The sequence below is a fragment of the Chrysoperla carnea genome, chromosome 2 (assembly GCF_905475395.1).
Source record: "Chrysoperla carnea chromosome 2, inChrCarn1.1, whole genome shotgun sequence".
NCBI lineage: Eukaryota > Metazoa > Arthropoda > Insecta > Neuroptera > Chrysopidae > Chrysoperla > Chrysoperla carnea.
In genome coordinates, this window is record NC_058338.1 from 67,723,144 (window position 1) to 67,795,232 (window position 72,089).

The 72,089-nt window shown below is 30.3% G+C and overlaps 1 protein-coding gene across 1 annotated transcript; it reads left to right on the plus strand.

Moving 5' to 3' along the window:
• Positions 1 to 11,287: 11,287 nt before the first annotated feature.
• On the plus strand, positions 11,288 to 55,662 carry LOC123291837 (maternal embryonic leucine zipper kinase-like). Its single transcript, XM_044872264.1, has 10 exons — positions 11,288 to 11,567; positions 12,482 to 12,664; positions 13,143 to 13,403; positions 13,725 to 13,898; positions 15,631 to 15,825; positions 16,552 to 16,786; positions 27,723 to 27,768; positions 39,626 to 39,809; positions 45,943 to 46,046; positions 54,472 to 55,662. Exons 1-10 carry the CDS (start codon positions 11,346 to 11,348, stop codon positions 54,872 to 54,874), a joined length of 2,007 nt encoding a protein of 668 aa, XP_044728199.1. The 5' UTR covers positions 11,288 to 11,345; the 3' UTR covers positions 54,875 to 55,662.
• The last annotated feature ends 16,427 nt before the right edge of the window (positions 55,663 to 72,089 follow it).

Here is a 72,089-nt window from a genome sequence, read left to right on the forward strand (position 1 = left end):
TTTTGACTGGACGGTCGCGGAGGAACTACCTTAAAGTCAGCCTAATACAAATTGACAAATAGGACAGATTCTTAATATTTTGCCTTGCGTCAGAGATGGTTGAGCGTGAGATGACTCGCTCAAGATAAGATGCGCAAGCATATGGCCGATGTATACCAGATGAGAGGACTGGGGACCATATTCTAAAGGGTCCAAGATTCAGAAGAGATTCTAGATCTCTCACTTAAAATTCACCCACAGTTGAATTTCTGAGGAAAAATCTAACGAAACGGGATTTAAAATGATAACAAATGAAACGACATTATGAAAGCTTATAATTTATTTACCATATTATTATCACTACGAAACACATATTTGAATGTTGTATTATTAAAATTTGGTTTATACTGTTCAATATTGTTAATTAGTCGTTCATAATTCTCATTGTTTTCATCTGATAGTAAATGAGATACACCTGATGACGATGTTGAGGTAGTTTGTCGTGATGGATCTAATTTGAAGTTAATTTCCTTGTCATCATCATTGCTAAAAACTGTTCCAGGAATAATTGATGTACATGTTTGGTTCTGATGACTCGCCAACTGAATATTTGCATGAGCACGACTATCATCACTGGTTGCAGATTGTTCCAAAAATGTTTTAATAATCCGAAAAGATGAAACTAATCTATTCGAAATATTATTGTCTCTGTTATTCGATTTTGAATTCAATTTTCTTGATTTAGACGCTGCATTCGTAAAATTAATCGTGCGGCGTTTCGTTGAAACTTTATTAATAGAATAATTCGAATCAAAACTTGTTTTTGGTGAACTGCTTGTGTTAAGAAACGTTGTTTCCGGTGCTAAAATTGGATTATTATTATTGTAGATAATTATCTCATTTGATGGAAAATTATTTGTATTGCTGTAGTAATTTAAATTATTGTTTTGAAATGGGGTATTTTTGGTATTTGTTGATGATGAAGTTTCTAACTCTAATTGAGAATTATGTGGAGAATACATAATATTCACATGTTTTGGAGTTCTATAAATATTAGATGTGTCTTCGGGATTTGTTGTCGTATAACTAGTATCAATCGCATTATGATTACGAATTACTCCTTGATTTAGCGATGAGGCCGCTTCTATATTTTGCAGTTGAGAGTTTGATGGTGAAATTTCATATAATTGTTGAGGGAATACATTTTTATTTGAAAGTAATTGAAAATCAGAATTTTCATCATATATGACGTTTGATGGTGCGTTCATATTCGCATGTGGAGTTTTATAAATGTCAGTTTGTTCTCCGAAATCTGCTGTTGAATCACTAGTATTAATCCCAAGATAATTAACAATTGATTCTTGATTAAGTGATGGAGAACTTTCTGTGTTTCGTTGTTGAGAATTCGATGGAGAAATTTCATATAATTGCTGATGGAAATTATTTGAAGGTAATTGGAAATAAGAATTTTCATTATATTCATTATTTGATGAAGCGTCGTTATTCACGTATGGAGTTTTATAAATATTAGATTTCTCTCCGAAATCTGTTGTCGAATCAGTGGTATTAACCTCAAGATGATTGCCAATTAATTCTTGATTAAATGATGAGGAAGTTTCTACATTTCGTATTTGAGAATTTACTGGAGAAATTTCATATAATTGCTGGGAGAATATATTTTTATTTGAAGATATTTGGAAATTCGAATTGTCGTTATATTTGGTTTTTGATGAAGCGACGATATTCGTCTGTGGCGTTTTATAAATATTAGATTTCTCCTTGAAATTTGCTGTCAGATAATGATTTGATTTGCTGGTTTCACTTTGATTACCTTGTGAATTAGAGCTAGAATCTGGGGTAGAATAGTTAGCACATACTAGCTCCAAGCAATTTAGTTTACTATTACTTTTCGAAGTAGTAGATGATTGATTTATATTTAAACAATCTAAAGCTATACTCGCATCTTGGCTAATCTCTTCATCATCGCTATCCAAAAATTGACGCATGGTAGCTTCGAAAATTTCTTCAGTTATTTTATTTTGCGAAGATTGTTGGGAAGAATTTCTTGGCTGTAATTCTTCCTCATGTTTTTGATTAATTTTTACTAAATCCATATTATCAGTAGTATTATTCATTTTTGCAATATTTGCTAAAATATGAATGTTGTCCCGAATTTTAGAAATATCTGACTCACTTTCGTTTTGAATTTTTTGTAAATTTTTATTATAATCATTTAGAATGTTTGCGTAAAGAGAAGTGGTTAATCTATCAGTTGATTCTAAGAATTCTAATTTTGCTAATAAATTATATTTTAATCGATCAAGCATACTTGATTTGTCAACATTTTGAATCGGCTGAAATAAAATTATACATATCATTCATTATACAGGATGGTCCAAGTATCATAAAACAAGAGTGGAAGGTGATAAAATATTTATGAAACATCCTGGTATGCCCAAAAAACAGTTAAAAACTAAAAACTCGACCACACAGAGATTGAAAACATACATAGAATACTACAGTTAAAGGCTAAAACAGTGATTCATTAATAAAGGTCATGAGTTAAAATTAGTTATAATCGAAGTCTTTAGTGGACCTTTTTAGAGTTTTGTGGTAGAATCACAGTGTTGACCTTCCTGTACAATTTTCGTGTTTCCAGCTTTTCCGTAGTCAGTTTACGATTATTACCTTTACGCTGGGTATTAATTGATCTACAATTTCTGAAGCACGAGTAACAACAGATTTTGGTATGGCCGAAGCACGTGCTGCAGCTAACCCATATTTTTCTAAATTAGTAACTCCATGTGCCAAACGATAGGTGTACGTTAAACGAACAGTGTTTCCAACCATTCTTTCTGAGGATTCCATGTGCCAGCTACATACATTAATGTTTGTTTTGAATTTAAAAATATTTGAAAATTGTAATTGATTTTAGACATTTGATTTTCGACTTACTTTAAAACATTTAAATACATATCTTCAAGTTTGGTCAGTGTTAAAAAATGTGTAGTTAAAAAAACAAAAGCAGTTTTATCCAGAAATTGTTCACATAAGGTCCAAGCAATAGCTGTGCCCTCATCATGAACTGTTCCACGACATAATTCATCAATTATGACTAAGCTTGTTGGTGTTAACGAATTTATCATTACTTTCATTTCTCTGACCTAGATATTTTAAAATTTTCAATATAATTCGTGTTCAACTGTATGAGTGTAATTTCGATTACTTACATCAAGTTGAAAAGTAGATGCATCACATTCAATAGAGTCGTCAAAATTGATTCTAGTAAAAATTCTATCTGTGATACGAAAACTTGCTTTTTTAGCTGGTACAAAACTACCAATCTGGGCCATTATTTGTATTAGAACTATTTGTTTGATATAAATACTTTTTCCACTCATATTTGGTCCAGTAATTATGTGGAAATTATGATATTTGGTCATAAACTAATAAAAACAAGTGAATTATCTTTAGCATTCTCTTACTGATCTTTTAATGCATTGATTTTAATCAGCTTCGTATTGAATAATTAGATAACTATTTTTTAAACAAAGGTTTATGCCACACTCTTTGAAACTGATAAGAGGGAAGCATTCGTGAATCTAACTAAGACAAAGGAGGTTAACATAATTAAGATACTACCCAGGTGGAAAAAATAATTGTAGAAAAAAGTTTTAATAACCCTTAGAAATTCTGAAAAAGTCTTAGGCACTGGTCTTAAGTAGTCTGGATAACTCTGAATTAGACAGTCCAAAAATGTTGCAAAATTTAGAATTATTCAGAGTTCCTAAGATTTTTCCAAAGTTTCTAAGACTTATTCTTTCTTCAAATGTTTTTTCCACCAGGGATAAGACAATGTAGTATAATAAAAACTATTACTCTATATATAAATATTAGAAAAGTTAATAAAGGAGATCTCTAGGATATTTCGAAATAATTACGATTTTTGTCCCAATTTCCTACATCAATTTTTTTTATTATATAAATAAGCTTTTCGACCACCAAGGTAGTCAAAATACGAATTTATATAATACAAAAATTGATCTAAGAAATTGAAACTGTCTGTATTGTGACGGGGTGTCTGTTTAATAACTAAAATAGACCTAACACCCTTTCATTCGTACAGAAGAGTGGTAGGTTCTACAGAGGATTTGAACGGCGAGAATGGTACGGCTACGGCTAGCATACAGATTCGGGACAAGATTTTATTAGACATTGGTTAAAAATATTTAAAAAGAGCTACTAGCAAGGCTTCGTCTTCTCCTCAGCTTTCATTTTAGTGAAGTAATTTTGCTTACTTAATACATTCTTGCATTTTAGACAAAGGATATCGCTAATATTAGGTATAAAATAAGTTAAATATCACCATACTATATCATTTGGTATAGGTTCATTCTCCATTAAAAATTCCAACATTGGATGACGTGACGCTTGAATATCTAAATAATCATTGGAAAACGTTGGCTTAACATAATTGGGAATTTTCGCTGTTTCTGCCAATGACTGTATTAAGTCTAATTCAGCAATATTTTCACAAAGGATGTACAAACTTGATATATCTTCACGAATATCGTTCAAAACATTGTGTATTTCCCTGTTTGATGATAATGGTGTAAGTAAAATTAGAATTTTTTAAATTTTATTCTCTGATTTTCATTTATTGTGTTTCCTGCAGGAAAGTGTGTAGATGTATGGGCATGAACGCACACCAACCATACTTTTCTGCAAGGTAGTTTGAAAAGGGAATATATATAAAAAAAATGAAAACTACCGAGTGCTTAATAATTCAATTTCTTGTTGAGTATTTCTTAATCGTTTGCTGAGTTGAATCAATTTTGCTGTTGTCATTGAAAAAGTAGTTGAGTGTCTGGTTACCTACATAATGTTTAAAAATTAATCGTTTATTTTAAAAAAAAAATTATTTTATATATTTTACGTTTATAAATTCTGGTGGAAAATCAGTTGATTTCATTTTTCTTTGATGTGGTGCTAATTTCATAACAATATGAAAGCCTTTATTTGTATTACAGTTCAATTCTAAGGGTAAACGTAATTTATCGGAAAATTCGGTAACCAATTCTAAAAAGAAATAGGGTTATCACTATACCCATGAGGCGTGTTGAATATAATTACCTCTTGCAGTATCGATTAACTGGGAATAGCTCTTGCGTGTCAAATCTAACAGTTCGTTGATTCCAGGACGTACGGAAAAACAACGTTGCATATCACCAGAATGTCCTTTACATGGGAAAGCATCTTTTTGTATTACTTTGAGCACCAAATCGTTCATTTTATCATAATTTGCAGATGAAATATTCTTTTTAATAAATAAAACAAAGTAATAAAAGGGCAAATTTAATTTTTAATGTGAGGTCTATGGTGTAGTTCTTACTTTTTGTTGATAATTCTTACTTTTTTCTATTCAAAATAAAATATTCTGTATCAAAATTTGTAGCACTCATGCGATATACATTGCTTACTGATTAAAAAATGTTATAGGAACCAAATATTAAATGGACAATGTTGAATTGCTTAAAACACCTTTCCAATTAAAATTAATTAAAAAAACTACACCAGAAAAACCGCTATATTTTGCATTATTTGAATAAAAGACGATCTCATACTTACTTCTTTTATTTTTATTAACGCTGGAGTTTGAATACCTTTAAGGACTTCACGTAAAGGTGCTATTGCACCTAACACTGATTTCAAGGTAAGAATATAATTTATTTGTGATTCAGCGTTGTGGCCATTTTCTAAATCTGGCGTTTTCATACATAAAGTTAATATTGTATCAACATTAATAAACTTTGGAAGAATATGCTAAAAAGAATTAGTAAGTAATCTAAAGCACTGTTGAACTTTGATATACCAAACAAGTTTTAAACATTGCTACCACAGCTTGTTACATCAAAAGCCACCACAGGTGTTTGCCGCTGGTTGCCTGAGCAATAGAGCACAGCTCCATTTTAACGCCAAGGGACGTAAAACCCTGGCTTCTAATTGGTTAACCCAACCAAAGCTAATGTTTACGTTGCAATCTAAGCGCGTAGAGTCTTAATGGTCTGAGAAACGATATAAGGTCGATCTCACCCATCTGATAACTAGATGAGACATAGTTTTTATGAAATTTTATCAATTTAAAAACACGCCTGCCATATTTTTGTATTGAAAAGTGTTCATTGATATTATTATTTAAATTAATTTTTTCTATGAACGGTTTTTGCAGGCAACTATACCCTTATTTTCTTAAATATATTATCTTTCTTCTGATACCAATTTCGATCGGTTAACAGACTGTGTAGATACCTATATTGATTTAACTGTTAATATGGTATGAACAGATCTACACAGATCTATTAACAAATCAAAATTGGTATCAGAAGAAAGGTAATTTAATTACGAAAATAATGGTATAGGCTTGTCTGCAAAAACCTCCTCATGAAAAAACATTGATTAAAATTAATTTAAATAAAAATAGCCATGAACACTTTTCGATAGTAAAACTTTGATAGGTGTGTTTAAAAATCAATAAAATTTTATAAAAAATATGTCTCATCTGGTTACCAGATGGGTGAAATTTGACCTTATACCGTCTCTTGTACTATAAACTCTCCTATCGCGGAAAATAAAAAATTTCCAAAACATATAAAAAGTGTAATTTTATAAACCTGTAAAGAATTTAGAAGTTCTGGTGAATTTGTTATCTCTTCAACACTTTGTAATCGTTCTACAATCAATTCTTGTTTACATAATGGTTGCAAAATATTAGCACGTAAAAAACGTCTACCACCATTTGTTAAAGTATTATTCAAAATACCAAAAAGACTAGCATGCTTATTTGACCCTCTGGTGGAAGCAATCAATTCTAAACGATAAGCTGTGTCACAATCTATGCGAAAAATAAAAACATAAATAAATAAAAGGCATACATTTTTTAAAAGAGCTGTGTTATTTTAGAGTTTTAAAGTGATCTAAAAGGTCAAGAGCGGATCCACCGTTGAGAGTGCCATAAACATGCCCACAAAGACTTGTGGACATGTAAAAGACTTAAAGACTTGTGACGTCACACTTTCATAGATGATATGCAGACATGTTATGCCAGATTTTTAACAACATATCATCTGTTTCTTTTTTGCACATGAATACTTGTATTGGAAAAGAGATATGACTATTTGCTGGGTGCGCAAACATCTACTAAGTTGAAAGTAAGCGTGTGCTGTATGCACATATTCATTGCCGCCAAAACTTCCAATCGACTTCTTTTTTGGTGGCGTGGTGCTGACGTTAGCACATAATTAAAATTACGTAATGTTACTAGTGTTTAATTTAATTTGACATACTTTTAAGTTGTAAAAATTTCATCAACATTGGTTCTGTAATTTAGAGTCTAAGAGTGAGACCGATGTGCTAAAAAACACAAATTTACTTTTGAAATTTTCGTGAGCGAACAATAACATTTTACAGGTTTATCCATTAACTGACGTTGGCCTACGGCTTGGCCCACGTGGAATTATACAGTGTACAAAATCTTGGTCAGGGCGTTATATATTTTGTAAAAATCTTCTTTGTAGGAATGCATTATATCGATTAAAAGCGAGTTTATGACTAGAAATTTTTATGAGTGCTGGATCCGCGCTTGTAAAAGCTTATATAAACAGTGATTGGTTTAAGGGGCTATTCATAAAATACGCCACGCAAGTTAGAGATAGGGAGTATTGGTTAGCTTGACGAAGTGTGGCATGAACAGAGACTTCAAAGAAACGTGACGTTTGCGGCGTGTTGCCGATTTCGTTTTAATTTTTATCTTTATACTTGGTTATTTTTCGTAAATTTTGATTATTTATAGGGGGGAGGTATAGAAATTGTGGTTTTATGTGCAGGACGTTGCAGAAATGTAACGTAGCGTAATGAAGGGATCAAAAAGATGAAATTTGCGTTACGTATTTTATGAATAGTTCCTATACTTAGGCAAAACTCATTTACTGACGGTTAATGTGATTTTCAAACGTAAGTGGATCACTTTAAACTTAAAAACACGCTAATTTAGTTTAATTTTAAAAATCACTATTACCAATTGCAGTTGTATGTTCAGTACGTAAATAAATAATTTTTAACGATTTTGAAGCTATCGCTATATGTTTGTAAGTTTCTAAATGGTTGATTAAAGCTGAAGTTGCCGCTAAAGCGTAATACCTACAGATAATGTAAAAATATGACCGTTATTTTACGCATGTTAGAACTTTCTCTCTTGAATAAATGGCCATTTTGAAACTATACGTTTTACTTACTTGTGTTGTACATCCAATAGACTATTGGCATATATTTGAGCACAAAGATGATGCACTAATTGTAATCCCATGTTTGCATCGAACAAACGTCGTGGAATACTACTTATGGTCACCGTACTAAACCTTTGCCGTACAATGTGTACTAATCTTGAATTAGACAAAGTTAAAGGAACCAAAATCTAAAATATTTTTTCAATTTTTCGATGAATAATCATTCTATATTCTTTTTGAATACACTTTTTAATAATAATCGAGGAAATAAAACCGAAAAAACAGTATGACCCAGGGCTCGACTCGTCGCCTGTAGATTTTTATGAGAGCAGGTGGAAAATTATTGCTCTTTTTACTCTACTTCCAAACTCGGCATTCTCTTTATTCAGGTCTGTTATGCCAGCGACACAAAGTACGGAAATCGCATTAAAAAAATGCCAAAATTAGGTACGTTTTTGGTGTTAATTACGTACCTAAGTCAGATATTAGGTGCTCTGTAACTTACACCAAATCACATTTTTAAGCAAAACCACAAAATAATCTGTATTTCTATATCACATACACAAGGCGAGGATTCGATTCCTGGGTAAAATGCCTTACTTTATCTAAGGTGTTATAAGACTATCCTTTTCAACTTCACAACCGAGTTTAAAAGCTGTAAAAGTGAACAATTACAAACCTCAATCGGATTCAGTAAATTGATGGCAGCTAAAGTTTGTGTATACCCTTGAGTATCAGATACTTGATAGATACCCAAATCTGGGTGGCTTATATCTAGTGCTGCTAAGCCAACTTCTTCTCGAGCTTCACCTCTTCCTTCGCATAATGCTTTTAGATTACAAAAAAAAAAAAAAAATTAAAACTATACTTAAGAAATGTTACTATTTTCAAAAAACATTGTACTGTCGGAGATTTGGTGTTAACCCGAAATGCTAGAGATCCCGTAATCGGTTCCCACCAAGAGAACTACGACAGCAGGCTTAAACTCAATTTCAGTAGACATTGAATAAATAGATGTACATAAAGAAACTATAGTAACTTATAACAGTACTGTTCAAAAGTATGAATGAATTGTTTAGTAAAAAATAGCCTAATATTTTAGTGGCATAGCCATTTCATAGACCAATCATGTTATTTCAATATTTATGACTGAATTAATATTCGAAATCGTTGGAATAATGGAAAATATGAGATTATTTAATTATGCTTTCAAACATACCAATTGTCATACGAGAATTATCTGAATCTGTTGTATAAGAAGGTGTAGAAGTTGATGTAGTTCTTACTGATTCACCGGTATTCAAAAATCTATAAAAAATAAATAAATTCGAAAGTAATAGGTTGAAAAATATTGAAGGCGTAAATTTTGACTATAATAAAACAAAAATATATATCATTTTACGATTAAAAAAGAAATTTTTGTACCATGCATATGTGTAATATGCAAGGTATACTAAGTTTAGTCCCAAGTTTGTAACGTTTAAAAATATTGATGCTATAAAGAAAATTTTGGTATCTAGGTGTTTATAAAATCACCTAATTAGTCCATTTTCGGTTGTCAGTCCGTCTGTCTGTCAACATGATAACTCAAAAACGAAAAAAGTTGAAATTACAGCGTACTCAGGAAGTAAAAAGTGAAGTCGAGTTCGTAAATGAGCAAGATAGGTCATTGGGTCTTGGATCCGTAGGACCCATCTTGTAAACCGTTAGAGATAGAACAAAAGTTTAAATGTAAAAAATATTCCTTATAAAAAATTAACCAACTTTTATTTGAAACATCTTTTCTTAAACATCACTTTTTACCCGTGAGGGAGCAAATTACATGTAAATTGTATAGTATGTTTTATATGGGGATATCAGTTATGTATGTATGATGAATGTATGTATGTGTAACACTGTCTATACATGGTATTTCAACAATTAACTCAGTCAATTGTTTGTTTTCACTTGTTTTACATAAATTTTGCAAATTCGTTTCATTTCCACATCTTATTTCTAAGATGAGTTTATAGTTGTGGCACTCATTTTTTAACAGGCTAGTTATTTTCTTGAAAAAAATTGAAAATGTCAAATAAGTTGAAAGCAACTGTGTACGTAATTTGACAACAAGTATATTAAATATTTAGAATTAATAGCGAAGTGAAATGGTTTTGAAGGAATTTTATAATGCCATCGGTGTTCTAACTTGTAGATAGCTGGTAAACAATTTCAGAATTGATTTTTTTTATGGTGAATGGTTATAAAAATATTTCCATTCGGACAGAAAAATTTTATTCAATTGTTTGATTCCTATTTAAATTTTTTTTAATTAATGAAGGTACCACATACCTTGAACGAAAAAGTGCAGAAATTTTTGGAGTTCGATCCGCAGTTGATACTGAAATATTTGGTTTCTCTCGGCGCCACCCTTTTTTGGATAGCGAATTCCGTCCTATAAATGATATAGTATTGAAAACTAATACTTCCAACTTCAAACGTAGCATTGTCGAAACAAAATTTTTGTAATTTGTTCATTTGAATTAAATTTGTATAAAAATTTAGCAAAAAGATATTAATTCACCTGCCACAAATCTAACATTTCCAGATTTAATTTTATTCTTTCTTGTCATAAAATTTCGGGCATTATGCGGCCCTTGATTAACGTTCATTATTTACACACAAAGTTATTTTCAACAATTAATTCACAAGAATTTCTATTCAACAAGTTTTAACTAAACCAAAACTAAACTTAACACGTGAAAACTGAACAGTAACTTTCATTGATGTACGCAACTCTGCCTAAAAGCCATGACCAGCCATGACTGAAGAGTTCAAGCCAACATCAGTTCTAACCGTTTTTGAACAGATGGCAGAGTATTAAAAACCAAAAAAACAAAAAACGGTTACAGTTTGAATGAAATGAATTTGACAAATGTCAGTTGTTTTTAATTAAGCGTTTTTTACTAAAGTTTAAAAGTTAATAAAAAGTTTTTAAAACCAGTTTTATTATTTTTACGACTTATTATATGAATTCTCAATTATTTTAATATAAATGCTATTTAATTATATTTGTTTAATTAATAAGTAAATATTTGTGTAAACAAAATGGGACGATACGGTGTTTTAAAGGGTTTGTACGATGTTGAAAAGACAATAGGATGTGGAGGATTTGCAAAAGTAAAATTAGCAACACACTTAGCAACTGGAGAAAAAGTTGCTATTAAAATAATGGAAAAATCGAAATTGGGAAATGATTTACCAAGAGTTAAATTAGAAATTGAAGCACTTAAAAATTTATCTCATCCACATATTTGTAAATTATATCAGGTATGTATGATATACATGTGTATGTTTAACCAAAGTGGAATATTTTACATTTTAAACTTACAAAAATAAATGAAATATTATTAAATTTATGAAACAATATTCATAAAAGAATAATTCGGATCAAATCAATAAACATCGAACGATCGATCAGTGATTAATAGTCCAATTATGAAACTAAAAAAATGTATGCACTTCATACTATTGAGGGGAGACAAAAATCGTAAACATCAAATTTAGATACTCGATTTAACTAACGTGGTACTAACGTGCGTTTAGCGTGAGTCTCGCGTAAATATAATTTGGTGTAGATTATTAGCATGAACAGAATAATATCTAAGTTTTTTGAATCATAGGGTTTTTTGAACCAAAAAGCCAAAAAACCCCGTAGACCCATGATAACTTGACACCATTAAAGGTATAGTCAACCCGTGGGTCAGTTAATGAAAGCAATCACAAGGATAATTTATTAATTTTTCACCAACTCCAACAACGGATTTTTAATCTACGTAAAATACCTTAATATTTTTAACCTGACGTTCTAGGAGCTTTTTTAAGAAAAATCTCTAAAGATAGCGTTAGCGTTAGATAGTCGTTAGTAACACGGTAGTTCGAATATCCTTACCGAAAAAATTATGTTAATTATCTGTTTTGTAAACGAAAAAATCTTAATAATTTGTTAAATATTTTTCCCACCTTTCTTCATTTTCATAAAGTATCCAAAAACTCGATAATTTAATTCAGCAAGTACAACTTGGTCTTTTTAAGTTTTGATCGAAAATCGAAACACGATTGAGATAATTGCGAAACTAAGAAACAACGAGTCATTTAAATTATAAATAACGAAAATCGTATTTCATTTCTAAGATAGATAGCCAAGAATTTCATCTATTATATAAACTAAATTTGTTTTATAGGTAATAGAAACAGACACACATATTTATATGATAATCGAGTATTGTTCAGGCGGTGAATTGTTTGATCATATTGTGGAAAAAAATCGTTTAACAGAATCAGAAAGTCGAAAATTTTTTCGACAAATCGTATCAGCAGTTGCTTATTTACACAGCTTAGGTTATGCACATCGTGATTTAAAACCCGTAAGTAAATTTCAGAGAAAATTTCGCACAAATCTGTTCGTTTGACTTCAAAGAGATAATGCCTATACATAAATGATGTTAGATGAAACCCCTTGAAGAGATTTTGTCCCGATTTAATCTAAACTAATACCAAAATGGTCTTGTATAGATGAATTTAAATGTTTTCATAATAAAAGTATAAATAGTTGGAAATAAAGTAATCCATTCTAGAATTGCTACTATATCAACTGATGGCCCAGTAATTTAATGTAGAGAGATTTATTTATTTTGTTGAAAATAAAATAACACTTCAAATTTAACGAATTCTTTTTATTTGCTTTCCCATTTGTTACATTTGTAATATGTTGTGACATGTTTCGAATTTTGAAGCCATTTTTTAAATATTAACGGATACTAAAATCTTGATCTCTTGATTTATGGAGACTTAGAGAATCTATCTAGAAAATTGTTAAACATTGGTTTTTTGCTTACATTCTAGGAAAATGTATTATTAGATAAAAATGAAAATTTAAAATTAATTGATTTTGGTCTTTGCGCACGACCAAACGGTGGAATGGATTGCCCTCTGTACACATCTTGTGGATCACCAACATATGCTGCGCCAGAGTTAGTTTTGGGTAAAGAGTATTTAGGATCCGAAGTTGATGTATGGTCAATGGGTGTGTTATTGTATGCGCTTCTGGCGGGATATTTGCCATTTGATGATCAAAATATCGAAAATTTATACAAAAAAATTTTGGTGAGTATTGTAGTCTTTAAACCGGGGTACATTTTTTGGAATTAATAGCCTTTTGAATAATTCAGCAACATTGAGAAATCATGCAATTTTAGAGAATGGATATTTTTTAAATCATTTTAGACATTCCTACCAAATATAACACAAATTTTCAAGGGCTTCCTGTGTTTAATATAAAAAAAAACGCATATTACTGAGTTTGGTCGGAGTATCTAAGGCCTATGCCCCTGTACATTTTTTAAATAATTCCAAAATATGTACGCCTTATGATTGAGTGATGATTATAGGAATTATTCAATTTCAAATCCGAATATTGTTTTGCAGCGTGGTAAATATGAAGAACCTTCATGGATGTCACACCAAAGTAGAATGTTAATCAAATCAATGCTACAAATCAATCCGAAGCAGCGTATTAAAGTCACTGAATTATTATCACATCCATGGTTAACAATTGGTATATTGAATCCTGTTGAAATAATTACTGAACGTTCTGAAAAAGTATGTTATTTTCAAAAAACTATTAATTTTGCTTTGTTTTATATTATTCGCATACATAAATATTTATATTCATTGAAATCTTACAAATAAAATACTTCGTTACTAATTTTTTAAAATTAATTCGTCGTAATCATTTAAAACGGTTCTAAGATGATTTGATGATGCTTGATCGTGATACACTTTTGGCCATGGACTTGTGGTATTCGTTATAGAAAATTTTGTCTATTTATTTATGTTTCATTTTTTACTACTGGTAGTATTACACATCAAAGGTTCGAAATTTGGAGCAATTTTAATGGTAGGCTGGAAATAACCCCGAAACAATTTAGTTTTAGTTTTCGAGGGCATGCCACCATTCAAATTTACTCGAATTTCGAGACTTAACGAAACTTAGTATTCCGACAATATTACTAAATACAAAGCTTTAAAAAAATCGTTGACCAATCACACTTAGTACCGTCCAATCCACATTTTCTTTTTTGAACAGCTTAAATTCAGCAGATAATTCTGGATAATTTTCAATGTCTAAAGAGGGTGCCTTGGGTGGTGGCATGATCAAATTTTACAAATAAAGCTATTGCAGTAACTGTCTCGGTGAGGGGAGGAGGAAACGATAAATCATCATCTCGGCCACTGTCCAACTCTCTATGACAACCTCTCCGGCTTTAAGCCCGTTGATGTCAAAGCACTCCTGCTGTTCTGAACAACTCCAAATGATTCATGCCATCAGGAGTAGTGGCTATGGATGGGTCAATCTTTTTTCGGTATCATAACGGACCCTTTTGCAGCGTTGCCAACCCAAAATCTGTCTAGATGGTAGATATGACTTAAAAAGTTAGTACTATTCAGCAAATCCTGCTTAAAAGTTGGAAGATTTAATCTCTTTTTTTTTTCTGCTCAATTTACTATGGGGCCGTTTTGTTGGTTTCGGTCGCCTTGTTCCAAAACTAACTAAATGCTTCATTTCATATTTTGATTAAACAATTTAGAATTTTTGTTTTCAGTAAGTGTTTAATTAATGAAAAGGCGATAGAAAATTCTATAAAAAACAAAGAAACATAATATTATGAGGCATAAATATAAGCATTTTCACGGAATTTTATTAAAATTTTTAAATTTCTGTAAATTAAAAAAGTTGGTCGATTTTTTTTGCGAGGTAGTAGATTTGAAACAAATACTCAAAGTTGATAGATGTATCTAAAAGTTCGTAGAGTTGGAAACGCTACCCTTTGGCCCAAGTGTGTCCTTCCCCTTTACTGCCACTCTAACTTAACCTAATCTAACCTATGAAGCTTAATAATAAAGGAAGTTAACCAAAGAAAAACACCAATTTTTTTGATTTAACACTTTATTTTAAATTAAGGAAATTGTCAAATCATGATTATGAAATAAATTCATTAAAATATTTGAATGAAGCAACTCTCTTACAAACAAAATGAACTGATAAATTAAATTTTGGATTATGTAATGAAGTGTATTTAAGGCACGATTTTTCCAGTATTCGGTTATTTCCTCTATTCTTAACTTTTAAACAAATTCTGATTGAAAATTTTTAACGATTATGCTTACGAAAAGCTTTATAGTTTTCGAAAGATACAATGTCAAAAAGAAACACTCTTGAAGAAAAAAAAAATGAGCCCAATCTAAATTTAAATTTTCATAAACAATATAATTTCTTTACAAAAGCTGTTTGATAAATTTTTTATTGTTTTTTCTTTTTGTTTTTTAATAGGATGAAGATTGTGTGAATACAATGGCTGCTAAGAGCAAAACAACCTCAGATCAAATGTGGTCAAAATTAAATTCTTGGGCATACGATTATGATACGGCAACATACTTGCTACTGTTATCAAGAAAACGACGAGGTTTACCATTAAAACTTTCAAGTTCATCAAGTTTAAAGAATTGTGATACCGATTCAAAAATGGTAAATAATTAATTTTTTACATTTAGTGAAATAATCCTAAGTAAAAAAAACTCACAAAAAATTTTTTTTGGAAGATAATCCTACTAGTTCGCAAGACAGCACCCTTTATGTTAAATTGCCTCCTTTTCGCGAACCTACCAAACTTTTCTCTACGACTTTTTTCGAAAGTGTTGCATTTTCAAATGCGCATGATAACGTTATATTTATGGTATCGGTCTGATAAAACGCAGCAGGAAATTTGTCGGACAATATGACCACTTTATAACATTAATAATTATTAAACAATTCATCAAAAGTCAACTATTGTATTGAAAAACAAAAATACTTAAGTACGGCATGTTCGAGCTGTTAGAAAAGCTCATCGGTGTAGTATTTTTTGAATATGACGTTATCATGCTCATTTAAGATGTTCAAATCATTTAACAAAAAGAGTGCTGTTTCGTCGCAGTCGGGTGGACGACTATAGCAAAAAAATCCGATTGATTTACTAACTATTCAAATGAATGAGAAATGAATCAGATATTCAGTTTCCGAATCAAATATTCAAAAATATTTGTGAATAAGGTAAAAAAATTTTAATATTTTATTCATTTTAATTTCAACCTACTCAAAATTTTCATTCATTTCGATTCAAACTTATTTATTTGGCTTCAAATTTTTTATGAGTTTGAATAGAAAACTTCCTTCCCTTCATCGAAAATACTGAATAATATCTTTTGTTTATAGAAAAGAGATATGTACAGTGTCACACCACCGAGCCCACCACGAAAAGTCAGTATAAATATTCAAACATCGCCTGATACACCTCATACAAAAACGTATAAAGAAAATCAATCAACTAAAGTGACACCAACAGTATTAAGCCCAAATGAAAACTTTATTGAACCTAGAAAACCGTCCAGTATTCGTAAGCCATTAAAACGGATACGCACACCAAATTTGGATGGAGATCATTCACCAAGTAAGTTTCTTTTAAAAAAATTATGCTTTTTGTATTTGAATTTTCTCTTAATTTTTAAAAACGTTCATAATTACGTTCATAGTATCGCTATATTTTAACAGATGGAGTTCACAATGATTCACCAAACCTTTATAGTTTAGTACTTTCAAACTAGATGGTACACTGTGCAATACTATTGTTAATTTGTATGAAAAACTAGGATAAAAATAAATAATATATTTATTTTTTGTAGAATAGGATTCAAATATTCATGAAAAATAAATAAGGTATATACAGGTTGTCCCTAAAAGTTCTTTACAACGCCTATGATTTTTATATTTTTTAGATTTTTGTAAGTTTTTAGGTACAATCCGTTACCTAATCATAATAACTGTTCGAAGTGCCCACACGCATACAAAGATTTACACGAAGAATAAAATTATAATGAATTCTCTGCAAAACTTCTTCGGTACCTCTTAGAGTATTTGTAGCGTCTTCGTTTTTTATGATAAAATGATTTTATTCTTAATCACTCAATTTTTTTTTTTGAACTTGAATATTTTCTACGTTTTAGATCAGCTAGTTACAAAAGCGTGTTTTTTAGACTATTATTTATTTAAAATTATTAATTGTTGATTCAAAGGTCGAGATATTTTTTTCGATTAAGATTCAGCCAAGTTTATTTCTTATGAATGCGGAGCAGCGGAGCACCTTTCTCATCTAAAGAAGAAATAAATTTCATAAAAGACATATATGTTTTCTTACAAAAACAAATTTACAAGAGTTATAGAAATTTTTCGGATTGCACTGACCTCCACTAGAATGAATGTAGCCACTGCAGATAGAGCTAAAATTGAAGCTCTTTCACCCTAAGCTGTTCATTAGCCGCTTAGGGAGAATGGTATTAATTGTAGGGAAATTAATCTTTTAGAGTTGTAGTGCGAGATGCAATTTGCCTTATACACAGACCGGTTTTATTCCGAAAAGTATGTCTGGACTCTAATCCTGGCGCAACTCACATCAATTGTTATGATTCCTTTAAAATACATTTCTTGCCTACTTCGATAATTCTTATTCTTGTCTATGTCGAAAAATAACGATTGGTTTTGGGATTCGTAAATTAGGTCTGATCACCCTTTATACTAACGATAAAGAATACAAAATTGATAAATGGCTTAATGCAAATTGTTGGAGTAGGCTAGAAATCTACTTTGAAGGAATCGAAAACATTAATGTGCGTTGCGTTAGAAGTCCCGAATGATAAATGAGTTATACTCGAAGATTTGTATCACTAACCTTTCTGGAACTTTTTCCTTCTAAAACATGGTTGAGAATTGTCTTCAGAAAGCCCGTGTTTATTTATCCTTGTATATAAGAATATTGGTTTATGTAATAATATACACAGTGTGTCCAATTCATTTGGTACCATATGGAAAACTTTTTTATTATTTGTTTTATGAATAAAAGTTGTTGAAAATAAAGAGGTATGCATGACCTAAAACGAAAAAATTATATATCAATTTCTTGCATTCTTATACGAAGTTTATCGAAAAAAATTACTGTTAGATATTCAGTATTATCCATCTACCATGAAAAAACAGACTTTGTTATTTTTACTAATAACTCGTCTCTGCAGAGGCGCCCGTAGACAGTTTAAAAAATCGGCGTCTCCTGTAATAAAAACCTATCAATAAAGACCTTTTTATACTTCCTTAGTTTCAAGTTCTTTATTTCTCAGAACCTGTAAATTCTCGTTTAAACTTCCCCGAGCCGGAGAACTCCCGCTCGGGGGCTGTTTTCCGGCTCAAGCGTTGTTAAATAAAAACGTAGATGGATACATTCATTAAAAAACACTTTTCTAAATCAACAGAATACATCATTACTAAAATACTTGCTCCATTTTGGACTTCTTCAGTGTTCAGATTGGTCAAACTGCTTAAAAACGAAAATTTACTGTAAAAATTTCTGTAAAATTATCGCCTCTTCTGTAGTTCAATCACAATTCTGTCTATAATTACTAGATATATTGTCATTCTGAATGTTTCCCGACCAGATAATGAAGAAGTAATATCTGTGGCAGATTAATCTGCTGCGAGCTTTATCTTCCGTGTTTTCTTTGTGTCCTTTTCATATTCTTGGCTATTGAGCGTTCCAAGGCTTGCTGTGCATTTTTATTAAAATTTTTCTTTTCTGCAGAAATTATATAAAAATGTTAATCACAACGGACTGGAATTAATTTTATGTTTATAAACTTCAGCGCGCGCCCCTTTGTAACTTCGTACCTGTAGATGCTTGCATACTTTGCTTTATGGACAATCTGTCTCTGCTTCTATGTATTTAGCATTGATAATTTATATGTATTTTTTTTCAGCCCCAAACTAAAACACAGGGGTGTTATAAGTTTGACCGCTATATTTGTGTCTGTCTGTCTGCCTGTGGCATCGTAGCGCCTAAACGGATGAACCTCTTTGGATTTTTTTGTTTCATTTGAAAGGTAATTTAATGGAGAGGGTTCTTAGCTATCTTTTAACTGCAAGTTTAGGATTTTGTACCCGGAACAACTTAAAAATTGGGCAATGGTCCTCAAAATCGATTCAGTTTATAGAAGGCTCTAAGGAAAATGGTAATTTAATGGAGAGTGTTCTTACATATGTTTCAAGTGCGAGCTTAGGGTTCTGTACCCGTAAAATTTGTCGGGGGTTTGTTTAATTTTGTAAATTTCACTTGTTATGGTAGACGGATAATATTAGATATCTGACCGTAGTTTTTAATAAAAATCAACTCTTCCCAATAAATATTGCCGAACAACAAATAATATAAAAATTTTCCAGTGCCGACTTAATTGGACACACTGTATATGCTTGTACTTTTAGTTGGTTCATTTTAAATTACAAAAACAAAACTTTGAATGTGTTTAATAAGATTCTTAGTTTTACGAATAAGAAAATATAACTCTCTGTATTAGATAGTTGTGAAAATGGGATGAACTTTTTCTTGTAAGATAAGAGGTTTGTTAAAATATTGTACATTTGTTTGTATAAAAGTGGTCTCTTGTGTATAATTTTATTTATATACTAATATACTTTAAACATGTATACCTTCACTAAAAACTTGTGTGTGAAGTTTTACACTGTGACATAAATATGTATATGTTACGATTAAAGTATTTATATTAACCGGTAAATATTAATAATCAATTAGAAATTACCCAAAAATGTGCTCTATTTAAACAGATTTACTCTCTTAAGGTAGTACCAGCATGAAATCACTTTTCGACAGATTTGGCCGAATTTTTTTTCTCGGGTTTATAATAGCTTTATTTATGAATTCCTAAAATTTCATAATTTTTGACCGTTTAGATCGCGAGATATTTAAAGACAAAGTTCGCGATTTTGAGGGTCATGTCCCATTTAAAGCATGTAAAATGTCCGGTCTCTCCAACTATTTTTTATGATATTATTATATATTGAAGAAAAAGTAGAAAAAAATGTTTATACAATACAATTCTAAAAAAAAAATTTAGAAATTAATTTTCACTTTCGAGATATTAATTTTGACGTAAATTAATCGAAATTGGGACGTTGGCATAATTATTTCCCATTTTAAACGGTCAAAATTTCTGAAACTTTGGGAATTAATAGTAAGCATTATTAAATTCTTAAATTTAATTTTTCGTTAAATTCTGTCGAAAAAAAAATTGTACCATTGCTTTAACATAGAAACTGCAAATACCATGCTGGAACATCCTTAAGACAATTTGTAGAAAAAAATTTGAATTTTGGATAAGTTATTAATTGCTAAACCATACGTATAAAATAATTTAAATAAATTGGCAGTACTTAGTCGGTGTGGTATTGAAGTCGTGCGACCCCTGTAGTCCACACAACTAACTTCCCAGAGGGGAAAAAACATTAAAAAAAAGGTCCTGTTAGCCTTCATAGATTATTCTTCGAACATTTACTGCAGCTTATGATGGAACGATCATTCTCTCCATAGATAAATGATGTGTTTTATCCACTTTTCAGATTCTGTTTATTAAGTTTTTTCCAGTATTATTATTACCATTAAAAAACGACTCAACTAATTCTGCTGAAAACTCTTTCAGTTCTTAAATACGCGATTATGCGTAGAATAAGCCCAGTCACGTGTTAATGTCATAACTGGTTCACGAGATAATCTAGGCGAAAGATCCGAACGAACATAGGTACATACGCACACACACATGCATACACAGACATCACATTGAAAAGGTTTGAGTCGGATATTGCGGCCTTGAAACTGCAGAAATATGTAAAACTGTAGATTTTCAAAATCGGCCCCATTATATTAACTTCCTCCTCTGGAAAGTTAAAAATTTGACGAAGATTATATTTAGATAATCAATAAACAAAGAGCTTAAATAAACTTCACGAAGTAAAAATATGAACCATTTAAACTCTTTAACTTAAACCCTTAGAAGGTTATATTATGTAATATTTCCCTTGGGTTTTAACTTATCGAGATTCTACTGTGGGCTTTTTTGGGTAGGTACACTTACAGAGATAAAAAAAATCAGAATTTTCTATTGTCTTTGTTTTTGGAAAATAAGAAGCAGAAGAGTAGTTCTCGAAAAAATCTCTACAAAATGTATGCTTCCTACTAACGGAGTACTTTCGGTAGTGAAAAATATATTTGAAAAAATTAAAATTTATCTAGAAATTTACTTAATATTCTGATAATACTACATTAAAATTAAAAGTCGTAATTTTTAATCTGCATATCACGTGACCTAAAACACGAGCCGCCATAGTGTGAAGTCATATAGGCAAAAATAATATGCATTAATTACAAATTTGTTGATGGCTTTCATAGTAATTGTAGGTTATGTCACCATCAAATTTATTTACACTTATAATAATTACATACACAACTGTTGTTTTTATCAATATTACGTGAGCAAAATGGCTGACAGCGTTTTTGCGAGAATAAAAAAGGTTTAAAATTTAATTAAATTTTATGGCATAAAAGCGTGTTTATTTTGCCGAAATATATATTTTTTTTGATTTTAATTAAGAAAATCAACATTTTGAAGTACTTTTTGAAACATAGTAGAATATTCTATTTTGGTAAATACCTATATCGATAAAAAATTGAGAAAAACTTGTTGCTTTCAATTTCGATAAAACTCAATACATAGGGAAAATTTAGCCCAAAAATAAAAATAATCGAGTCCATTTGATGATTATATATATAGTTTCTTTCGAATTTAGGTATTTTCTATATTTTTGCTCAGGCTAATCCTGCAAGTAGGTTTTGTTTCTTGTCTTTTACATTTTAGCTTTACACTCTGGTGTTCTGTGTGGTCTTGAAGGTCACTGTTACCAAGATTCGATGGTAAATTTAACTTCCGTGAGAACATTTTTGGTTCTGGAAATAGAACATTCAAAGAAAAGCATTTTTTCCCCTAAATACATTGATATATTTATTGAAGGTAATATTTTCGATATGAATTCTACGTATTTTAGTTGCAAAATAAAAAAAAAAACAACCTTTTTAAAAATAAAATAACAAGTAACAGTGAGTGGTGCAGCAGACCGACTGACCACAGATAACAATAATGATGAACACAAAGATTTGAGACGTCAACTATTTTAAATGTATAATATAATTTAATAAAAGGAAAGATTGCAAGATTGAATGAAACGAATGAATAAATGAATGACTGTCAGCTTAAACACTTTCAAATGTCAGCAGTGTAACTGTTCCTGTGTGTTATAAAAAAATCCTTTTGTTATATCTGTTATGTCCAAGAAAAGAGATATCCGTAGGTTATATAATAATATTTGGTACATATAAATTTTTTTAAATAAAATGATATTGCAGGTCTGTATTTGAACAATTTTTTCGATCATCAAGTTTTTTTCACATAATGTAGCTCTTCTCGTCTAGAGGCGGATTTAGGCGTAGGCCTAGGGTGACAACATTTAAAGGGGCACCGAAATTTAAAGCAAATGTTAACGTTGATTTACGAAGACTAAAAAAACACTTACTGCGCCTAATATGGTTAATAGACCTTCATTGATACGCGGAATAAGTTGCAACTGGTATTATCAGAGTTTTCTAGTATTCACCAATCTCGGCAGTGACAAATTTGACACGTACGTAAATTCCACTTTCAGTCTTGTTTACATCTAGATGTGCTCCATTTATTGGAACATTTTACATCTGTTTCTGCAAGTGAATTTCGCTTTGGAATAACCACTCTTCGGCTCTCAAGTAATTCGTTCCGCGTCGGATACTTAGTTTTTTCGCGTTAAACCCTAGATCATACGCGTCGCCATGGAAGAGACGCGAGAGTTAACAATAATTACCTGCCTCTGATTATTTCATCCGCGATTACTTATCTTGATTTATAGATGATTGTTGACTGTCCCAGTATATTTGCTTATATTCGCTTAGGGAAGGTAATTGCAGGGATAGAGCAACTCCTTAAGGAGCAATTTCACTGTGGCAACACTGAACGACATGTGGCTTGATACTTGTTTCCTAATTTTGGCTATTGTAGGCGTCCGACAATGTGGCACAAAATTCAATTAAATATCGGCATTGTTGCTCCACATTGCATGTGCTTTGTCATACATGAGTGTAGCATGAGTCTAAAGCGATTCCAATCAGGCAATTTCAGCTTGATACATTTTGTCATTACAATCAGTCGCGATAGCGGCTTTTTTGATAAACTTTGATCAAGAAATTCAGTATAATTTGTACAAGTTGGTTGGTGACGATGATGCTTTGTTTTGAAATTTCACACGGATGAGTAAAGAAGATTTTCGGTACTTTTTACTTCAAAAAATCTGACTATGAAAAAAAATTATAATACCAACTTTCGGGAAGCAGTAACACCTCACGTGAGATTGTTAGTGACATTGTGATATTTGGCTATGGGTGATAGTTATTCACCGCTTATGTATCTGTTTCGAATATTCGAGCCAAGCATTTCTAGAAAATGAGCCACTCTTTTTTTGCCTGCGATGAAATGCTGTCCGCAAATACTTGATTTTTTGTTACCTCCATCACAGTAAAATTATTTTATTTAATCGGTAATTGTTTTCCACTTTATCGTTTTAAATTCTTATAGCTTTGTATTAAGCAATGTTTTTATTCCATAATACGGGGTAATTTTGGTAATTGACAATAAAAGGCAAAGTTTTTTCATTTATCCACTCCATGTTGCCCGCTACAAGCCGCACCGATCCGTTGACTGTTGGTTAGACGGAGGCACTGTTTGACTGCTTGAGTCACGCCGAGAGATGACGCAAACGACAGACAACAACAGTTAACTTGAAGCATGCGGCAAGGAGGTATATTTTATATCGCTATGTGTTGCTTCTATGGAAAGACTGTGTGCAGGATGCGTCAATGCCGCATTTTACATGTTGCCTAAAAGTTGCCCTAAAAGTGAAATTGCGCCCTTAGCCCGTTTATTTGATCAGCAAAAGTTTGTTTAAATGAGACTCTGCCAAGTTTTCTTACCAACAGTACATTATAAAATACTGTAGTTGAGATTGGTGGTGTTTGTTGAATATGTCGATGGACAGTTGACCTCACCTTTTTATTACGATCTTTTTTCTTTCTTTCTGTATTATATATTTTGTTACAGTTTATGTATGTTATAATTTTTATTATAATAAATCTATTGAAATATTAAAATATAATGATTACATACCATACATACCACCGTGGTCCGTATGGTTTATTATACAAAACATACAACTCTTTTCTTCAGTTTGTACAGCGTTTTATTTAAATGTCAATTATAAATCAATTCGTAACAACAATCATTTTATACTAGCCGATACCCGCACCGCTTCGGCAATACCAACTTTAAATTAATACTCTTACTCTCCCTTCAACAACCAGTCTTATCTCTATTCTTTGGTTAACAAGACGATCTTCGATCTTATATCTTGGATTGCTCGCAATTTATTGTAAATATTTAGTCTAGCAGTATAATAAGTATGGTTAAAGTAAATATTAACTGCGAGAAAATGTGGTTTAAGGTATTTCAATAACAAATAAATGAAAATGATACAAAACTTTCTTTATACGAAACATCCTTTTATACGTCTTTTGAAAAATTCATATTGCTTCTCTAAAGTTCTTAATTTTGGTATAATTTTAAACCTTAAAACTAGAGGAATATTGATAACAGTTTTTTATGTTAATGGTGACATTTTTAAAAGCATTTGTTTACTAAAAAACATTCATTACGGTTTCTTCATATACCACCATGTAAAAAGGGCTGATTTTAATAATTAATTTATCGTAAACCATACAGAGAATTGACTTAAAATTTATCCAGAAGGCGTATTAAATATTCATTAATTGACAAAAAATTTCACTTTTTTGGTTACACTTTTGTTTTAGTATCGAAACGCCTCAATCAATATATCCAGTTGACAATTAGCGGGACGAGATAATACATTCAGCTTTCAAGTCTATTCATAAGCTTTTAGACAAATTAAATTTCAGCAAAATTGGTTCAGTAGTTTTTGTGTGATTCTCAAAAATAAAAACGGACAAACAGACAGACAACAGTTTTATAATACTTAAAAAAGATAAAGAAAAGATATATTCTACATATAAATTCAATCTTTTTTATATCTTCAACTTATTGATACTTATCATATTGATATTCATTGACAATTTATCGGAAATTAAAAATTATGGAGTGAAACTCTCACAGACGATTTATGCACAGGTACAAGCAGTTAATATGGCAATTATAAGCAGGTTTTAATCTTAAAAAAAACCAGCAGTGCTTTATGAAATGACTACACCATTAAAACAGTGGGCTATTTTTAATTAGACACATATACATTTGAATAGTAAATTGCTATGGTTTTTGATCCTGAGTAAAATGAGTTGATAGAAGATTAGCTTAAAATAGATCATTTTTAGTTACTCAAGTTTTACAGCCTGGAAAAGTGAACAAATGGATTTTACACGAATTAAAAAATACTTCTTTAATAGAAAAAATTTTTATAACAAAATTTTAGGTATTTGTAAAACATATAGGTAATGCTATCTGCCGGATTCATTCACATTGGAGTACCACAAGTATTATTTTAGGACCTTTTTTTATTTATCTTAATTGTGAATAGTCTGTCCTCCAATTTGCTTGATGCTTTTATACCTTGTGTAATGTTAACAAAGACATTTTATCTCTCCAGGCTTGCGTCTTTCTATTGTTTATTATTATACAATTTCTCAAATTTTTGGGTTTAAAATCGATTCAGTTTTTTGAGAATAATTGATTGTTTTTACTGTATTAAAATTAGTTTTAAATGGTTTTTGATATTATATATCCTGGAGATTTGATACAATTTAGAAAACATAAATTACTCTCCGAAATACAATGATTTAAAAGTAAAAAGCAAACAATTTAGCTCTTTTTTCACAGTAGTTAGTCCTGAGTTGGAAATAATGTGTTTATTTTTTTCTTGAAGATTTGTAACTAAAATTTTGGTTTGGAACTTACAGTCTGCCTTTTTTTAAATCACACCACCATATAAACAATTTCTAGTTTCTATTTTATTTAGTAATGGATTTGGTTTCGAATATCACGCAATTGTACAAGTAGAAAGTAGAGTAGGATGCCAATTCCCGAACTTCGATTGGGCTGACTTTTATTGACCTATAATGGCTTGATTTTCGCCTGTGCTTTTATTGGCATTATGAGTATGTTTTTATTTTAATACCTTCGGACGAAGAAATAAAGCACCAAAAACGGGTCAACTGCCGATTTCGTGAGCAGTAAAACGGATCGTGATGTTATTTTTTGCATTCGATTTGTGAGAGCGTCTACAAATTTTGTGAAAAAAGGGATGAGAGAGAAACGAATAACTAGAAAAACCGGAAACTAGATATCGATGGAAATGAGTCTAATGTTATTGAGCACCAGGTAGCTCGGGGCCCATTTTCATAGTAATAATATTCGTGTTCAACGGCTCCGAAAACCTCCGAGTAACGAGTTTCGACGAAATATGTTACATATTCTCGCAAATTCCAAGAGACCAGGTGTTTATCGCCCGCCCTGGACATTAGGTGCCTCGGGGCCATTTTAGTTGTGATACTCGAGTTCAGCGGCTCCCAAAATCTCTCAGTTACAAAATTAGACTCATTTCTATCGATATTTAGTTTCCAGTTTTTCATTTCTCTCACATCACTCTTCGCTGAGTTTGTAGACGCCCTCACACGACTTGAAATTGAGTGACAATTTAGATCGCGATAGTATTTGTCTCTCCATTAATTGTAAATTTTCCACCAGAAAACCCATCTTCAATTTGAAATATATGTTACAAATTAGATTAGCTATTCGAAAGGGGCAATGTACACTTATTAAATAAATAAAGACGACATTGGAATTAACAAATTATAAAGTTTTCAGGTTAATAAATTTCTTTTAACAACATGTAATATGTGTCCTTAATATTTATTATATTGTTTTTGGTACCTTTTAAATGTAATTCTGAAGAAAACTTCTTGTATTACAAACACTAGTAGGTTGTAGTAAATGTTATTTTAAAATAAACCACAAACCTGAAAATTAACACTGGATTTTATATAATATAGGTTTTCGTGTGTTATATAATAATGTTTTGTGTGAATCCTTTTTACACCCTTCTTTTGTTTAAAAGATTTTCTTCTTAACTTTTATAATGAACATAAATTATTTTTGCAAACAACTATAAAGAACTCTTTTTTTTTCTGGTGAAACAAACCCAAAAAGTTTTTAGATAAATTATCAGTTAGAATTTTGTTTATTTTATTATATAGAGTGGTTCCTCAAAAGATGAGATAAAAGGAATATTTTTTAAAATGCCTATTGTGGTTTGAAAGATTAAAAGGACAAATTAAAAATGCGATTTTCCTTTGACTAGAAAAAAAACATTAATAAAATAATTTTCTTTTGCAGTTCCAACAAAAATTACTCCTGGCAAAACTGGCAAACCTACTGAAAAGTAAGTAAAATTAATCAATTTTTTCCTTCTCAAAATTTTTATCCATATCATAAATGAGTAGTAGCGTATCTAGAAATTTTTTTAGGGGGTGATACTGTGTTTTTGTTTTATAAAACATTATTATGGTCTAGAAAAATCGAGAAAAATGCTTTTGATAGATTGGCATTCATCCATGTTTTTTAATTTTTACTGTATACCTAGATTTCGATGTTTTGGAAAATGTTGCAAAATACCATTTTATCCTGGCATCACTTAATCATTTAATCAGTGTCTGATTGTTTTCTAATTATAGTATACGTATTGTTTCTATTTTCCTTATCTTACATTTAGTCTCCACCATAATTCACCCCTTTGGTTCTTAAGTAGTCCATCGGCTTTGGAGCTCACTTCTATGTATAATGTAATATGTCTTAAAGCTCAATCCCACCATCTAGTTTATGAAAATTCGAAAATTCGAAAAAATATAAAATTTGATAATTAATTTAATCAAACCATATCATTATTTATAAAATGATATCAAATTTATTTGGATTAATTGCGTGATATTTGAAAAAAAAAACAAACAATTCTTATTGAAATAGTATATATGATTATGTAATAAATGGTTGTTTTATATTATTTAAGACGGCTCAGGCTCCTATAGAGGGAAGGGTGCAAATTTTTTCTATGCAATCCTTCCTAAATACGTCACTGTACATCCTGTATGTTCCGCTAGATATCTAGAATTTTTTTTTTAAAAGATATGATTATTTTACCAAGGAGGGTTATATGACACTGTGACTGTTGGTTTGTCAATAGCTAACAGAAAACTGCCTAAACATATTGGAAATAAATTAATTTTTACAAATTTAAGGAATTTTTTGCATTTTTATAGTATTGTTTACATATGTGCGAACTCAGCTTTTGGTTCCATGAGGGGGAGGGGGCAAAACAAGAATTTTAAATCTAGGTGGAGGTTAATCAGAAATATTGTTTGAACATATACTACTATACTTCAAGGAAAGAATAAGGAGGCATGGGACATACCTCTTTATTTTTCAATACAAAAAATTCCCGCAGAATAATTTTAAAACTTAAATATGACGGCTTTTTGATGTCATAGACCACCCATACCATTATAAATAAATTTGCAGTAATTAGTACTTGGTATGAGTTTTGTTTGTATAGAATATAATGTGTAATATAGATTAAATCTAAATTTCGCATATCTCCCTTAAAATGTGTAGCCGAACTAGTGGTTACGGTGTTTACGATCATACAATACTCGTATACTTGTTCACTTTACGGCACTAATTTAAATTCGTGTTCTGTTGCAATCTCATACCTCGTAACATATATATGTATGCATGTAGTACAATATTCATATACAAGTTGCGTCATTATAATAGATACATCATTTGATACATATCTTCGGGGTCGTTGAATAAGTGACCGATAAGTGATAAAACACTCATGAGCTAATTTAATCAAAAATTTACCTTACGGTTTTCAATTTTATCGTCATAGTTACCTCTATAACTGAGACAGTGAGTGAATTTTATATGCATTAACCTCTTTAACTGGGAACTGAGATAACATCGTTTTGTTTGTTTTTACTTATACTTATTATTATTCTACCCGCAAATTCTGCACTTAACTAATTTGAGCCTCAATGACCTTCAATTTTAGTTTTGCTTTACTATGATACGGATGTTTATAGGAAATTGCCGAAACAAAGACTCAAATCGTTATCAGTACGTGAAAAACTGAAGTTAATATCTGTTTATGTGATGAAGTGGGAAGACACGTGATGAAGTTTGTGTCGAATATAATGTGCCAAAATCTACTCTTAATAAAATTATTCAGAATAAAGATAAAATTCAATCACAATATTCTGAAGTACATGGAAAACCATAACGTTTACGTTTATCAGAATATCCTAAACTTGAACAGTATTTGCTAACATGGGTCAAGCAACTTCGTAACAAAAACGTTTCGGTAAGTGGGCCAATATTAAAGAAAAGGCACAATATTTTGCGCGAAGACTCAAATATAATATACATATTATTATAATATTGATTGGAAATACGTTATTTTATTTAATAATCGCACTTCTGTAACTGAAATGACCAGGTTTCACTGTAATATATGGCATTCCAAAAATAATATTTGTTGATAATCATAGAACGCAATAATAGTATTATTTTTAAATTTACAATAACTCTTTCTGCCTATAATCATAGATGGCTTTACAGTGATCGTTTTTTCATCTAAATGACTTGTGAGAATCTAAAACTTCTGGAATTACGAAATTAAAAACCGGCCAAAGAGTTTAGGGTTTTCATATTTTAAATCGCATTTATTTCGAAAGTATTCGATATTTGAAAAATGGTTCAAATAAAAAATGATTATTTTTTTATGAGAATTTAAAATGTTCTATTATCTTTTATCAGTTTGGTATAGAAGTTGACCATTAAACGACCACGAAAACGTAGGTCAAAATTGAGATCAGAGTAAGATGCCTCTTTTCATTAGCCTTAACCAGGTTTTTTTGAATGTACCGATTAAAATGAAGCACCTTGTATACTCAGAACATAACATATACAGAGATATTTATACTAAAACCATAGATAATAAATATTTATATTATACTATAGATAGGCATCTCTATCATCACCAAGGAAACTTGAGATTTAGTTCTCACTCTGTTCACCAGACAGCGCTTCAATCAATTGACCGCCTTTTTTAAAATACTCAATGCCAAATTTAAATACAATTTAAATTTTTACTTTTTTTTTGTTTTACTGTGTTAGAACATGTTTTGGTATCAAATTTTTATTTGAAATGCTATCAAATAGCTTTTTTCCAAATCATGTGCTTAAAACAGTAAAACAAAAAATAATTAAATATTTTAAAGAAAAAAAAAACGCTTTTAAATTATAAAATAAATTTATTAAACAACTAATCTTTTATTTTTGTTTATACTTTTATGTCTAATTTTATATTTCTTATATTTACGTAAAGCTAATTTTTTAATCCTATCAGTAGCAAATCTTAAATCTATTCCCCTCAAAATATTATTTACATTCCGAACCCACACCCTTGTATAAAATAAAAACATTCTATTTACAAATAAAAATTTTAAATCGTGTTTCTTACAACTAAAATTAAAACTAATAAATGTTTGCATCCGTGTTTGCATTTTCCAATCTATTAAGATATGTTTCATTTTTATCTTTCAACTTTCGAGCAAGTTTTAACTCTATGGTTTTGTTTTAACATAGCTTTCGCAATATGGTAATATTTTCTTGCTGTTTTCGATAGTTCTTTCACCCTTCTCACATTTCCTTCTTTTAGTAAATACATTTTTTTCTTCAAATCTATGAAAATAAAATATAGATTTTTGATAAAATAGAAAAAAAAGAAACAAGGTTGGCAACAAACCTATTTGAAACGCAGGTCGAATTTGTTCTTCTTCGATATTTATGGCCATAATCTTTCGACTCGTAGAAGCAATAGGCGATCCTAAAAATTGATCTCATTTAAATTTGCCGTTATTGATAAAAATTAATTAAAAATTTTTTCAACAACAATTAAAAAACTCATGTTCTATATATACATAATATTATGATTTTAGGTATCAAATAGTGAAAAAGTACAAAAGCTCCTAAATTTCAATAACAATTCCATTTTTTGTGATTTAATAAAGTATAATTGAATCCAAACAGATTGTAAATGAGCACAAAATATGCCTTCTCATGAAAAATCATACAGAATTGGATGGTGGCTCGCTATCAAAAGTTCTCCTTTAAAATAAACGCTAATAAAAGCTAAATTTTCCAAACGTTTAAGGAAATAAACTTGTGTTTCATGGCGATTTATTCAGTAGACATAACAAGTTAAAAAATTCATTATTGAATATTTAATATCTCTTTAGGTTTTATTTTTATTCTCATAACTATATTTTTATATTTACTTTTTAAATTATAATTGTTAGTATCTAACAATTAAATTCACTCACCAGGTCGTTTTGATGCAGTTTTGTTCAAATTTATGTTCGAGGTCTCTGCATGTAAAAATTGTGAACCTAAAATAAATAAAAATTACCTTATAATCAAATTGTGTCTACATTCGTGGGTTATCTGTAAGACTTACTTACAATAATAAATTAAACATATTTATTTAAGGATTTTAACTTACTACTTAAGTGGAGGCTAGGAAAAGCATTAGGCTTTAAGTTAGTTCGCAATTTTCCTGTTGAAGCCTGGAGTTTCATTTCGTCGGCGAAATGTAAATCGCAGACACGATAGTTTTCACGTTTCAAGTATTCGATGTCCGTTCGACCAATCGCTATTGTCCAATTTTTAAACTTCTGAAAAATTAAGTCTTTCAAGATTATTTCTATCCAAGTTAACAATTTTTGTACTTACCTCAAAATTCTTAGGAATCACATGTAAACTAATATCCTTCTGTGTTTTTACACAACCTTTCACACAACAATGAAAAACCATCTTAATATTTATTTAATTTTTAATTAATATTTTATTTGACACTATTTCAGATAAATTTTTGTATTAGTCTGTCAAATTTGACCAGGCAACTATGATCAAAATGATTCTAGAAATTTAGAAAGTTTATGTGATACATACAACGTTTTTGTAATATTCATTGCCTATACTGTATAAATTAAGAACTTGATCTACAGTAGTGAAATCTGTTGAACAGAGTGATAAGTTTTTGGAACTCACATGGTAAAAACAGTTCAAGTTTCTTATCTATATTATAATTACTTGTCTATGACTAAAACGTTGTTACCTCTTGGTTGTAGTAAATATAATACCTATGTATTTTAGGTAATGGTGATAATGTACAAGTAATGGGCATTGGTGCCAATATTTTGGTTATCTTTTCCTTAGGTTCAGTTCAGAGAAGACGGCTTTCAGTTTATAATTGTATATACGAAAAATTTTAATAACATCTTACAACTCTGTATTATAGAAGATCGTCATATAGTGAGTTCTATGCAAACCTTGTCTTAGAACCTCTTACTGGACCATGTTTAGTCCATACATTTGGGAATTATCTAATTTGAAATAGATAGCCTCAATAACTAGTACTGGAGGAATAATATTAAGAAGGACTTACTCATCAAACCTCTTATCTCTTGGCTTAAAAATTAACAATCTCGGTCGATTGTCTTTTAACTTTTACATCTACTTCCTCTTGAGCAAAAACATGCAACGTATCGAATCCTCTTCTACTTTTCGTAAATTTTCCTGTCTAAAAGTCTTCAACTTTTGGGCATTGAATTTATCAAATTTGTATCAAACACTCATTACTTATTAATCGACTTGATGTAGGTATCTACTATCACAAATGCTAAAACATGTATGCATAATGTTGTGTTGTTGAGACTAGAGAGTACTACAGTACAGTACAGTACAGTACGTAGAATATTTACCACCCAATCGACCTGCAGAGACCAAACAGCCAACTCTACAACACCATCTATTTATTCGTATACATATATAAAGTTAAACTATACTACTTAATAAAGGTCCTAGCATGTATTATGTGATGCGCTATCATCTGCTGGTCCCTAAGCACTAACCAATTATATATGCAATGCATATTACATAAATGTATACAGGATGGCATATTATATAGATACGTGCATACTAATCCTTGAGATCTTTGATGCTCAATTTTACTCACTTGCTACATCTGTGGTATCTTTTTCAGACCTCTTTCTTAAGAATATGTGTCGTAAAAACTAACAAAGTTTTAGAGATTCGAAATTCCAAGACTCCGTTGGCTAAGTCAAATAGGTAATATCTTAACAAAGATCAATCTTAGATGGAGGCAGGAACGTACTTGTGGTACTACAAGACAGATATGGTCTGAGTACAATCGTAGGCGTTCCAAAGATCTTACATCGCTTGCAAGAGCCTTCCAGGCACACTAAACGCCTGGTCTTTTCAGTGTATCATGATCATTGCAGGAGCTGCCACAGTGGGGAGGAGGAGGAGAAGATAGTGTCTCATCTTCTCTGTCACTATCCAGCTCTTGCCATGAGAAGATGGAATAACTTGAGCCAGCCTTTTTTTTGCGATTTCTCCCACCTAAAGTCTGTTGACGTCAAAGTACTCTTGTTATTCCTAAACAGCTCCAAACGGTTTATGGTGTAGTGGCTGGAGGTGGACTAACTCCTTCTTTGACATTACAACGGACCTTATGGTCTAAGTGTGTCCCACCTGGGGACAGCCATTCTAACTTAACCTAACCTCGGTCAAATAACACCACATCAAGTTCTAAAACCGATTTACCCATTCAGAATAGAAGGTAAGGAGTGCTTAGATAGACTGTGTATCCGCTGGAATTGTAAAATTTAAACAAATATAATAAAATGGCAATCTTAGCCTACGAAAGGCAAAAGCGTCGATCTTAGCCTACGAGAGGCAAAAGAAGTTAAAACAGCAAATATTAATGAACAGTTGAAAGAATCAATCACTAAGTTTCTTCCCTGCTTACAACCTGTATATTAACCCTATTTATATATTACATAACATTTACTATAATAGTCTACGACTGTAATAATTGGCCCCCCTTAGTAAATATTTAGTATGTAGTGTAGTAACTAACACAACATACCCTAGGTAAAGTATACTGTATAGTATTTGTTGTTTGCAACATACAATTATTATGTTATTTAGCTATTACGGTTTATTATCTCAAATCTAGTAGTTGATACACTTTATTGTTATTAAATTAATGTGAATTGGGCGGTATTTTATATGAAAAGGTATTTTTAGTTGAGAGTTATGAGTATTCGAGAATGAATATGGTACTTACAATTATCTACTATACGAAATATTATTCAACAGAATAATACTCCAAGCAAATAAGACATTTGGTTACTTAAATTCTGAAACGAGCATTTTTTCAACGTAAAGTTAAGGGGTTTTAATTTTTCATAAGGATTTTGGTACTCGTAAAACAGCACCTAAAAAATTAAAATATTTATACACATACTAGCTTTTACCCGCGACTCCGTCCGCCATTTTGTCCATAAATAACTGGCAAGAAAATAATATGAATATTTTTTTTTATTGCCTTAAAGGTGACATAAAAATGGAAAAGGCCATAAATTGTATCTTAAACGTTTTATGAAATGTCAAATAATTAATCAGTTTTCTATTTTTTAAATGTAAAAAGTATGTCGGATAACCTTGAGTGGCAGATGTCCATAAGTTGTCTCCTTCACCCTGGTTTATGAAATGTAAAAAAATAGATTTATTAAAAAAAATTTAAAAAAAAGTATCTATAAATTTTAGCTCATGTATTATTCTGATGTATGGGCTATATTATTGTACAATTTCCTTCAAATCAACAATAACAAACAAACAAGTATTCTTACTTTCACATTTATAATATATACGGATAGTTGTTCATTTAAAAAGTATCTACCATTAATAACTCTCAACCTGATGTGATTATTGGTTTGGGTCTAATACGTCGATTTAGATATCGGTGGGGAAGGTAAAAGGTACCTACCTAGAGAATTTTTCATCTTTTCACTCCCACTCCACCAACTTTGAAATTTCAAATGGCACTCCCTACTTTGTGATACCTCTTTTAAAAAATGAAATCGATCGTTTGATTCTTAAGATAGAATGCACATAAGATTGAAGCTTGATTTCCACCATTATTTTAATCACAAAATGCCTGTAAAACTCTCAACAAGATTTTTTAAGACTTATATAGTTTCATAAAAATTTAAGCAACTATGAACAATATTTAACATATTTGTGTAGAAAAATCGCCTATGTTTTAAAACTTTTTGGATAAAGAAGTAGTCTCTGTATCTACAAAATTTATAGCTTACCTAGAATTTTCCAAGTGCTGTTAGATACGGGGCCCAAAAAACCATTTTAAAACTTTAATACCTACAACTTCAGGTTGAAGAAATGTTCGTTTCAGAATTTCAAGAAAATACACTAATAAAATAACTAATTGGTAATTTGCTTGGAGTATATCTACTCTACGAAATATTATTAAACAAAATAATGTATGTGCAGGTAGGCAGAAGTTTTAACCATCATTCATTCATTCGTTTAATGATATATTAAAAATAATTTTGATTAAAAAATACTGTATTCACATACTGCTGCTCTATACAAAAACGGGGTGACAATCAACTTGAATTACATGCATATGACAAGGAATTTTGATATGCTTCAAAAGTTAGGAAATTGTATATTTTAGTATCGATCACTGAAAAATAATTTTTGAGTCTAAAATATTTTGAAAAATATTATGAGTTTGCAGGTATATATTCTGCACCAATTTGAATCACAAAATCTGTTTTTGGGTTCGATTACTTTAGAGAATGTTTTTCTATTTTTTCTATCAGACTACTCGTATGACGTTTTTTTTTTTTTTTTTTAATAAAAGAGTTGCGAATTATGAGACTTCAAAAACAATCAAATGGTGGTTTTTTTACGAATTTTCTCACGCAAGCGTTTCTTTGTCTCAGGCAGTATTCTGTTTTATCTTTTGTTTGAATATCCAGGGCCGGATTTAAATTTCTGCCGCCCTGGGGCACTTTAGAAAATGCCGCCCTATGACTGAAATTTTATTTTAATAGTTTTGATATCTTATTTAAAAAAAATTAGAATAACTAATTAATTGCAGAAAATTTATTATGTATTACATATTATTATTACTGTTCTTTTAAATTATAATTAATTAGTATTATTTGATAATTCTCCAATTTTAGGAAAATTCATTGATCAATTAAAGTTTCTGTTATCAAAAAGACATAGATAATTTGAAAATATTTTTAATTCTTCAAAAAAACTATATTTCTGGAATTTATCAATTCCAGAAAATAAAAATATCAAATTTTATTTTTGCAAACCTTTATGGAAATAAATTAATTAAACTATTTTAATAGTTTTCACTTAAATTTCCTATATTATAATAAACAAAATTTTGATTTGATACATAATGCATAAATTATAGTTCTTGAAAAATAAAATGTTTATTTAAAAGAATTAGTTAATTATATATTGTATGGAAAATATTTTCCCACATTCCAAATTTTTCCGCCCTAGAAAATTTGCCGCCCTGGGCACTAGCCCCGACTGCCCCTAGTGTAAATCCACCACTGTGAATATCAAAGAAAACAATGAGTATCATTTTGACTCAGTTTTGCTTTTGCGAGGTTTTTACGCTGTCCTTGAACTCTTTATACCAATTTTCACGCAGTATTATCGAAGAAAAAAATTATTTACCTCTTCATAGTTGTAATTACTTTCAAGGGATGAGTCTAGAATGTATAGAAAGATGCAAAATATAATTTATTATAGCTACTAAATTCATTGGTAAGATGTTTGAAAAAAAAACTGATAACATAACTGGACACTTTTACCTGAGCAAAAAATTTTATGCTAGGGGAGTGAAATTGAAACTCCCGGCCCCCATGTTTATGGTGTTTATGAGCCATTTATAACATTTTTTTCTATGCGACGAACGAAAAGTTGCGAAAACTTTTGACTTGCATCTCTCTATTTAGCTTAGAGTAAGTAATACTGATTGCGCCGAAATCATAATAAGTAAGCGACATTCTTTAAATCTTCCCCTAAAAGTCTCTTAATTTTTCTTCAGTCTGTATTTCACTATTTTTAAACTCTCATAGGGCGTTTGTTGTAAGCAGTGGTGGTATCAGTGTTTATATATTCCAAAGGTAGCATTGTTTTCTGTACATTGGGCTTAATATATTTATTTATATAAAATATAATTTGCAAACAATAGTTTTAAAGTTAAAACTGAACTAAATTTACTGACTTTTTAGTGACATTTGTTTTAGTACTCGTTTAGTAAAATGTTGTACATGGTAGGTAATACATGAATTACAAATAAATACAGTAACAAAATAATGTCGATGCTTGTTTTTACTAAAATTTATTTGTTCAAATTAAATATAGTACAGTCAAAGATGTTACAAATTAAGGAAAATGAAATAACCCGCTCGATTTGGGTTTCAAAACTTTTTAAGTTCAGATTAGGATTCAGCGACTTCGAAAATCCCCAGAATAATAATATTTTCTAGGCATATTTGTTTTAATTTAGTAGCTAAAAATAGAATTTCCGGTCGCTATTTTCAATTTTCACATTTTTAATTCACATTTTTAAGATTCGGATTTCGCGACTTTTAAAATTCCCATAATAATATTATTTTATTTATATATCTGTTTTAATTTGGTAGCTAAAAATGAAATTTTCCTACCGCCATTTTACATTTTCACTTTTTTTATGGTCAAATTCGAATTTAGCGACCCCAAAATCCTCCAGATTAGTATTTTCATTCTCATTTATTATTTTTATTACATTTCGGGAACTCTGGGTCATAAAAGTCGAATTTCCGAAAAAGGAGAGGGAAAGGCTCAAGTTAAGGAACTTTTCTAAATGCAATTACGAAATAAACGAGAAGGTAAACATCAAAATTGGTTCATGGTCAAAAAACTTAGCGTTAAATACATTAATTAACTGCACTAAAAAATCGAGTTGTTTTTTTAGAATAGAAACCCTACAAAATATTCGAAAATTGCTTTTATATTTCTTGAGTAGATAAATTATTTGATAAGTCACGAAGAAGGCTTTTAAATCAACAAATTATTTCATTTTCATTTCATACAGATGTACCAAGTAGTTTCATCCTTTTACAAGTTAACTAGCGGAGAATGTTTGAGCGCATATATAGGTCAGACGGATAGGAGTTTTAATAAAAAAGTAGCTGAACATTTATGGTCCTATAAGCGGAAAAAATCAGATTCACCATCACCAACATTCACCAATCACTTACTGGAATACACAATTACAAATCCAACCCGAAATTTGAATATTACACATTATTAGTAAAAGATCGAGACTGAATATTTTAGATATTGCAAATTCATAAAATAGAAAAAGATCCACAAATTCTCTTTAAGGATCAAACTGACACAAATTGAAAACTTTTTTCCATATTATTGTTGAAATTATTTTTATACCTTAACCGTACATTGCGTAATATTAAGTTATATAATTGTCTTTAATTTTAATATTTTATCGAATAGATAAATATTATTATTCAATTTTGAAATAGTTCATAATTGTTTTGAATATAATTGGCACCAACAACTTTTTTGTTGGAATACAATTTAGTATACAAAATTAATTCAGGAGATAAATTAAAAAAGCTCAATATAACTACAAATCTCCAACATGGACTTTTCGGTTCTGGAGAGATTTAATTTCTCTTTTTTTTTTGCACATTCCATTTCTTCAAGAACGCGAGTTATAAGTGAGTTCAACCCTAAATCTACCCTGCTCTTACATCCCTTACATAGACGGAGACACTTGATTTTTTTCTTTTCTATGCCATTGCTTATATGTTTACTTTCAATTAAATAGTTTTTTTAAAATTTGTTTTCATTCATTACAAGTGAAAATTATCAAAAACTTTCAAAATATGTCGTTTTTTGAGATTCTTCTATAAGAGCCAATGTATTTTATATCGATTTTCAATGACTTTTTTCTTAAAAATTAGCACGGATACCCATGCTCAAATATTAACCACATATTCTTTGAATAAAAGTCTGCCTATAAAAAAATTTTGAGCCTTTAAATCAAACATTGTTGTCATGCTCATACATCTTTAATTTGCAGTATCGTTGTTTTCGGTTCCAAATTAGTCTAAAATGAGTTTTTTTTGGTAAAAAATATAAGAAAATGTAATTACGATCTCCAATTTATTCAATCATGACATGATTTGTTAATCATTTCATTGTTATTAATATTACAATTACGTAATATTTTATTGTTTTACTTGCAGGTCTTCAACACCCGTACCATCTGATACAACACCAACAAAAGGACGTAATACAGTAATGGACAGCATTGAGAAATCATTTAATATGGTACGACATGTATTGACACCACGACGACATGGACATAGATTTATTAATATTGATAATGCATCAACTGATTCATTTCAACCAGCCATTTTATCTGGAAAGGTAAGTGCAAAATATTATACTAATAAAAAAAGTCATTCCTTGATCTTTTATATTATTACTCTAACAAGTTTTTTTCTGGCCTACCCTTAGCTTCCTTATTTTTTTATCAAATTCCATGATTTACCCTTCATTTTCAAGCTTATTATGTCTAGATTTGTGGTCCTGTGAGTTTTCGACGCCGTGGCTGACCTTTTATATAGTTCATTATTTTTATTCTGGCTTTTCTTCTATATTGACATCCTAAGACTAATAATTTCGAGGAAATTGTGCTAAAGTATCTTACATTTAAATTATTAACCCCTATAAAAGATAAATCTTGACATCTAAGTAACCAAAAACAAATATGTGGATGATACAAGGTAAATAACTTCATGTTATACAATTATGCTACTTAAATTCGTGAAAGTGCTCTTTGGATAGGGGGAGGTGTAGTCGACTTTTCTTAAAATTAACCGATTGTAAAAGGATAGCCCATTCATTTCCCCCAAGAACAATATTATGTCATATTGTGAATATTATTTGCGATATACAAAGTTTTAAAAACAAGAAAAACCATAAGAAGCGCATCACAGAAAAACAAAAATAAAATAAATAAATATATTTATACTTATTTATTTATAATGTAAAATTTATATTTATGATACTCATTGAATGTTTATGCATGTAATATTGGTTGTTTAACGTTGTATTTCTTCGCGTAGCTTATGTTCGTATTACGTTTATTATTGTACAAGTTGCGATAGATCTTTCTGTAAAAATATAAATTATTTATTATTTATAAACCCATCTCTCTAGTGTTGAATAGCATACAAGGTTAATTTGACATGAAGTACTCGTATACTACAATCGTAATGAAGATTTTTATCAATCAGTAAATTACGCGCTCTTGTTTTTGTAGGACAAAATCTCTCTCAGCAACAAATTTATTTTCTTTCTCTTCAATATTTTTGTCGTTCAATCGACGAACTCCAATTTTTGAAAGATCTTCTTTCACATAGTCCAGCAATCAAATTATAGATACAAATAAAAATTTTTTAAAATTATTATAAACCAGAAACACTTTTTTTGGGTTGAATTAAATTGCTAAATTTCTGTTCAAATTTCAATGCCTTTAAGTATATTTCATGTAAGTAATTAATTTTACTTACCAGAAATATACTTAAATTATCGATCAGACCTCATTTTATGTCGGGGATTTCTTTAAATTTTTATTTTATGTGTTATGGATGTTTGTGCTGCGCCTTAGACATAACAGTTTCCTAATTAAGTGCCATTAAGTTATTGAAGATCTGTTTCTTCTTCTTCACTCTTACGAATGCAAAAGAAAATGTGACCCCGGCGAAATTTCAGCGTCTCTTCTTAAAATATAGATTATTCAATTCCTTTAACGTCACCCCACTTTTGCATCAAAGGAAAGCATGTGAAATGTTTGTTTCCAGAGTTCGACATATAAGGCACTCTCGAGCCGTTTTGAACCCCTGACGAAAAAACATGAATGTTATAAGTTAAGCGTGGCTGTGCATCTGTGTGTCTGTTTGTGGATGCCATCGTAGTTTCTAAACGAATGAACTGATTTTGACTTTTTCTTGTTTGAATGGTAATTTGATTGAGAATGTTCTTAGCCATGTTTGAAGTGCGCGTTTAGGGCTCCGTACCCGACGAAATTAGAAAATAGGAGATGATCTGAACTGAGCAAATTTTCTTGAAACATAGCTAAGAACACTTTTGATCAAATTCTATCAGAAAAAAAATCAAAGTCGGATTTCTTTAAATTTTTAATTTATGTGTAATGGATGTTTGTGATGCGCCTTAGCCAAAAGAATTGTCTAATGCGCACCATAGAACGAACTCTTGGCTACAAACTGCGTTTCACATTCGTCAAGAAAGATAGTTTTTATGTTTGAATTGAAAGATATTCTTTTAGTTTTTGGAGAAACTCAGTAGAGCAGTGATTGAAAATGAACTTTTCGCTTTATTTATTTGCTATGTCGGATAGTATTTCACCATGTTTAGTAAACAATATGTAAATCTAATGTAGAAAAAATATGGAGGAAAATATGGTATCTGTTTAACAATTTTATCGACCAAAAATAGGATCCAATTTAACATTTAACTCAGTCAATTGGTTGTTTTCGCGTTGCTCTCTATGTTAAGCTATGGATTTTAAATTGTTTATAATAAATAGATCATTATGTAGAATGAATAAGCACTTGTTGATTGTAAAATCAAATGTGTAAGTACGATATCGCACATTATATTACATATCCCCTTGGTTGATGTTGTTGTGTGTAGTCAAATCTATATAATGCCATAAGAAATATTTACAAGATTTGTACAGTTAAAATCAATTATAACGACATCGTTTTTAAATACGAAAGGATTATTACGAAATAGCAAGGACCAAGCTGAATGTAGATATAAATACATAATTAAATGTCAGCAATTGAAAGCAGTACGAGTGCCAGGGAAAGCTTAGACTTGTAGTTAAAATTATTTGTACCTTATTTTCAACTTTGATGATTAATTTTAATTTAACTTGAATGTAGACGAAAATTAAAAATAAAATTTTTAGATATCTGCCTTGGTTTTTGAAATATCGAAAGCTAAATAATTAAACAAAATTTTCAATTTTCGATATTTGGAAAATTACTCCAGATATCGAAAAATTTTATTCTTACTTTTCGTCTTACATTGTCAAGTTATAAGTCACTTTGAAAATTGAATATATATATATTTCTTAATTTATGTCCCCTACCGTGCTCATACATCCTTAATTAGTCTGGCACAACGGGTTTTTTTTAGTTTTCAAAAATTTATTAAGATTTTAACTTTAATTTAAATAGCTTGTTTTTTTTTTTTAATTTCCACTGACTATAAAAACATATTTATCTACCGTTTATCCCTACCCTATCCACCTTAAATTTTCAGAATTTATTTAGGCCTAATCCAACTTCTTATAAAAAAATCAAGCCTTTTATACAAAATTGCCGTGGTGCTCGTACATCCTTAAAAAATTATTGTATATTTCGGAAATAATATTATTGATGATTGATTATGCAATTAATATGCGTGTAATTTAATGAGAAAGATGGACGAAGAAGATCCTATGTTAAATTTTCTTTTTAATTTTTCACTAAAAATTAGTCGTTTTTTCTAACTCTTGTATTTGTAATTAATATGTAAAAAGTTATTAAACGAATTCTTTAACATCAAAATTTTTAAAAGGCAGTAAGTGAAGTTTACCGCCTTTTCCTCTGCAGGGCAGCATAATTGTAGATCCTTTCAATGTCGTTATAAGTGATTTTGAATGTATATATATATATAGGTATGTAATATCGATATTAAAAACGTGGTGTATACGTTTGTAATAATATATATTTGAATTTTATCAAATGTATATTTACTTATACTGAGTGTTCTCCTGTTTTTGTGAAAATGAAAGCTATATTTTTACGAAATTAGTGCTTTTTTCAATTGATTTAGATTGTTTTAGGTTACTAAAATTATCTCTGTATGTCACATCAAATTTTTAACCAGAACCACAAAATAATCTTTATTTTCGTCAATAACAAATTTTCGATAAAATTTTTTACTTTATTTTTTTTAAACGTTTATATATCGAAAACAGTTAATTTTCGTGAAAATTGTCACGAGTCAAAAAATACTTAGAATCGTCCAAAATATCTAATTGGTTTCAAATTAAATTTTTTACCGGAACCACAAAATAATCTTTATTTTTCGCTAATAACGAGCTTTCGGCGAAAATTCGCATTTCATTTTTCCAAATGCTTACATATTTCGAAAACGGTGAGACTAGATACAAAATGTCAAGAATCAAAAAATGCTGGGAATTGCTATAGGATAATATAAATTACAATAGGTTTTTTTTTAAAAAAAAAATGTAAATTAAAGAGAATGTGTTGTCCGGTTGTAGAGTACTTCTGCCCCACCCTATGTGGATAAATCGAAAAAACACAAGTTCGCATGTGTATGACTTGGTTATGTACACTCAGGCAAGCATTTTCCACTGGCTCCCATATAAATCTACTGACGAGGAGTCAATTCCTTAATTAGACTGTTCTGTTAGAAAACGCAGCACTTCCGAAAAAAATGGTAGTGAGGAAGTTTGGTAGGTTCACCAAAAGGAAGTTACTCACGAATTTTCTCAAGTATGTAATGATAATTTAACAAATAGGGTGCTGTTTCGTGGGTTAATTAGGATATATTCGGAATTATATCGTAAGTATTCGACAATGTTCGGTAATTATCTGACGGAAATCGAATACGCTAGAGATTGGGTGGCGCTCGCTCACACCATATTTATTATACAACAAAAAACTCAAAAGACGCTAACTTCCAAAATAAAAACGTTGACGACCACTCAATACACCTGATTCTTATAAAGTGTATATTTCTGTTTATATATATAAATATAACTATAATATAATATATAATATTATATTATATATTAAGTTCAAGATTTATTGTAATGATATTTGTAAATAAGTGGTGTGAACATTTACAGTTTCTCTTGTTTGGTTGAGACGCCGGCCAGGCCGGCATACTTGTTGGCTTATACGTGTTAATAAATAAATATACACATAGAAAACACATAATACATAACTATTGTAAAGAAATATTTTATATTACACCACTGTTGCACTGTAGCTCATGTAGCTCTGTAGATGTGTGTTATGTTTGTCTGTACTACAGCAGAAAAAAAAAGAAATATAAAAAACTATTCTTATTTGCGATGATACATAACGATACTTTAAAATATAATACTGTAATACAAAACATAACAAATAAAAAAATGAAAATTATCTAGTTATAATCATGTTAATAATGTGAGTATACTACTTAGCAGAGTGCGCTACGGCTTTGTTCGTGTACAATTTATTGCCTGTATACACAAAATACTCAGTATTACATACTTAGACTAAGTTAAATTGGGTTTAAGGATCCCGACAATATTGTTAAACCTTACTGAATTAAGCCCATTTCACTACCCTATGTTAAAAGTCTATTAGGGGAAATCAGTTAGCTTATTGTATACAGGGTGGGTCATTTTAATCTATAATGGCTAATTACTCGTTTTGTATTTAACTAATCAAAAAATAACTTAAACAAACATTGTAGAATTTGATGGAAGAGATCATGTTCTGACATTAGTTTTGACCTAGTTCTTCGGGTTGCTTTATTAGCTAATTTAGATTCTAAACGAAAGGTGATCCTCATAAGAAAACTAACAATTTTAATGCGATTTAAAAATGTTTCATTAATGCATTTAATCGAAATAAAATATGCTTTAAGTTTATCGATAATTATAGGCCAGAGTCATGGACACAGACAAATGTCTGATGAGGTTTTCTCATAACTGGTGGTTTTTATGCGAAATTTGACTAAAAGCAAAGTGGCTGACGTCTGGTTTAAAATTCCTAACTAACGCAATGCTAGGTTTCAAAATTACTGATATCTCCATTCAATTTATTTAAGCTATCATTTTATCTTTCTTAATACTAATAGGCGATATAGTCCAGTAACTTTATACATCTGCGCCAAATCTGGAGGTAGTAATTTTTTGCAGGCTTGTTTATAATGTTGGTCCAATGAGCAATCCAAGTTTGTGACCTTGTGAGCACCGAACGCAACTTCGTCAAAAATCGAAAACCCGTGAAAATTTCGGCTTTTTTTTTAGATTTTGGCGATTATAGCCCTAAAAATTTAGATTTTGATACTACCTTTTCAAGACGTTTTTAAAGTAGACTATACTACAATAATGTGTGAGACAAGGAATCTGGTAAAAAAATAGAGCAATCATTCATAATGAAGTAGAACTATTGCAGGTTAAACATCTAAAAAACAAAATTTGAAATTAATCGAAAAATTCAAAATGTTGCATTTTATTTCTCATATTTTCACTCTGATGCATCAGTAAAAAGTATCGCAAATTAGGACCTTACAGTTTTTTCTCAAAGCATTCCCTTAGTTGCCACATCCTCTTTATCATGGTACGTACTATTTTGAACTAACACAACTTCAGTATTCTTCATAATTGGCTGAAATCTGTCAAATGTCAAAAGCAAAAAATCGACTTTTTCATAAACATTAAAATATTTATATTTTATTTCAGGGATTGTGTAATTTATCTACAACATCGTGTACCGATCCGGATTATGTGCTTGAGTTGTTGAAGAAGGCATTACATTCGAAAGGAATACAATGCTTCCAAAAAGGGTAAGTCATTTTTAAATTGTTTTAGAATATCTCAAATGGCTAATCCATGTTGTCCAAAATTACTTTTGAAAAGTACCCGTTAATATGAATTTTGAAATTAATATTTTTGGTTCGATCCATTGTTTATAAGGGTTAAAACAAACTTCTTTCCCCTGCAGTAGGAAAGCAAACTTTTTCAAGTGTTTAGGAAATAATTCGCAGTTTAGTCAGTAGACTGTCAGTTAGTTTAAGGCAATAGTAAAAGGTAAGAGTATGAAATGTGTAAAACTATTGAAGTAGTACGAGCGCCAAGGCAAGTTTAGATTTGTGGTTGAAATTATTTGTATCTTATTTTTAGCTTTGATGCTGAATTTTGTTATAACTTCACGAATGTAGACGAAAAATAAGAATAAAATTTTTCGATATCTGCCTTGGTTTCCGAAATATCGAAGGTTAAATATTTAAACAAAATTTTCAATTTTCGATGTTTTGAAAATTACTCCAGATATCGAAAAGTTTTATTCGGATTTTTCATCTTATATTATCGAGTTATAACATAATTCACTATCAAAATTGAAAAAATATATTTTTTTAAATTTGTGTCCCCACTACCGTGCTCATACATCCTTAATTAGTCGAGCACAACGGGTTTTTTCTGTTTTCCACCAACTAGTTTTGGAGAAATGTATGAAAACATATCATCCATCTACCGTTTTACCATAAGACCATTGTTAAATGTGGCTACTTTTGAAGTCATTTATTTGTATAAATGATTGGGCAACCTCCTCTAAAATTTTCAGAATTGATTTAGACTTAGTCCAACTTAAAAATATATAAAAAACCAGGCTTTTTACCCAAAATTATCCTGGGGCTCGTACATCCTTAATAGGTAAAAAATGCTCATTGCTACACAGTTTCTCTTCCTAAAATTTTTGAATACGTAAATTCTAATCAACTCCAAATAGAAGCTTGGAGCCTATTTTAGTTTTTTTTTCTTCAATTTTATGAAGGATATTTCGAAGAGCCTCAAGCTTTTTCAAATAATCGAATATGATTGACTCATAAGAAAAATTATTTGCTAATTTTTAGAAAAAGAGAAGTTTGTTCCTTAAAAAGAATATTTTGTAATAAAATTTTTAATTTAAAACTAAAAAATGTACATTTAATATGGTGGCAGAGATGGAAAAATCAGGTCCTGCTTATCATAAATATACATTGTCACTCGATTTACATGAGCATGCAAAATTTAAGCTCAATCGGAAATTTCAAATTTACTTACAAAAATTGATTAAAGATACTGGGACAAATGAATCTAAATAAAAGCTTGTAAATAATTAAAAGTATTCTAAAGTTCTCGTGAGTAGCTAATTTTTTTTATTTGGTTTACAATCTAATAAATTAACAAGTGAAAACAAACAATTGTCTGAGTTAATTGTTGAAATACCATGTATAGACAGTGTTGATTACACTGTCACATACATGTCAGATATACATAACTGATATTCCCATATAATACATACTATATAATTTGCGCCTAATTTGTGCTATCACGGTAAACAGCGATATTTACGAAAAAATGTTTCAAACAAAAGTTGTTTATTTTTTACATTTTTTACATTAGTAACATTTTTTACATTTAAACTTTTGTTCTATCTCTAACGGTTTACAAGATGGGTCCTACGGACCCAAGACCCAATTGACCTATGTTACTCATTTACGAACTCGACCTCACTTTTTACGTCCTCAGCACGCTATAAAAATTTCAGCTTGATATCTCTTTTCGTTTTTTAGTAATCGTAATGACAGACGGACAGACGACAGACAGAAAGACAGACAACCGGAAATGGACTAATTAGGTGATTTTATGAACACCTATACCAAAATTTTGTTCATAGCATCAATATTTTTAATCGTTTGAAACTTGGGACTAAACTTAGTATACCTTGGTATATTTCATATACATGGTATAATAATAATAGAAACCCTGCAAATATAACTTTGTTTCGCTGCAAACAAACTATGCAAAATTTATATTCGATTTTTTAAACAATATTTTAAATTAAACATTTTTCCCACATTGTTTTGTACTACTCACATTTAACATTAATATTATCCTATTAAAAAAAATATAATTTATCCAATGATGCGCGCATTATTATTTAATCGTTCGTTTTCAAGCATAATTTATTGAATTAAATAATTTTTTATTTTTTCTTGAATATACGATTACTTATTATAAATTACCTTCTTAAAATTTTTTAAGACTATTACATGTAATTTACTTAAACAATCACGTTGCATTTATTTAATACAAGGTGTTTGAAAATCAATACGTGCGCTTAGAATTGTCTATGTATACTCTGCGTCACAAAATGTGCACAGGTTTTACCATTCTAAGTGATATTAAAATTAACTGTCATTCCAAGGGATACAGCAATATCACTTAGAATAGTAAAATCTTTTCACATTTTGTGACGCAGAGTGTATTAACATTTCACATGTATTAACTAATCTTCCAAAAATTTTCACGAAATTTGGTGGTTATTTTAGAGGCTGATGGGAAAGTCCTCTCGAAATTTTTTTCTACGAAAATTTATATAGGTGGAAATTTCTTAGGGAATATTCATTAATTACGTAAGCATAATTTTGACGATTTTTGATACCTCCCTCCCCCCACGTCAGCATACATAAGATTTCTCGAACCCCTCTATCCCTTTTTTACGTAAGATTCAGTCTCGTTTTTCGTAATAATAAAACGTTGCCGTTGTTAAAAAAGAATCAGTTACAATAAAACTTACAGATTGACGTAAATTAAAGAATGTATTCTTTAGCAGATAGTTTAGGTTTTATATACTACTCTTTTTTTTTGCTATCAGATATAGATCATCTTTAGATTATCAATATTATACAACTATCTAGTCTTTGAGATTATTCTAGCAACATTTTTTCTTTCCTACCCTTATCTTCCTTATTTCTTTATCAAATTCCATGATTAACCCCTCATTTTCAAGCTTATTATGCCTAGGTTTGAAAAATATACTCGCGGTCTAACTGTACCGCTTAGGATAAAATACGGTAGACAAATAATTTGAACGAAAAAAATATCAGAAATTAAAATAAATTAAAATAATAAGTTTATTAAGCAAGCATGTTAATTTTTACAGATGCTCTCCTAATACTCTAAACATATAATACTCAAAACATTATTAGGCAAACATGTTAGTTTTTACAGATGCTCTCCAAAAACTCTAGACATATAATTACTATTTTTAATAAATGTTCTTCTAATATTAATTTACTAGCTGTGAACTACCCGCTTTGCTGGGCAACATCCCCACTTGCACCCCTCCCTCCACATTTCCTTGCGTGGGATAACAGTTTTGTAATGTACACGTCATGCTATTTTATTTGATACTCCACTTAGGTATATTTGTAAATATTCGATAATTCCTTCCCTCTTTCTCGCTTCACCTTTCTACCCTCCGAAGGTTCAAAGTAGATAAAAACAATATATCTTTGAAGCTGGTTGTATATCGTGTCAATATTTGAGCTTAATCGATGCACAACTTTTTTAGTTTTTGAAGCATATCCCTTTCAACCCCTATTTCAACCCCTTACTCTACTATAATATGGATGTATTATACATAAAAACCTTCCTCTTGAATCACTATATCTATTAATAAAACCGCAATCCGTTGCGTAGTTTCAAAGATTTAAGCGTACATAGGGACATAGGGACAGAAAAAGCGACTTTGTTTTATAATATGTAGTGAAGAAACTTCGATTTTTTTACCATTCTCCAAAATTTGTTGTTTGTTGTTTTTAGCCACGGATACAGGGTAGCCACGGGTTATGGTAATTACAGGAGCGGAATTCCGCACGAGTCGAGCTAGTATTATTAAATTATAATTACAAGTAAATTTTTAAATAATCTTAAAGTGAGAAAACATAAATCAGTTAAACTAGCTATAAACGAACTATCTAGCACTTATTCTTATTGAAAATCTCAATTAATTAGATATTTACAAAACTCCTCATCAGACTTTTATACCATGTATATATGAAATATGTCAAGGTACCTATACTTATTTTAGTCCCAAATTTTTAACGCTTAAAAATATTGATACTATGTACAAAATTTTGGTATAGGTGTTCAAAAAATCACCTAATTAGTCCATTTCCGGTTGTCCGCCTTTCCAATTGTGGTAGTACGATTATGGCTCTCCCCTATTAACGTTTTCTCTAAAATTAACTTTAACCATGTAACTTAGAACCAATACAAACAAGTGAAATTTATAAAATTTAAAACCACCCCCCCCCCGACAAATTTTCGGGTACGGAACCCTAAGATTTTTGAAGCTCTAAGAACACTCTTCTTTAAGTTATCTTTCAAACGAAACAAAAAAAAAATTAAAATGGGTTTATCCTTTAAGGCGCTGAGAGGCCACAGACACACAAACACATAGCGGTCAAACTTATAACATCCCTTTTAGTTCGGGGGCTAAAAAAAGTTAATACAATAGTCCCTAGGATACTACGATCTTCTCTTTTGGTACATCTTGTAAAAAGAAATTTTTATTTTTTTTTAATTTTTATAAATTTGGATTTAATGTGTGTGAAATATTTTCTCAAATTACCTCCTATGTTCAAACATAAAAAAAAACTATAATCTTGAATACAAATGATATTTAATGACAGAAATTAATGAATGAAACAACTTTATGATTGACGAACGATTAGTAATTGAAAAAGTAGTTTGTTTAAGCTAAAGTTGATTTTATTCAATAATAAAGGTCCTCTTTTTACATCGATTCCCGTTTTTTCGGGTTTTTGAGTAGCACTCTCAAAATATGGCAAAAAAAATTAAACAAGATTATTATCTTTGGCTTTTATACGACGTTATTAAAGACATAAACTCGAAAATTCACTTTATTTGATGGTTAAATAAGTTTCCGAGATATCAATGGAAATTGCTCTAAAAAGTTGTTACATTTCAAATATCGAATATCCAGCGTTATATCAAAAACTACAAGTCCAATTGTCAAATAAACTCGATTTTTCTATTTGTTTGATCTTAATTTATCTAATATACCAAGGTTTATTAAGTGCTTTTTTCGATTTTGTCCAAGGAAATTCTTCTATTTAAGCGCACTATAGAGGAATTGCTAAACCGTATACATATCGATACTGCATCTTAGTTGTGATAATAGGACCTTCTTCAACATATTCCTTCAGTTCGAAGGAGAAATGCAGAAAAGGCTCTATAAGTAGATGAGTTGGATACATGATTTACTACGAATCCTACTCGACAGAAACTAATTTTTTAATACCTTGTATATATGTAATATACATCAAGGTATACTAAGTTTAGTCCCAAGTGTTAAAGGATTAAATAATTAATACGAAAAAAATTTGGGTATAGATGTTCATAAAATCACCTAATTAGTCCATTTCCGGTTATCCCTCTATCTGTCTGGAAGCACGATACCTTAAAAACGAAAAGAGATATCAAATTGAAATTTTATAGCATGCTCAACACGTACAAATTGAGGCTAAGTTTATAAATGAGCAACATAGGTCAATTGGGTCTTAAATTAGTAGGAACCATCTTGTAAAACGTAGAGATAGAATAAAAGTACAAACAATTATCAACTTTTGTTTGAAACTTTTTTTTCGTAAACGTCACTGTTTATCCGCGAGGGCGCAAATTAGCATAAAACTTTTGTGTCCATTTTCTTCAAAACTATAAAATATAGGGAGTTACAAATTTGTAGGTACCTTCAACTAGTGGTCTTGTGAAACATTCTCGAAAAACGAAAAAAAATTCTAGAAAATATTTTCGAAAATTTACGAAATTTTCGAAAACCAAATAATATATTTTTGTTGGTTTTTTAAACTCTTCTAATTGATAAAAAAATAATACAAACACAGATATTCAATAATACAAACACAGATATTCGACATTTTCTATACAGGGTTTCTCAACAATTAATTCAGCCAATTGTTTTTTTTTTCACTTGTTGTAAAATCATTTTTAGACATAAAAATCATTTATTATGTCTTAAGTGATATGAATTATAATTGTCAGACAGTTTTGCGTTGCTTTGCTTTGTGAATACTGGACCAGATAGTATTCTAATAAAACTAAATCCTTTGATTTGATGTTGCTTTACTAGCACACATCCCGCGTTAGTTAATAACACAACCGTTCTCAGGTGTGGGACGTGCTTAGAAATGAATAAGTTTAAAAAGAAAGAAATGCTCAAAATTCAACCCACTTTAAATAAACTCTCGGAAATGTTGCCTGCTCTCCAACACCATATGATTATGTTATATTTTGAAAAACCACATACTTAGATAATAACGATTACAACGATTCATGATGATTTAATGAAGATTTATTATAAAATCAAATAGATTTTATTAGATTTTTATTCAATTGTGAATGGTTATTTTATAAACCCATTTATGGTAACTTGATCGATGAATGAATCAAACTGAAATGTTATCAATGAATATAACAAATTGAATATTATAAATATCGAACTACTATCAAGAAGATTCTTCTTCTTATTACTTTGCCATAATAGAGAATGTTGTACTTGTTGTAAAGAAAAAAAAAACTATATTTTATTAAAGTCATTTCTTATATGCGAACGGAAAGGGGAAAATTGTTTATTTACTTACATCTGGTTGACAAAATGTGGGGGGTCATTTATGTATTTACCTGTCTTTTTCTCGTTTCCTTTATTTCACTTATTGAGCGGAACTTGTTCAACTAGCCTTGCCTTCTTTTGACAAAATTGTTTTACAGTAGGTACTCTGATAGAAGGTAAATTATTTTGCTCTAACGAAAGATCTCGCCAAAAACTTAATCAGCTGTTAAATCTAGAATCGATTGGTCTTAGAACTGCATACATTTTATAAATATTATCAATGATAATAAATGAGAACTTATGGATATTTTGAATTAATTTTCGATTTTGCCTAAATTTCCTAGATCAATTTTTTTTATTAAATAAAACACATTTCGACTATCATGTATTCATCATCAGTATGAATTAGCTAATCGTAATAGGGGAACGGATAGAAAAGTGAAGTTGCTTTTTAAAAATCTTTACTAGTATGCAAGATATGAACGTTTAAAATTCCTAATTAGACAAAGAGGAAGATACCCACTAGTGACGTCATACGTGGGTATCGCCATAGAGATTACATATAAAACTTTGTTTTGCTAAAAGGAGATGGGCAACTTTTGAATACAATCTTTGATTGCTTATAACTCCTTCGTTTTTTAATCAAATTTAATTTCACTTTCAAATTTTGCTATGGTATTATTCTAGTTTTACATTTTTATGCGTAATATGGCCAATTCGACATCAAGTTTATCAGGATTATCTCCCATTACTTTAATAGTGTATGTTCTTCGATGCTAATCACTGGTCTTTTGATGTGTACCTTATGAAAGCAGCTACATTCAAGAACGTAGTAAGAAAAAATTAACTTGGATAAGGGACCTATTCCAAATTCGGATTTTATAAAAAAATTGCATTGTTAAAAATAAATTTTTAAAAATAGATATTTAATTTTAAACTTCAAAAGCAGGTGATAAAATACTTGAATATCATTGACCTATAAGGATCACGCTTTCTGGCCAAACACTAAGCACCTGATCGAAGCTGATTGGCCGGAGTTACAGCTTGATAGATACTTGGAAATTGTGCACACACCAAAACACCAGTGTGCAGACCGTCACCAAATTGCGATTAACTAATTCACACTGATGATGATAACAACATGGCAACTCTAACCTCCATGTTAAGTTGTCAGCACATACGTGAACTTCTTAAAGTAAGCAAGATGCAAAAGCAAAGCTTGTCTTAATACCAATAAAAAAACTGAAAATTTCAAGAGTTTTTACAGGGTCTTCTTGGAGATGTACGTGTGTATGTACGTGAAATTTTAAAATAAATAAACTTTTAAACTTTCTTGGATCACCAGGTCTTTGAACTGTAAAAATCTGTAAATTTCGAACCAACTTTAAAGTTTCTCCCATGGTTTCTTCGAGGTGTATTTCAATGCTACTTCAGTACAATTGGCATGGCATTCGTTTATTTTATAGAATAAACTAGTTTCAAAATTTGGAGTTGCTGGTAAAAAAACTGCAAATTTCAAGCCTGCTTACAAGGTTTTACAAGGCCTTCTCTAAAATGTGAAATTGGTAGTACATATTACTATTTTTTTTAAATAAACAAGCCGCAAATTTTGGACAGCATGTTTAATTTTAGAACTGCAAAAATAACATTAGTGAATTCTTTAAACATACATTCAAATTTTTGCAAGCTGGTTTTTGAACTGTAAAGAACTGAAAACCTTAATGGACCTTCATTTTTCTGAAACTACACGGACTTACTTGTTTCACTAATGGAAACTTTTCTGATTACAGGTATCGTTTGCGTGGAAAATGCGAATACACATCAAATTCTAAAGCGTCTGGTAATAATACTTCAGGAGGAGCACCTTGTTCGTTTGAATTAGAAGTTTGCTTAGTACCATGTGTAGGGGGTTGCAGCAGTGCGTCAACAAAACCATCAACACCAAAAACACCTTCACGTGTCTTTTCCAAAACACCCAATTCAAATAAAACACCAAATAACAGTAATAAAAGTACCCCAAATAAATCCACAGGAATTACGTCGTCCACTGTTGTTGGTATCCGCCGAAAACGTTTGAAAGGTGATTCATGGAGATATAAAAATGTGTGTGAAGAGGTGTTAGCTTTAGCTGCAATTGATTTGAATACAAAAAATAATCTTAAACCCAATGATGCAATTGAGCAATTAGTCTAATCTTGATTTCTTATGCTCTTTTCTTGTCGCCACTCAAATCATATGGAAATTGAATATATTTGAAGTTTGGGCACTTTGTAATATTGGACTTGATGGAAAGCTACCTAGAAACCTTGCACTTCTCGTTCATTTATCTATTTATTTTGTTGCCTTCAAAATAGGTCTCCCATTTGACGCATAAAGTTACCCATAACATTTCTAGTCTTTGAAAAACATTCTATAGGCAGTTTTTGGGTTCTCTATATCAATAATTCTTAATTTAATCTAGGCTAAAGATATATTGCAGATGAGTAAGTGTCTAGAGATAGAAGATGTGTGGAAATTTACTTTTATGTTAGTAGGACAAAATTTTTGCTCCATAAAACTGCTGCTTACGCAAAGCTGTACGCAAGCATAAACCACTAACTTCCGTATGAAGTTCAAACATGTTGTTTATTTAATATTATTACCTATTAATAGAGCCAACTAATACCGTTGGCTTCACAACTGGGAACCGGTGGGTGCAACTATTTAATTTCCATAAGATTTGAAGCGGATTTTTATTATCTTTCAAAATATACCCAGAATATTTTTTAATTACTTTTACTAATTGCGATGAGAATTTGTCGATTTGTTATGAAAAAAAAGCAGAGAGAGAGCATTCGAATAGAATTTTGTTCGAATACAACGACATAATTTCAGGATATTTGAGCTTTTGCATTTTAAATTATTGTGCGTTTTAAAAGTCGTACCTGTTAGCTAGTCTAATAATTTTCCTTATCATGTTCATATTTTTTTTAAATCGTATTGTCGCCATTTTGTGTTTGTTTTATTAATTCTGGACAATTTGAACATAATGTTCAATATTATTGGGGTTTGGATTATTTTGTGCTTTTGTTACGAATAGAATCAAAGAATTTTTTTGTTTTTGAATAAAATGGATTCTTTTAGTTTTATTTTTGATTAATTATGAATGTTTCGAGTTTTCTGTTTCTTATATAACTTTTGCAATAAACAAATTTTTTTATTTTTTTATTTAATTATGTACTTAATTTTTGGTGTAATTATTTTTAATATATGTAAGTACAAATTTTATTTGCATATTAAAATGAGATAAATATAATTCTCTTTGTTTACTTATTCATAAATTATTTTCTCTTCCAAGGAAAAAACGAGTAAAATTTACAAAATTTACGAAAAACCCCGTTTACGAAAAACTGTTCAGACAGACATAGCGGTCAAACATATAAATACTCTCATTTTTTGGGTTCGGGGGTTACAAATAGTAAGCTTCAACATTATTTGAGCATCGATAATAAGGTTTTTTGGATTAGTAATGTTACAATGTCTTTAAATTCAAAACAAATTCATCGTAATTTCCAAGCCCGCCCGTAGGAATCATCCAAGGGGGGGGGGGGGGCTCAAACTTTAGTTTGACTTCCAAATTGTAATTAGGACCAAAATTGTAGGAAATTTAATTTCAAACAATTTCGGTGATAACTTCGTGTAAAATTTAAAATAAACGAGTTATTCAATAAACAAAAATTCACCTCCTCTTTTCAGGTCTAGCTCTAAAATATCGATTCTAGATAAAAATTTAAACGGGCCAAAATTGTAGGGAATTTAATTCCAAACAACTTTGGCAATGATTTTTTTGCGTGAAAAATTGAAAACAAACGAGTTATTGAATAAACAAAAATTCACCCTCAAATTCAAGATGGCGAGTGACGCAACAGGGTTAGAATGCCGAAAACCGAAATGCAGGATGCCGGTGAGCCCCTCCAACGATTTTCGAACGAAAAATGCTGTTATTATTTTTTTCCGGGTCAAATTTTAATTCGATTAGGCTACAATCAAACTGTGAAAAACACCAACAATATTGTTCCTTGACGACGCCATATTGACAGTGTGTGAATTTCGAAAGGTAGCAGAAAGTGAAATTTTATTAAAATGATTTAGACTAGCCAAGTAGTCAAACTTTATCGATCCAAATCATTTGCCTAGCTGTTTTGATTGAATGGCTAAATATAGTTCAGGCAGCCAGTTGAATGGCGGAGTTTCGTAAAAAGGCTAACCAAATCGTGTTTGGTACCAAATGAAAGATCATGAAGAGCTTATGCCTAATATACATCCTATTAAAAAATCAAAATGACGCCCTCGTTATTGTAAAGGAGCATGTCCAATGACTCTTTGGACATATTGTATTAAAATTATGATATGTATTGTATGTAGTAATAATATTCGTTACTTGAATGTAAAACACAATCTTCTGGTGTATACAATAAAATACGTTAAAGAGCCTACCTGGAGATATATTTTATCTGGCATTAAACGACTTGTTTTTTTTTTTCTCTGCAAAATAACAAAAAATTTATATATTTTGTTGATCTTTTAAAAGAAACCACAAACGAACGACACTTGAATAAAATAAAAACATACAATACATTCTTGTTTTATATGATGCTATAATGTAATTTAATAAAAAATTGTCTCAATAAAGTAATCATTCTTAGACGGTAACTGCTGATAAAATATATCTGATAATTCTCAATCACTACTTTTTTTTTTTTATATATATTAGCTAAATATTGTTTTTCTCAGTTGGGAACTTGTATTTACTATTTCAGCATTCCGTATACAAAGGCATTTATTTGTAGTAGAATTGGGACGTTTGCTGAATAAAAATTATTTTGAGACTAGGCTATTTCACTATTTTTACAAGATTTTATTTAGCTTATTGTAAAACAATATTTCAAGTTAAATTTGACCACTTACTGGTTTCCGATTAAGCTGAAATTTTGCATGTAAATCAGATGCCAATGATTATTTATTGTATGTATGACCTAATTTTCCGACCGCTTCCACCATATTTGAAAAGTACATTGTTTGGTACGGCCACCATTTATTGGGTTTTCAAAAATTTTGAAAATTTTTGAAAGTATTTTTTGTTTTTAAAGAATGTTTTACCAAACCACTAGATGAAGCTATCTGCAAAACTTCAACTCCTTATCTTTTATACTTTTGGAGAAAATGGACACCAACGTTTTGTTTTAATTTACGCCCTCACGAGTAAACAGTGATGTTGTTTATTTTTTGATAAGAAACGTTCTTTACATTTAAACTTTTGTTCTATCTCTTATGGTTTACAAGATGGGTCCTAATGACTTTCGTTGCTCAATTAAGAATTCAGCCTCAAATGTTACGCTCTGAACATGCTAGAAAAATTCCAGCTTGATATCTCTTTTCGTTTTTGAGTTATCGTGCTTCCAGACAGACAACCGGAAATGGGATCTTCAGGTGAAAATTTTATGAACACTTATACCAAAATTTTGTTCGTATCATTAATATTTTTAAGCGTTACGACTTGCAACTAAACGTAGTATTCCTTGATATATGTCATACATTTTCCCGAGATAGAAATATTGTTTTTCTTCTTATTTTAATCAATTAGCTATCAATTAATAGGCATTTTCGGAAAATTAAAAAAGCTATTTTATAATTTCACAATAGAATATTAAATTTTTGAAACAAGAAAATATATTTGTATGTATATTCGAATTTATTAATTAAATATCTTATACCAATTTCAAAAGTAAGAGAGAGTGTCCAGGTTAAAAGCAGGAGGGGATTAGTTCAAAAGCTACGATGAGCTACGGCAAGGTAGAGAGGCAATGGAGGAGTCCAGCTATGTAATTTTCTTGATATATTTTTTTGGTGTAATGAAAATAATTTTCAGTTTAAGTTGCGATATTTTTCATAATATCCAAGGTAATATTAAATTTCAAATTTTGGGTACTTTCGCGAACGTCGCATATTCTTACAATGCTAGTGCTCCGGTAGGCTACGGGGAAGGGAGGCGTTTATGAACGCTTTGAAAATAGGAAAAAAATTAGGTTACAAGCCAGAAAAATTTTATTATGCACTTACTTTAACATTCTAATCAATAATATTTCCATTATAAAATTATACAAAAAGTGGATACCAAAAATTTTCTTGAGATCTCTTTTGTCTACAATTTTTATTACATGACTTAAAAAAGATATTGTTCTCTAACATGTCTGGTACAAATTGTTATGAAAACATTTATAGAACATAATATTTCTTCATTGTTGACAAGGAATTAAAATAAGAATTATCTTGGCGGTGAAACCTTTTTAAAAGACTACAACATTAGTTGAATGTTAATATGTAATATTACAAATGTTATTCATAATAATAATAATAATATTCACACTTGAGTCTTGAGGCGTTTTGTTTAACTAGATAATGACAACAGTTAAACTGATCTTGTTAAAGAAAATTTGTAGGAAGGTTATTTTGTTATGTAGTTTTATTTAAATATATAACCATCACAGAATATCTGGTCTGTGATTACCATTTTATTCTGCTTTTTGTCTATTAAGGCTGTTGTCTCCGTACAATATTGTAAACATATTTTGGACTACATTTATAATCATAATGTATATGTAACTATACTACACATACATAGTCAACTATTGTCGAGGAGCTGAATCACCTAGCACTGAACAACACAGTCAGGCTGATCTGGGTTCCGGGTTACCCTGACGTTAAAGGGAATGAAAAAGCAGACTCGTTGACACGAGCGGAGTTGTCTCAAACGCCCCTTTCATCTGAGCCTGTCATTTGCATAACAAGATGCTCTGTAATTTACCGAATCAAAGAATGGCTACGACTAGCCCATCTTGATTACTGGGACTTTACGCAGGGCATGTGACAGGCTAAACTGTGTATAACCACAGCTAGGCCATTCGACTGTACTCGCCTGAAACTTACTAGAGCACAGTTGTGAAAGGTGGTGGGACTCTTAGCAGGACACTGCCGATTGAACTATCACCTTCATAATATGGGGATCGCTAATGATCCCACTTGTGGAGCCTGTATGGAGGATGTCGAAACATCCATACATGTTATTTGCACCTGCAGAAATCTGCAGGGCGTTAGATTCAGAATGTTCGAGTCCGAAACCTTGGATTCATCTATTCTGGGAGAGATCCCGATGGAGAAGTTGTGGGCTTTCTTGTGCGGCTTCTGGTCTCGGCAGAATCCTTTAACTTCATTTTAATAACGGCGATCCTCGTCTTTGGGGTGGCAGGTCGTTCTCAAGGATGGCACAGAGAACTCTTGGTCTAGGTGCTACGGACCCACTTGCGATTCCCCTCTTCTATCTTATTGTTATGATTATTATTAGTCAACTAGTGCGGTACTTTTAACTCTAATGTACAATGCAGAGATATTCTCATAAAAAAATAAAGTATATTCTCATAACAAAGTCTCTCTTCAACTTCAACAATGGTCATTTCTGTTCAACTATAAAATTCATTAACTTTGAGTAATTATATCTCAGTAATTAAACGGTCAAAACCCCCTATTAACAAAATTAGCTCATTTCCATCGATATTTAGTTCCAGTTTTTCCCAGTTTTGGACTTCTCCCTCATCACTTTTGTTCGTAGATGCTCACACGAATTGATTCCAAAAACCCCCATCCTGATTAGCCGTGCTGCTCACAAGATCGACAGTTCATTGCTTTATTCGACTAAGGCGGATTTACAGAAGTCTACCAAAACATGAGTGGTCTAAATACCTGAGGTTATGCTTCACCAGAAAACTTAAGTTTGAATATTGTTTATGTGTCAATGTGTGTCGACGGGTCTGATTTGTCTAGAAATAAATTCAATAACAAGTTAAGATTCTTAGTATAACATGAACTTGATTTTATGTCGTATTATTTTAGCACAGATAAAATTGCAGATGAAATTACTAAGGTCAATCCGCTGGCCTTTTTATATTTGGAGACAAAGCAAAAAATTAAAAGAGATATTTTTAAGAAGTGATAAACTGAAAATAGAAAAGCTATTAGAAAAAAATAGTACTCAGATTAAGCAATTGCATACATTTTACAACGTATTTATAATAAAAATGGATCCATAATTTTTATTTCACAGTTAAGTATAAAAAAAAACCAGATATTTCATCTTCATTTTGTTATATTATTATTACAATTTAAATAATTTATTCACCGGTTTTCCCATATGGTATATTTATAAAATATAAAACAGTGTTATAAATAAATTTAAAAAACATATGATTTGATCTTTTGGCGGGTTGACTATAGATTTTATGCTGTATAAAAATGCACCTTATTCTATGTGTAAATTCTAATTTAAAAGTCGATATCAATCTATTGGTCCTTTTTATTATTGTATTACATGTGATAACGAATGACTTTTAATGATTTTTTTTTTTAAATAATGAAATAAAAATTCCTTGTTCTGTTGTATTCATAATCAATTTTTATAACAATGTGTTAGATCCAACACACACTGGTGCGTCAGAATGTTGTTATACAATTTCAGCAACAACTTTGTTCAATAAAACATTTTATCTAAGCAAAGTTCTTCGTTCGATGTCATTACAGTTAGTTTACTCACTTGCAAAACATAGTCTGGTTCAAATTGGTGAAATATAGAAAAAATGGTCGTAAAATACGTGTGATGAAAATGTACCAGAAGCGTTTTTCAACCCATTAAAAATATCAAAAGTTATAAACAATTAACGATAAAAAAGGTATTTGGTTTTCACCAATATTTCATAAAATATTAATATTTAAGAAATTTTAAAAAAGAGGTTCTTAAAGAGGAGAAAATTTCCAAGAAAAAACTCTATCTCCATTATTTTTAATTTTAATTTAACGTTGAAAGTAGGTCTTTTTACGTTATAGATTGTTGTAATATCGTCAAAAACGAGTATTCACACTAAATAATTTTTTTAAGGTATTAAATATTAATTTAAAAATTAGAAAAATTTATAGTGTGTTGTGAACACTTTATAAAGTTTATTACCGTTGGAAATTTCTCTTTAAAGTCAATTTTCCAATAAGTTAGACAGTTTCAAACAAAACTTTCTCGAATTTTCGTCTAAATTGTAAATTATAGAAAAAATGTTTAAATTAATGGCGTAAAATTTTTTGGCTTTGTGCATCACTTCTACGCACTAACAGTCATCTTTTGTAGATTTTTTCTGTAAACGAATTATTTTTCTTTATATCTCTGAATAGTTTCTGAATTAAATATTTTATAACGGTTTTAAGGTAACTTTAAAAAAAGTTTATAAATACCAACAATTTATAAATATTTAAATAATGTATAGGTATCAGAATTTTAATAACAGATGTTTTGGTTGATCAGGTGTATTGGACTTTAAAACAGAAGCCATCACATGTGATATTAAGGATTACCTTTTATACTACAAGTGCCTATACAGGTTGTATTGTTGAACATTGTATACACGCTATGATTTAAAATATTTATATTAGAATAGAGAAGTTGCATGTTTTTTAATTTTATTTGTTCTCGAAAGTTTACAAAAATTACTAAGAAAATTAAAAATAAATTTTTCTTTTAAATTGATTTTTCATGTAATTTAATAATTGAAAATGATTTTTCTAAACTATAAATTCAAACTCCACTGGCGTCAACACATCGTTTTATCATCGCCACCGCTTAGAGAAATAAAATAACATGCAGAATGATAAATGGTTTGCTTCTAAATTTGCTTTCACCATATTAGTTTTTTTCCTCTGAAGATTAAAAAAAGATCCTCTAGATGGCAGGATATATTTGTACCCCCCCTAGTGTTGCCATCTAGCGGATGGCGGAAAACGAGGGTCTAGCGAATCTTCAGAGGGCCTGGAATTATTTATTATTCCATCTAGAGGATCTTTTTTTAATCTTCAGAGGAAAAAGGCTAATTATAACGTAATTTTCCATTGAAACAAGCTGAAAAATGTGAATTTAGCGTGATTCCGATTGGCGCACAGCATTAAAGGATGTAAATACGTCCCTACCATTTTTTTATTCAAAAATATAATTTTCTTTTATTAATAATTAATTTAATACAAGCAACGAAATGGAAACATTATTTAAGAAAATACCAAACGTTCAAAATTTCTGGTTCAAAAAGGTTTGTCTCCAGAAGCTATAGCCTTTTTGATCCCATCGTAAAGGTATTTCTACAAATGTATGCCACCAAAAAATGAAAGCTTTAAGAAATAAACTAGTCCGATTTTCTGTGAATATATAATTTTGAAAAAGATTAATCAGATCCTGTGGAGTCTCATTAATTCGGACTCATTAAAAACTAGGGGGATTAAACCACGATACAGTTCGATTACTGAGTGATCGGATTATTGAGACTCTACAAAATTGCCAATCGCTATATGTGGCAGTAGCCAAATAATTTTAGTTAGCAAAGAAATGAATGTCATTTCTGTATGCAGTTCTGAAAAATACAGCCTGTATGTTTACTATACATAAGGAAAGAAAGAATTTAAGTAGCCACGTGCTTTTCTCTACATGTTAAGGTAGATATTATTTAATTTGACGACCTTGCTCAATATCTTTTAAAAGAAAAATTTTGATTTTAATTTCAATTTTGTTACTTTCCTCTAATTTTACTTTCGTGCATACTATCAATCTTGAAATTTCATTAAACAGACACAAATGGTTACAGCTCTTTTGAAACATTCATAGATGAAGAACAAGTTTTAATCGTAAGTATAACCGCTTTTTATTATAACGGATTTTTGACATGTTTGTATAGTTTTAAAGCGAAATCGTTGAATAAAATTATGTAGCTTGAAAATATGTTAAAGGGGCTATTTTATAGTAGTTGGACTGACAAAGTTGATAATGTAAATCAGTAGCGGGAAAGCGATACACTATCCACTTCGTCGGATTAGTGCAATAAAGAAAAGCACAAATGTTAACTCGAGGGAAATAAAATGTTTTAGAGAAAAACAATGGTTGGCCATTGTTAACCAGGTAGATGCAATAGGGGATCGGACTAAATTTTTTTTATCACTTTTTATTCACTATAGAATGCAAGATATGAACGTTTAAAATTCCTAATTAAACAAAGAGGAAGGTACCCACTAGTGATGTCATACGCGAGTATGGCCATAGACAACAAAACATTGTTTTGCTAAAAGGCGATGGCAACCTTTGTTTGAATGCAATTTTTGATTGTTTATAACTTCTTCGTTTTTTAATCAATTTAAATTTCACTTTCAAATTTTGTCTTGGTATCAAGTCTAGTTTTACATTTTTATGGTTAATATGGCCAATTCGACATCATGACTATCCCGATTATATTGTACAGTCTCAGTGAATCATCAAAATTGAAACATTGCAAACTAAAATTACTCCAAAACTAAAGGAGTGAAATGAGAAGCGGAAGCTCCTCAAGTGCGCGTTGGAAAAGAACCGCTTTATTCCATTTGTATACAGGGTGTTCTGTTATTGACTGCAGATCGTCGGCCTACAGAAAAAGCTCATAAAGACGAATGAAAAAGTCATTTACCAATTTTGGATTTGAGCCCTAGTTTGGGCGCTACAGGTATGGCAAAAATTGATATATTTGTTCATTGACAGACTATCATTCGATAATCAGTAGCCAATGATAATAAGTAGATATAAGTTTATTTTATTTTATTACTTTGAACTGAGGAAGGGATTTTTTTTAAGTATAAATGATTTCATTGGACTTGATCAAACCCGCCCACTTTTTATATTTTAACTATGATGGTATTGTGTTAATACTTAAGCTAAATAGGACGTCTTACAATCCATTTAACATACATCAAAAAAAACTATTTTGTATATTCCAAGAAATAATAATAAAACAAGTTGAAATTTGTTTGTTGATTCAATTACAAAAACAACTGAATAGAGCAGGAGACGGTCGTTTCATCAATACGTATGTTTTGTATAAATTTATTATTATTCAAAATAGCTTATAAATTATTTACATTCTTCTGTAATAAATGCTCAATGTGACCTCCATTGGTTTCAAAAACCAACGTTGATCTTTAATATCTAGAAGAAAACTGCGTAGGATTGTCGAGCTGGAATTTACCAATTTTTCATTTTCTAAAAATTATTAGTTCTCCTACAAACTCAAGAAAAGCTTTTTTCGGAAACTTTCAAAAATAAATGAAGTATGTTAACCGTGGTATCCAAATTTTAAGCTATTATCAAGCTACAAACGGTCAATGAAATGAGTGAATTATGAATCATTTGTACTTTAATCACAGCATAGATTACAATATTCACAGCAAATTACAACTAATACTAAATAATAATAAAAATAAACCCATCGATCACAATAATCAAAATCAGTAATCTTAATCCACTTTTTCATTTTCTAAAAATCGTAAGTTCTCCTACAAACTCAAGAAAAGTGTTTTTCGGAAATGTTGAAAATTAAAATGTATATGTATAGTTTTTTGGAGAATGTATTATTGATTCAAACCAAAAAGGTAATAAACTTTTGAAAATGGAAATGCTTTAGAACGATTAGAAAAGCGGCTCATTAATTCGTGAAAATTAAGAATACACAATGAATCGTAGGCCTGTGAGCCCTGTATGCTATCCTAGTGTGGCTTAAAATTATACACTCTAATCCCGGATTTAAAAAAAAAAAAAAAAACATAATCATAAAACAAAAATAAAGTATGAGGGGGTTGAATATACCTGTAACACAATTATATAATTTAAAAGTCTGTTATAATTTAAAAACGGAAGAGAAATATATAAGAAATAGGAAATACCTTAATATTATACATAGAACTAAATTTAATGAAAAGACGTTATACAAAAAAAAAAAGAATATGTGAATACACATGTATGCAGACACGGATCTATTAAGTTAGCAGTAACAGTAACACAAAAATTGATAATTGTTAACTATCATTGATAATTCTTAGTTAGGCAAACAGAAATTTTTTATATAAAGTCTTCCAGCAATCGTAAAAAGAATATTTTGAAAACGCCACTTATCATCAACTATCAACCCATCATATCAGAATGTTAGGATTTTTACACTAAGTTACATGTCAGGTCCTTAACTAATAAATATTAACACAAACCTGATAGAATTTTTAGCAGCAAAATTCAAATTCTGTGCGATGAATTATCCACGTGGGAGGAATGAAATTTCGATAAATAAGATAAGAAAATATATCAACGTTTGATTATTGGCAAAGCTACTACCAAAGGGTAATTTAAGATTAATTGAAATCAACTTTATCGATTTTTATTGTTTTTTGGAAAAGGTTACTTGATAAAAAAAAAAAATGGAAATTTGGTTTGTATACAGAATAAGATCCTTAAAATCCTTGCGAAACGTTAAAATTATTCATAAAGGCTTTTCATTAGCAAAAATTTTAAAAAAATTTTCTAAATTTGTGATCTAATCGCTATTTTATTTTCGCCGGGGTTTTCTTTTAAATCTGAATAGGACACCACAGCTTTTTTAAAATTATGAATACGTACTTGAAACATCGTGAGTGGCTTCCTTTTGGCGAGTCTACCAAACTTTCCACTAAGATTTTTTTCGAAAAGGCTGCGTTTTTAAAAGAGCATGAGGACATCATATTTGTGTTATCATTTTGAAGAAACGCAGCAGGGAATATGTCGAACACTATGAGCACTTGATAACATGCAGTATTTTTGCCGGACAAAATACTTTTTTTGTTTAATAATTAAAATAATTAATAGTTAAAATAATTATTAATGTTATCAAGTGGTCATAGTGTCCGAAAAATTCTCTGATTCATGCTCATTTAAAAACGCATCCTTTTCGAAAATAATCGTAAAGGGAAGTTTGGTAGACTCGTCAAAAGGAAGCCACTCACGAAGTTTCAAGTATCCATTTATCATTTAAAAAAACCCGTGGTGTCCTACGGTCTATAACCAATTTCTTATATTTTCAATGTTCTTCATTATCATTTTCATGTGGTAACTTCATGGACTTTATGCAACAAACAACCTAACATAAGTTTAATTTTAGATAGATAGGTTGTTGTGTTTGGTTATATTTAATTTTTATTATTATTAACTTCTTTTTGATCATGTTGTGTCGCATCGTCATGCAAGAACAGCCGGGAAGACGGTTACAAAACATGCGGCCATCGACTTATTATAAACTTATAAATATACCTTAATAATATAAATACGCGCGCATTCTTATTCCAGGTGTATTAAGTACATTCATGTTGATGATGATTAGTGTTTTAAAAGAATGTTATATATTATTCAAAGAAATGTAGTTTTTATGAGTGATAATAGGCTCATCTATCATATTCTTAAATTAATATTTTTGCAGTTTTAAATGATTAATTATTGAAGGTGTTGTTTAAAATTTTACAGTCATTTGAGATATGCGTACGATATTTTGTTTTGGTAAGCAAATCGTAATGAATGGGAAACTCAGAGGTCAGAATAATTTGTTTCACCCTCTAAATCTCTTCCGTTTCTCACTCTAATTACAAATGTAAACGGCTCACGGTTCATTCTAATTGCAAATGTAAAAGAATGAAAATCTCATTGAATTTTAACTCGAAATAAATAATAGTTTAAATAAACTTAAAAATTATTATGCTTTTCATCATTATATCATCTTCAGAGAACTGAAAATCTGAACGTCCAGTTTTGTGAAATAAAATAAAATCTGTGATTTCCCATAAGGATCAATGTTAAAATATCTTTTTTTCAGTTTTCTGAAGGCCCCTAAAATTTTACATGGGTAATTATGATATAATAATGGACAACTATGCCAAGTTTCATTAAAATCTGAATGTAAAGTCTATTACCGATAGTACTACCTTAATTAAGTGCGGTAGTACACGAAAAACGGTTTAACACCATTGAAAATTTGAGGTTTTTAGACAATTTCGAAACACATTTTCATGATGTACTCACCAAGACCTACAACATAAGGTCGCTCAAAAAATGATTTCAATTTTTTTGTTGTTGCACAGTGTTATTTATATTATTTTGGTGCTAGTTTTCGGTCTACTACGGCAACTTAGCTTACCCAAACATTATTTTTCTTAAAAAACAGGAACAAATAACAAGTTATATGAATTGTTGGTAGATGTTTTTATTTCTAATAAAAAAAATTATAATTAAAAACGTAATTATTACGCAATGCTCTTTTTTGGACTAAATATTAATATTCATACTTCTAAATAATAATAATAATAATAATAATAATAACCTACAGTACTATTGAACCGTTAAATACTGAACAATTTTCACTTAACCATGAATTTGTAAAAAAAAAAAATACAAAATAACAATACAACATAACAAACAGGTGGAATTAGAATAGTTAATTGGTAAATTACACGTGTTGAAATATAATTTAAAAATTCAAAAAAAACTTACAATATATATATATAAATATATATATATTATTTATTTATTGTACCTGTTTTTGGTCTGCACCAAACAAATTACTTTGGACGTTTAGTAACTGTAATAATATTTATTTCAATATTTCATCGGTAAATTTTCTAGATGATTTTCGGGGAATTTTCACGGTAAAGCATCTTGAAGCTATTGCTTTGGTTCTGTTTAAAACTTAATAAAACTGTGCCCAAAAAATAAGGTGACATTGTATTTATTTTGAAAATTTTTACTTATTCTTCCAAATCAATTTCACCCCCTTCAAAGTAATCGACTCCCGATGCAATGCATTTATGCCAACTGATTTTCCAATCTTCGAAACACTGGTTGTAGTCACTTGTCCGGAATTGCCTTCAGTTTCGTCTTCGCTGCGGCTTGAGTCTCCTCTATCGTATCACAATGATGTCCCCGGACTAGCCTTTTGAGCTTGCTGAACAGCCAGAAGTCGCACGGCGCCAGATCAGGTTAATACGGTGGTTGCGGAACGATATGGGTTGAGTTTTTGACGAAATGATTACAAATTATGAGTGCAGTATGGGATGGTGCATTATCGTGGTGTAAAAACCATGAATTGTCTTTCCACAATTCCGGCCTTTTTAGGCGGACAGAGTTACGCAAATGACGCATAACGTTCAAATAATATTCCTTGTTGACTGTTTGGCCGGGCGGAAGGAATTCATAATGCACAAGAAATATAATGCGCAGTTTAAATTGAAAAATCACCTTATTTTTTGGACACAGTATTAGTATCTACATTTTCAGTGATTTTAGATTCAACGAATGAAATTACAAAATTTCTATAACAAAAGAAAATTTATAAAATTTTGAATTTTCTATTATTACAATTTCACTAATCTGTCACTATTAAAAACAAAAGGGTGTCGGATTATTGGAATGTTCGGATTACTGGACAATATAGAAAAATTAATAAATGTATCACCACTGGCAGGAAAAAATCTTTTTTATAAAATTCGATTGCCAGGGGGTGCCGGATTTTTGGACGTGTCGGTATATTAAAGTGCCGGATTAGTGAGATTTCAGTATAAGAGACCAAAAACTCATACAGATTCGGTCTATACCAAGCGATCAATTCAAGAGTGACCCACTTCAACCCACAACCAGGAAGCTGAATTCCTTAGTGTATGTGATATAAATGCCTTGGTTAAGTCGAGAAAATCTTACTTTTAAGTCGTGGATTGAAGCCACAAAAGTCGCTCTTCCCGGAGTTTTATAGGTTCGGGAAAACTGTACTTTCATCTAGAGGATCACTAAGTAGTGTATTACAACTGTAAGAAATCTAAATTTCTGGTCAAAGGACGAAATATACCATTTATTAGAGATTAATATGAAAAAGGGGATGCTTTCCTTTCTGGAATTCATTAATTTTAAATTGAATCACAATCTTAAAATTGACTAACAAAATGTTTTGACAAGCTTTTATTTAACTTGCAATGTATGTATTTATTGTATGTATATATGAATTTGTGTTTGTCCGGGTGGAATTTTGCAACTTAATTTTGAATCAGTTATCGTCAACATAGATTAGTTTGGATGACAATGCATGCTAAGGTAAGTGGCGTCCTGATTTTCCCATCACTTCCACCATATTACATATATACATGATATTTAGCTAAGTTGAATACAAATGGAAAATTTTTTTATTATAAGGTTTACGAAAAAAAGTTATTCTTTATAAAAAGCTCTGTTTTCAAAAATATAACCATTCAGCTATTCACTTTTGACTTCGAATATACAGGGTGTCTACAAATTGAGAAAGTTTGATAGGAATGTTAATGGTCTTTTAGAAACGTAGTTTGATAAGGATTAACAGGCAATAAGGGAAACGGTTCAAGAAACCACTTCAGAGATATGTAGGAGTGTATTTAAAAAATTTTGTAAAAGCAAAAAAAATTACATGCTTCAGGCGCTCAATATCAAGAATGTCACATTTGATTTTTAAATTGAGCACCTCATAGAAAAAATTATTTTCTACTCTAACTAAAACATAACATACTACTTTTACAAGTACATAACATACTAGCACAATAAAAGCTTGTCCCTTAAAAAGTATCTTTTATTAAAGTTTTTATTTTTTCTTATACAAAGATAATTATTTGTGATTTCGTCCTAAATTTTACAGAATATCCTTTTTTTTTGTAAAATGTCGGACGAAAAAATGTTACACAATTAAAGAATTTCGATCTATTGAAAATCACTTATGAATTCGGGTGCTTCATTGTGTATTAACTTATAACTATTTATAACCCTGGAGGAAGCGGGAAATTCGATTGATATGGTCCATCAGTTCTAGAAATATGCTATGAAAGTATCCTTGTCTTTAAATCTGCAGGTATCTATCAGTAAATCAATAATTTTATCATGTAGATATCTGCAGTTAGTTCGATAATATTGTCGATATGAATTCCGTCCTACTGTATACAAGTGAAATCAAGCAGGTATAACTATTGTTATCGTATCGCGGTGATATCACTATTTATTAAACCGAATCGATTGAATATATATATATACTTGTGTGGTGTGATCATGTCAACGCGTTACGTGACCACCAGTCTTTAGCACGATTCAATAATAAATCGTTTTATCTTTTAAGAATGTAATTTTTTTATTTACAAAGTAGGGTTGTCGTTTTTGTATTCAATCGCCACTGGATTATCAATGACGACTCTTTCAAAGAAAATAAACCAATTCTTCTTCTGATGACGTTTGAGGTGGAGGAATTATTCAGTTTCTTTGTTCATACGATCATACGAATGTTGGCAATAAATGTTCACTCTTTATCTTAGAGATCAATATACTTTAGGGTAGAACAAAATATTACCCCTTCAAACGCCAAAATCAGATAAAAACTTTGACGTATAACGTCTACTCATATACACATAAGACTAACGAAAAAGTTTCAGATTTTGAAAATGGAAAATTTGGTATCCTTTTAAAGAAAATTAAATCCGCTTGACAAAATTCTATATTTCAAGGAAATTTCTTGGTTATTAAATCACAATTTAGCGTTTTTCATGCTTGTAACACAAGAATCAGTTAATAAAAAAAAATATATCGCGAAGAGATATATAGAAAAGTGGTGTCCTCATAAAATTACTCCTTGCTATTACCAAATATTATATTTTTGAGCAAACCTCAATTAAACATGGGTAGCACATTCTATTGATTTTTAAAAAAACAGAGATAATTTTTAGTTTCCGTAAAACTACCGGGTACCGTTGAAAAATCATAAGTATACTTACATTTAGATAATAAATATTTGCTCAAAATTAAACATAACAAGTGAAAACAAACAATTGACTGAGTTAATTGTTGAAATACCATCTATAGGCAGTGTTGATAACTCTGTCACATTTCACATATATACATATCTGACATATTTAACTGATATTCTCATATAATGCGCAAGTGTTGATGCGCAATCGTTTGTTTTTTGACGTCACGTAAATAACAAAAGATATTCACTTTGATATTCCTATATTAATACATACTATAAAATTTGTACCTAATTAACGCCCTCGTGGGTAAACAGTGATGTTTACAAAAAAATGTTTCAAACAAAAGTTTTTTATTTTTTTATAAGCAACATTTTTTACATTTAAAATTTTGTTCTGTCTCAAACGGTTTACAAGATGGGTCCTACGGACCCAAGACCCAATTGACCTATGATGCTCATTTACGAACTTGACCTGACTTTTTACGTCCTGAGTACGCTGTAAAAATTTCAGATCGATATCTTTTTCGTTTTTGAGTTATCGTGTCCACAGACGGACGGACGGACGGACGGACGGACGGTCGGACAACCGGAAATGGATTAACTAGGTGATTCTATGAACACCTATACCAAAATTTTGTTCGTAACATCAATATTTTTAAGCGTTACAAACTTGGGACGAAACTTAATATTATGTTTACTGTTCCGACTAGCTAAGGATATAAAATATCAGT

Excerpts from the sequence above, each read along its gene's own strand:
- LOC123291837 (XM_044872264.1), top strand. The coding sequence starts at position 11,346 with ATGGGACGATACGGTGTTTTAAAGGGTTTGTACGATGTTGAAAAGACA. Across the intron at positions 13,899-15,630 it reads TTACTGAACGTTCTGAAAAA|GATGAAGATTGTGTGAATAC; the intron begins GTATGTTATTTT and ends GTTTTTTAATAG. Across the intron at positions 16,787-27,722 it reads GGATGGAGATCATTCACCAA|TTCCAACAAAAATTACTCCT; the intron begins GTAAGTTTCTTT and ends TTTCTTTTGCAG.